General features: G+C 31.6%; 9 protein-coding genes across 10 annotated transcripts; 7 read left to right on the top strand and 2 right to left on the bottom strand.

Moving 5' to 3' along the window:
* Positions 1–3,719: 3,719 nt before the first annotated feature.
* On the bottom strand, positions 3,720–4,535 carry LOC778109 (Dof16). Its single transcript, NM_001249774.1, is given in 1 exon segment — positions 3,720–4,535. A coding segment is annotated over 1 exon segment (816 nt).
* Positions 4,536–4,736: 201 nt separating this feature from the next.
* Positions 4,737–9,915, top strand: LOC102660932 (trafficking protein particle complex subunit 8-like). Its single transcript, XM_014771706.2, has 6 exons — positions 4,737–4,839; positions 8,132–8,236; positions 8,394–8,556; positions 9,344–9,464; positions 9,663–9,731; positions 9,838–9,915. The coding sequence occupies exons 1-6, from the start codon at positions 4,737–4,739 to the stop codon at positions 9,913–9,915; spliced, it is 639 nt and encodes a 212-aa protein (XP_014627192.2).
* Positions 9,916–10,296: 381 nt separating this feature from the next.
* Positions 10,297–12,998, top strand: LOC100809303 (protein CHROMOSOME TRANSMISSION FIDELITY 7). Of its 2 annotated transcripts, none has more exons than XM_003554415.4 (4): positions 10,297–10,637; positions 11,076–11,411; positions 11,492–11,982; positions 12,712–12,998. In XM_003554415.4, the coding sequence occupies exons 1-4, from the start codon at positions 10,542–10,544 to the stop codon at positions 12,830–12,832; spliced, it is 1,044 nt and encodes a 347-aa protein (XP_003554463.1). In that variant the 5' UTR covers positions 10,297–10,541; the 3' UTR covers positions 12,833–12,998. The 2 variants fall into 2 exon arrangements, with proteins under 2 accessions (XP_003554463.1, XP_006604652.2); XM_006604589.4 differs by lacking the exon at positions 10,297–10,637 and adding an exon at positions 10,712–10,984.
* A 10,398-nt stretch (positions 12,999–23,396) lies between these two features.
* Positions 23,397–24,643, top strand: LOC100808758 (uncharacterized). Its single transcript, XM_003554414.5, has one exon. The coding sequence runs from the start codon at positions 23,729–23,731 to the stop codon at positions 24,572–24,574; it is 846 nt and encodes a 281-aa protein (XP_003554462.1). The 5' UTR covers positions 23,397–23,728; the 3' UTR covers positions 24,575–24,643.
* A 19,514-nt stretch (positions 24,644–44,157) lies between these two features.
* On the top strand, positions 44,158–45,179 carry LOC100500476 (NDR1/HIN1-like protein 1). The gene has a single exon (NM_001369207.1). The coding sequence runs from the start codon at positions 44,249–44,251 to the stop codon at positions 44,879–44,881; it is 633 nt and encodes a 210-aa protein (NP_001356136.1). The 5' UTR covers positions 44,158–44,248; the 3' UTR covers positions 44,882–45,179.
* Positions 45,180–50,360: 5,181 nt separating this feature from the next.
* LOC100807701 (NDR1/HIN1-like protein 10) lies at positions 50,361–51,284 on the top strand. The gene has a single exon (XM_003554413.5). It carries the CDS (start codon positions 50,445–50,447, stop codon positions 51,126–51,128), a length of 684 nt encoding a protein of 227 aa, XP_003554461.1. The 5' UTR covers positions 50,361–50,444; the 3' UTR covers positions 51,129–51,284.
* Positions 51,285–54,357: 3,073 nt separating this feature from the next.
* On the top strand, positions 54,358–55,244 carry LOC100807174 (LEA domain-containing protein). The gene has a single exon (NM_001252717.3). The coding sequence runs from the start codon at positions 54,403–54,405 to the stop codon at positions 55,084–55,086; it is 684 nt and encodes a 227-aa protein (NP_001239646.1). The 5' UTR covers positions 54,358–54,402; the 3' UTR covers positions 55,087–55,244.
* A 2,387-nt stretch (positions 55,245–57,631) lies between these two features.
* SYP24 (putative syntaxin-24) lies at positions 57,632–58,559 on the top strand. The gene has a single exon (NM_001371115.1). The coding sequence runs from the start codon at positions 57,720–57,722 to the stop codon at positions 58,368–58,370; it is 651 nt and encodes a 216-aa protein (NP_001358044.1). The 5' UTR covers positions 57,632–57,719; the 3' UTR covers positions 58,371–58,559.
* Positions 58,560–67,119: 8,560 nt separating this feature from the next.
* On the bottom strand, positions 67,120–69,150 carry LOC100788618 (probable aspartyl protease At4g16563). Its single transcript, XM_003553571.4, has one exon. The coding sequence runs from the start codon at positions 68,773–68,775 to the stop codon at positions 67,363–67,365; it is 1,413 nt and encodes a 470-aa protein (XP_003553619.1). The 5' UTR covers positions 68,776–69,150; the 3' UTR covers positions 67,120–67,362.
* Between the last annotated feature and the right edge of the window lie 1,667 nt (positions 69,151–70,817).

The following is a 70,817-nucleotide window of genomic DNA, read 5'->3' as shown; positions in this document are numbered from 1 at the left end:
CTATAGTTGTACACCACATGGCGTGGCCAAATCACAATTGAGGTAATTAAATTACTTTTTAAAGTAATTTACTTCCATTTAAGCAACTGATTCTAATTTGGAGGGCTTTAATTAATTGTTTCGTAACGACAATATTTTGTTAAATATAAATCATATTAAAAACTTCTTCCATTACCTGTCAAAAAGAAACTTGTTCCTTTATAATATTAAAAATGTTGTTTGAGTATGAAATTGTAATTGCCCACATAACTAACTTGGGGAACTGGACTTATTGAATAAATTGAAAAAAGCATAATAAGAACTTTTTTTTTTTTTTTACGGAAAGCAAAATAAGAACTAACTGAGCTTATTGAATAAATTGAAAAAAGCATAATAAGAACTTTTTTTTTTTCGGAAAGCAAAATAAGAACTTTTAATACTCACATAACTCACTGTTCACATGTGATTGTCGAGGCATATCAAATGAAAGTAGTATTGATAAAAGTTGAAAGGAACTTTTAGTGCTGTTACTTAGAGTCACATGCTTTTATATATGTTATAGTTTTAATAATAAATGTGTGTGAGAGAGATATATAATTTATATAGAAACATTTTTTCTCTGCATAGTATACTATAGAAATGCATTTAGTAAGAAATGCAAACCTTTATCATAAAATCATATACATGCAGTTATATGAAGATCAATTTCTGATATGTATAATTAAAATTCATTGTATTTATCAACGAGTAGTTGATTTGGGTAGTATATATATTTAGTTTCTCTTGTATATGGAAAAAATAAAAACTATTGGAAGAGCTCTACCTTACCGTGAATATTTCCAATTCAAGTATTATTCGCATAAAAGATAATTATGCCCTGGACAAAAGAAAGTAGTTATACTTAAAAAAAAAATTGTCTATGCATGATTGTATGATTAATGTTAATTTTTTCTTGCACTCAACACTCTTAGAGTCGTTGCGTTGGTTAGGAATGATTGAGTTGTGATACGCACCTCAGACTACTTCAACAAAGAAGGATCGCGAAATTTGTTATAGTTTAAAAATTTGTCAAGTGCTTGCAAGTACGTTGTTGGATTTTTTTGAATAAAAGGTTTGATTTCCTTCAACAAATCAATCGTGATATATGTTCTTCTAGAAAATGAGAGCCCCTAGTTGTGAATGTGACGTTCAAACTGATATCCATTGTAAAGTTTGAAACCTAATATGATTTGTTAGTAATAAAGTTGTTCATCGATCTATACATATTGACCCAAAAATAATAAACAGAAGAATCCATTCGATGTCCGAAAAATAATGGCATGGAAACAACTGCCCGATCAATCTGAAGCTGCGGCGAGAGCTGGATTAATGACAGATAATTAATTTTTCAAAAGCAATAATGCTCACGAATTAGTCAAACCACTTCATAATTAATAATACAGTATTAATAATTAATTTGTATAAGCTTGCACAAGGTATTGCCAATCCGTCAGTGATCTATGCTGTCTATGACTATTTTACGGTGATCATAAGATCATTGTCTACTAAGAATAATTATAAGATCAATATATTAATGTAAGTATTAATTTCATCAATTTGTGTATATATAAGCTAAAACGTTTGTTATCGTACTTGAGGGGCCAGAGCTTAATTTTGAAGGACAATGTGTTGCACATATATATTTTATGTAGGGTGGTTGCTCTCTTTAATTTGAAGTAGTTTCAGTTTGTCCAGACTTTCAAAGTTTGAATACCTCTCCCCCCCCAAAAGAAAGACACTGTGGTGGGGCTGGTGGTCAGCTCGCTACAAAATAATATGTGGTTCATAAATTCTACTATTAAATTCTCTGTGTCATATTCTGTTCGTTTAAGGTCAATATAGTCGTGAACGTGAACGAACGTAGTATATATTTGAATATGATTTTCTGACCAACTTAAGCTGAAAAAGAGACCAATATTATTAGCTCGTCTTGGCCATTAATATTGATCAGTTCTTCGTACAGTTGATTTGGGTTTCAGCAATTAATAATTTTAAACTGCATAAGTTAGTACCCTTCTGCTGACCCATACAATTGTCAAAGACTTCTGCCTCAACACAAAATTACTAGTAGTATTTAAAATTTCAAATCAATAGTCAAAGTAATTAACCTACATTCTAGACTAGTGAAGTTTCTATATAAATCGCAAGTAGAGGGCATAATTGGAGTTTACTACTACGTAATCAACTTATTCGATTAATAAAGCAGAATCAAATTAGTGTAATCACCATATGCCATATATTAGGTCATGTTATTAGCTAGTGTACATAAGGGTTAAAGTACAATTTGTATTTTTATTTTTATATGGGCGAACGTGAACATTATTATTGTTAAATAATCGCATCTTTCCAAACTCCAAAGACTTAACACAATATGTGTCAAGCGGTGGTTACATAAGAGAAAATTACTGCCTATATATATAAAAAAAACATAAGTCAAAATTGCAACCAAAAAAATCAATATATTCAAAGCACCTTAAGAAAATGCCAAAAATCACTAATCAGCCTCCAATTATTAGACCCAAACCAAAACTAATATGAAAAACCCATACTTGTCCCGCCAATCCCAAGTACTCCCATAAACAATTGTCTGCGCATTTTTGCAAACCCATGAATACCGGTAAATATTTATGAATATTTGAAAAAATAAGATAGATTAAAGTCTCACATCAAAATAATGTCGAGATAAATTAGTGAGAGAAATCCTTACCAAGTCGGTATATATTTTATATAATTCATTTACACTAAAGTCATTAGATTTATATCAAATTTAACCCGTTGATATAAAATAATCGAACGGTATATACTTTATAATAATATTTTAAATAAAAAATTAATTATTTTTGTATAAAGTGCTCACACTAATGAGATTTCTTAAAGGATCTTATTCATAATTACCTAAAGATAAAAAAGAAAACAAATAGATTTTATTTAGGATTGGAAGTTGAAGGAAGAAAAAGCCCAGACCCCGAAAACTCCACCTCCTCCTCCTAGCATGCGACACCATTACATATAATTAATTTAATTGAAGCCAATTGTTCAATCTTATTAATCTCATGAATCACGTTCACATAAATTCATTGATGGTTTCAATTGAAGCCCATTATTCTTTGTAACTCTCCCAATTAATTGCTCAGGTAATTCAATTCAATTCGGGGAATTGCTGGAAAGTTGTAATTAAAGGAAGTGATGTGAGTTTTGATGCTTACAGATAAATTTCTTATTGCTAGGAAAAAAAAAGAAGTGATTGAATAATTCCTTCTGCTTAACCGTTCTACTGTGGTGTAAAAAAAAAGCTCTACTGTTACGATTCAATATTAAATGGTTCATCTGGGCTTTTTTCTTTTTCTTTCAGCTTTCAATCCTAATGAAATCTATTTGTTTTTATACTTCTGCTTTATCTTTCTCCGTGTTTTTAGGTTTAAATGATTAAGAAGAGTAAAACGGATCTATATATATATAAACTCAAAACTGTAGAGCTAGATTGAAGTACAGATATTGAAATGTGTTCATCAAGATATATAGAAAAGAGTTTTTGATCCTTATTAAGTAATTATGGAACATATAGCACAAATTAAGACTGTATTTGCTTACATATTCAAATTATTTATTAGTGGATTTGACCGAACCTATACATAAACTATAAATTACATATAAGAAGCAAAACAAATTGAGGCAATAGTATTGAAGAATCATACATATTATCAAAGCGTGGAAAAAGAAGCATCCCTTGGCAAATCGAAGTGGCTCCAACAATTTCCCATAATGAAGTCTGCATCATGAGATTGAGGTCCAAAAAGGGGCGGTTGGGAGGCTTGCAAAGCATGATCGAGCATCATCTCAGAATTGGATTTGGACCACAACATATCACCGTGTGAGATTTCTGTCTCTTCACCAGGCAACGGTGGCAACTCAAAATTTGTATTATTTGTGGTATCATAACTGCTACTGTAATATTCTTGATGATTCTGGATAGAGTTGAACCCGAAAAGATACATTTGGATACTCTCACCGAAATGTGATTCTGTGGATTGTTCATGAAAATGCAAACAATCAATGAGACCAAGTTCTTCTTCAGAGAGAGCACTATGGCCAAAATCAGTAGAGTTCAATAGGCATGAATAATAATCTGGTTCGTTAGGATAGCGAACTGTTTGGACGGCTTGATCTGGCTTCTGGTTGAGAAAACTCGCATAAACTTGTGCTAGATCAATACTTGGAGCATCTGACACCACTGAATTAGGTGAGGCCATTAAATCATCAGAATAGCCAACTGAGTTATTGGCTTGTCTGAAGGTCTTATTATACTTAGCGCTTCTACTTTTGCGGCAGCCACCACCAACCGGCACGTTGCGGAGGGATCCTCCTTTGGTCCAGTATCTTCTGCAGCCCTTGCAAAAGTACCGTGGTTGAGTTGAACTGTAGTTATTGTAGTAGCAGAACTTGGTATTGGTAGAACCACACCTAGGACAATTTGGTGAAATCTCAACATTATTAGCCTTCCACCCTCTCTCCATCATGTTACTTCATTTCTCTCTCTTTAGTGGGCTGATATATATATATACCAAGAAATTAAGGTGAAGTGCAAAAGGCTAACTAGAGTTTAATTAAAATTATATGTGGGGTGATGAAACTTGAGTTATTGAGTGTTTTGGGGTGAAGTTTGTTTTTAAAAAATAATGCACGTGAGATCAAGGGTATTTGGATATGTATATGCGGCCATGCACATGAACATGCATAGGGCAGGTGGTGTCACTGGCCCGTGGGCTGATGCATGGTGTCGGTGTTTAATTGGTGGAGATGTGGGAAGATTGGGGAGGCAAAGTCCTCGGTAGCATGATTTCAAGTCTCATCTTTCAACAACCAACCGCTTAGGTATATGAGAAGCAGATCCCTCAACAAAAGTTTAACATCGATATCCCAACCTGGATCCCTTGACTCTTGAAAATAGAAATATTTAGCCTTATCACATATTTCTCTCATCTTGCTTTTTCCATACTAATCAAGCAAAATGAAATCACAGCTTCATATATACTATAGTTTTTTAATGTTGCCTCCTAATCATTGTTCCGCGCCCTCGTGCGCTGAATAAGTTAATATTTTTTTTTTTTTGCATTAATTTTTACTGATTCCACTATTGGTTTCTTTTCAAACTGTTGATTTGCTTTGGCTTATTCTCTACGCTGCTCAATTTGTGATTAAACTGATATCTATTAGAATTTAAACCAAGCTTGTTTGTTATGCAATGAACTACAAATAATGCTTCCTGTTTTGATTCATTCTGAACTCTGGTTTATGTCAGTACTTTGGAGCGTTGTTTTTGTTAGACGAAGTGCTTCACTCATCTTTTCTTCTATATAATATAAAGTTAAAGAGGAAGTAATCTGACTGGAAATTAAACAAAATATTTCGGTCAATGCATAGTTCAATCTTGTAAGTTATGTCAACTTTAATTCGTTCGCTTCACTTCACTAATGTACATGCAGTACGCTAATAGTTCGACTCTTCTTCAAGAAAGGGGCACATGGGATTAAACTGAGTAGGCACTTTCTTAAGAAAGAATGTCTCTTTCAAAATAATAATAATAAGAGATAGTTATTAATGCTTGGATCTTGAGCTTCTCGGATCATGCAACTCTTTTCAAATTTACAACTATAGTAGTATATCAATGAAATAGCAAATGACACTCCACCACAAACGTTACTTGTTGCGAATGAATGCTTCTTCTTCTCTCTTTTTTTTCTCTTGTTTTTTATCTTTCCCATTAATTAACTTAGCCAAACAATATCAAATAAAATACAGCTGATATTTCAAAAATGCAAATCACGTCACAAGAGTTGTCTTGTAAAATAAGTATTTTTTAAATGTCCAAATCCTATTTTTTTATTTAAAAAAATTAACAACACAATCTTTTTAATAAGTAATTACGAGTGAATAAGCATTTTGGTCCCTGACTTTATACACATTTTGCAAATTAGTCCCTATCTTTTTTAAATGTAAAAAATAGTCTTTATCTTTGCATAATTGTTGTAAAATAGTCATTGTCGTTAAATTTGAACGTAACGCCGTTTCTAAGGTGTATTGTTGACAATTTTAGACGTTTCTAATAATGGATTCCATGAAAACTTGGTCAAAGTTTTTCCAAGTAGTTGAAAAGTGACAGATGCAAGTGTTCCACGGGCTTCACTCCTGTCATTTATTGCAAAGCTTGGGAGGCTGGGTAAATCTCCTGATATTATGAAGTAATTGTACTTCAAAATTAAAATAACAAAAAACGCAGTGTAGTTTTCACTTCAAAAACGTAGTGCAGTTCTTTCACATTTCTTCAAGATACGTTAGCATTTGTCAACACGAATACACAGTGGTGTTCTTTACACGGTAAAATATTGTTTGTGAGTCGATCAATTATGGAGATTTTTGTGAAAATAATGGCAACTGAAGTTGAATTAATAGTTTAGATGAGTCCTCGTAGATGCATGTGTGACTGCAGTACTACTAATATTAATCTTTCATCGTTCATTCACAAAACGTATTGAATAGCTTTGGCGGGAGCTGAAATTTGTAACCAAAAGCATGTGATCATGTGCAACTGCATTAGTTATTTCAAATTATGCAAGAAAAGGGAAAAATTTTAGATTTATGGTTGTATTGTGTATGCAGAGTAAAGTTATATAAAGTTTTACTTTGTTTAAGAGAGTAAAAAGAAAGAGTAGGAAAAAAAAGGATACTTTTTAATTTGTTTAGTAGAAGAAGATTTTTTTTTTCTTATCTCACGTTTGAATGTGCAAAAATAAAATATATATAAAAAAAACATGTATGCAAAAATGAGATAAATACCTTCAAAGGAAAGAGAAGCATGACAAAAAAATGTCTACATCGTCTTTGTATAAGAAAAAGTCTTATTTCCTGCACGACCAATTTGGGACGGAACCAAAAATTATTGTGGAGCTGAGCTAAAGCTTTCATTTATTATGGAGTTGAGTTAAAGCAGACGAAGAAGACACATTTGCAGCAGAAGCACCCTGACCCTTGAAGGAGCTGCAAGCAACAGAACCCAAGACAAAAGAAGTGGTGGAATTGTTAACTCGTTGACAAGTCTACCAAATTTGTCACAAGTAGTAAAGTACTTGGAAGTCCAAGTGTCGAATCCACATTATTTGGCCTAAAAATAGAAAACATCTTTGGATTGATAAATAGTGAGTACATCATACATCATTTGGCTTTTAACTCTGTCAGACCCTAACTAGGAGTTTAACCACTCATGACCATTGAAGGCTTTATAATGGATGGAGCATAAGAACAACTGATGGAATAAAAGGGGTGAAAGAAAGGGAGGGAGTAAATGAAAGCCCGAGGGGGTTCTTTGGTGTGTTTTTCTGCTTGACTTGACTCCCTTGTTATATTTGTTGTAGTAGACTTTGGCCTGATGTTAGAAATCTTCATTTTTGATATTTTTTGGATTTGTTTTGCTTTTAATCATATCTTCTCGAGACTTTCTCATATTTTGTATATTTTCTTTGATCTTTTTCTCTTTTAATCTCTCTTTTTCATACCTGCAAGTCATAAATAAAAAAAATATTAAATCTTAATATTTAAGTTAAAGATAACTGCTAAATAAATATTTTTAAAGATATTTTCAATATATTTTTATCATCAAAATAACTCATATATATCCATTATCAGGAATCAAGAGCCAAGATCTATGAGAGGAATGAAGGTCTTTTTCAATTCAGTCCAAAGACTTGTCATATAGAACTGTAGGAACTTAGTTGCATAACAGAGTTAAAGATAGAGACTATTTTTTACATTTCACAAAAGATATGAACTAATTTGTAAAATAAGTACAAAGTCAGAGACTAAAATGCTTATTATAATTACTCTATTTTTTACCATACACATCATATAACTAATTTTGAATTGCTTGGGGTTGGAATTGAGCTGAGCTCGGACACTGAGCTTTTTAGTTTCATTAAACTTTAATCGAACAAGACAAGGTTGAGCAAATATTATTGCTCTGCTAGGCACCACTTGTTTACAGTGGTGAAATGTGTGATGTCAAGGTAGTTTAGTTCTGTCATTGTCTAAGACTGGGTTTGATTGACAAATACTTTTGTAGGTTCTGAATACCAAAATACACCTTCCTGGTTTCAGTTTCTCAATAAAGAGCTTGTTCGTGTGGCTTCCTTTTCAGACCATGAAGCATTTGACCATCCTGTGATATGTAAGATTTGGGATCACTTAGAGCTCTTCTTTTTTAACTTACATAGTAGTATACTAGTATCAATACATAATTAGCTTTTAAATTTTTCTTCTACTTTCCTTCTTCTGAATGTATCTTTTCTGATTTATTTATCTTTCCTCCTGAAAATAACTTGCAGGTCTTGTAGCTGTTTCATCAAAGGATGAACAACCTATTAGCAGATTTGTTGACCTTTTTAATACCAACAAGCTTCCTTCCCTTCTTAATGATGGTGCAATGGATCCAAAAGTTTCAAAGCATTACTTGTTAGTGCATGATAATCAAGATGGCCCTGCAGACAGGTATGACTTCTCGCATTTTTATTTCCAAGTCATATTCCTCGTCTCTTGCTAAAATTGCTATGTCTATACTTTGTCTTACTCCTACTTATATGAAAATCCTTTGTTTCCAAAATCTGTCTTCAAAGCTCAAGTTTAAAGTTAATTGCTTCCCTTGATTCCTCAATGAAAACTATATTATTTGCAAAAAGTTTGCAATTAGGGATAATCTTTTGTATGTCCCTAGTAAGCACATCAGAAAATAGATTAAACAAGGACTTAAGGATGAGCCTTAATATAATCCCATCCCAATATAATAGTCCCTAGTCTCACCTTTTGGAACTCTCACACTAGTAGTTACTCTCTCATACATGTCTTGTATAGCCCAAATATAAGCCACATGAACACCTTTCTTTTCCATAGTCTTCCTTAACACCTCTTGCCACTTGATCATAAGCTTTTTCCAAGTTAATAAAAACCATATGTAAGTCTCTTTCTTTGCTTTGGTAACTTTCCATCAATCCCTGTTAAAGATAAATGACTTCTGTTGTAGACTTTCTTGGTATAAACCAAATTGATTCTTTGCAATTCTTATTTCTTATCTATGACCAATCACTTGTTCTCATAATTTCATAGTGTGGTAATTAACGTTGAAAGTGAAAATTGTTTTATTAGAAAAACTTGACAGTTGTTTGCTGCAACCTAATGCAATCTTGGGCATTCACTAATCATTATTTTCCCGTGGGAATTGATTTATTAGTTGTATGTAGTGTTAAACTTATTCGAGTTGCTTATTCTTCTTCTTCAACAGAGCAAGTAAAAGATTGACAGATATGAGGAGTACATTTGGGGCAAGTGACTGTTCGTTGCTTTGCATTAATTCTTCCCTGGATGCTCCAATCAAAAATCAAGATAATCCTTGGGCTTCATATGTAAGTTTGTTTGGGGAGGACTTGTAGGTGCTTCTTCTTTTCCAAAATAAAAATATGATTATTTAGTTCATCTTCCTTGCCTCATGCTTTTCCTTTTTCTTTTGCCCTTTTGAACCTATGCTAAAATAATATGAAATTTTGGTTTCATTCATATGAAAGTATGCAATTTAGTCTGTTGTCTCCTGAAATTTGTGACAGATAACTGATGCCTCACCTACTCCTAGTCAAGATCTTGGTTGCTTTCTCAACATTGATGATATCAACGAGGTATATTGCTTTTGCTACCAGCAATGCTGTTAGATTCATTATATAGGACTCATGCTTACATTGTAGATGCATTTTTTGCTACCCATTTTTGTTGCCTTGAGAGCAGATAAAAGATCTAATGCAAGATTTAGCATCCAAGTACATCATTCCAAATATGGAGCAAAAAGGGTTTTCCCCTTTTTGAATTAATGTTTTGAATTTGTTATTTCAGACCCAATATTTATTATTTTGACCTATATTCTGATTGTCCTTTACCCTTTTCTGTAATGTCTTTTTTTTTTTTTAGGTTTCTGCAACACGAAAAGGATTTAAAAACTAAATAAAAAATTTATAGTGGAGAAAAGGGAAAGAAGACGGTGCAGATTCTTTCAATGGTGACAATGTTATATTTATTTATTTACTTTGTTTGTCCTTAATTATAATTATAAGATTCTTTTCCAAAATTTGTTTGTCTTACATATTTTAGATGTATTAATTATTTATTTTCCTTACTTACTCTTACTTAATTATTCTCTCTCCAAACATTAATGATAAATAAGTGAATAGAAAGATAATAAAATGATAATTTTAAAATAATAATACAAATTATTAATAGGCATAAAATGATTAATTAAATTAACTATTTTAGTTAAAGAGTGTTGAAAGAGTCTTATAATCATGTACAGATGGAATATATGTTATGAAAGAATATACATGCTATGTATCATTCAATTTCTTGCATTTTTCTAATATGGTTTTGGTTTCCATTGTTGAAGGTATGACTTTAATTCCATTGAATCCCAGATTCGAGTTTTGGGTGATTATGCTTTCATGTTAGGAGATTATGAAGTTGCCTTGTCAAATTATCGCCTAATTTCCACCGAATACAAGATTGATAAAGCCTGGAAGCGTTATGCTGGTGTGCAGGTAATTTTATTTTTTATATTTCAAATGCAGTGGGCTTTCTGATGATGCATGGTTGTTACATGGGTTCAAATTACCAAGATTAGGATTTTCTGTAGAGAAGCAGTGGAAGGATGTTGAATTGGATTCAGTTTTTCTCCCAAAATAAGGAATAAGTTCCCTTGATTTAATTCTATGATTTATCTAACTAGCTTAATCTCTAGTACCCTTTTGTGTTATGTTTTTACTTAAAATATGAAACATTGAAACACTGGAAATATTGTAGATGAGAGAGTTGGCATGGCTCTTAGTTTTCAGAATTTCAGACGCACTTGATGCCTTTATTAATGTGGCTATTGATTATTAAAGATGTTGTTGTTGGACATTGTAGTTTTATAATATTACTTATTTGCACTTATCATATAATTTGAACAAATAATTTTACATCCATAATCCTCGCAGATGCAGTCCAAGATTAGCGCTTTCTTCAAATCTACTACCTCCGATTCCTCTTCCGTCTCTGCCGACAATGACGACGACTTGTCCATCTGGGAGAAGCAGCAACACCATATCATCAACACCTACACCCGAAGGCCTCCAAACCCTAACGCCGTTATTCCTTCGGTGGTCAAAAACAAGAAGAGGAGCTACGCCCAATTCCACCTCGATTTCGGCCAATCCGATTTCCTCTTACGCGCCTGTTCCACTTGCGGAATCAATTTCACTCCCGGCGACCCAGACGACGAGAAATCCCACAACCACTTTCACAAATCCTACACCCAGGGGATACAATTCAGAGTAACTTCTCTGCTTCCACTCTCTCTTTTCGCCCTTCTTTTTTCCCAATTTATCTTATTCCTTCTCCCATTCTTCTGCAGGGTTGGACCAAAGAAAATGTTATCCCTCTTCCCACCCTCGAAGCGGGTCGAATCATTTTGGTTTCGGAGATCGACCTCACTTCTCACAGAAGAATAGTTGAGCAGGTCGTGAGTATGATGGAAATTGAGCTTGGGTGTGGATGGATCCTTCACGACCTCTTTAAGGTGTATCTGTTTGTTTCTCTTCACAGGGTTGTTGGGTGCCTCGTTGCAGAACCAATTGAAAAGGCATTCAAAGTTGTGTCTGGCTCTCCTGATAGCGTGAAGAAAAGGGAAGTGAGGACGCGTTCTACCACTTTTCGGTTTGGGAATGTTATTTTCCAAAGGGAGGTTGAAAAAAAAGTTGCTTCCTTGAGTGATTCTGAAAGGATGGAAGGTGCAATCTTCTGTGATAGCAAACCAACCATCGCTGCTTGTGGCATTAGGGCCATTTGGGTTGCTCCCTCTAACAGAAGAAAAGGAATTGCAAGCAAATTGCTTGATGCCGTGAGGTAAAGTAAATTAAATTTGGCTTAACTTGCCATTTCTGATGGGCAATTAAAGCCCAATTCATTAGGGAAATCTTCAAAGCTTGTAAACAACTGAAATCTCCTGTAGCATCTGTAGATTAAGACATTAAGATTAGCTTAACAGTGAGGAGTTTGAATGAGATTGTAGGTTTAAATTATGTTGCGTGTATTATTATGCAAAGAGAATGATGCATAGATCCAACTAGTACATAGGTAATGGAACACGGCTTTAGGTAAACATCACATCTCTGGAAGTTTTAATACTAGCTGCATTGGATGAGTGCTAATTGGTTAGTCTGTGTTTTGGTTTCACAATAGGAAGCATCAAAATAATACGTAATACTAATTATATCTCTGAAAGCTTTAATACTAGCTGCATTGAATTAGTGCTAATTGGTTAGTGTGTGTTTGGTTTCACAATAGTAAATGTTAAGAGTTGATTTTGCCTCCTGTCAAACATATAAGATTGATTTTGCCTTAATTTTGATCTGATTAGAAGAGATAAAAGTAGATTTTCATTAGGTTGAAAATTTACAAGTTTTACATAAAAAAATTTCGAGAATAAAAGCATCTAAACCCTCAAGTGTTATTTCAATTTTTCAAAATTAATTTTGTGAAATCAATTTTGGAAACTCTCACCTAAATGCAACTATTCTTCAACCAGTTGCTAGTTTAGTGATTTGTTTATGGTCTACTTTAAATTGGTGGCAGGAAGAGTTTCTGCAAGGATCTTGAGCTTGAACGTTCTCAACTAGCATTCTCTCAGCCAACCTCAGCTGGAAAGGCATTGGCAACAAGTTACACTGGCACTGGATCATTCTTGGCGTATTAAAGCCAACAAAACTATTGGTTACTACTACTATTTCGTACTGACAGATAAAGCCATGTTTAGATTAGTGATTACTTGTATTGACTGTTAATTAACAAAAACATAAGCTATTATTCTTGTAAAGTATAACCTTTTTAGCCCATATAAGTATGAATCTTTGATTTCGTTGCTTCTTATTGTTGTAAGCCTTTTGTCATCCCGAATTGATTTACCCATTAGGTTCTTGAGTATCAGAGTTGTGGCGTGTTTGGAATATCGCCAGTTTTAAGACTATTACAACTGTGGTTGAGGCATTTTAATATATGTTTGGTTTTGTTCTGCAAACTTTTGTTTTCGAAACAAGTTCTAAAATATAAATAATTTTATTTCAAATTCAACTTTAAACAAAATTTATAGAATTATTCTTGAATGATTTTGATATAATGATAATTGTAAAAGCAAAAAATGTAATATAATGAATTGAATGATTTAAAAGAAAAATTTGAAGTCTTTTAACTCAAGGGGATGCCTTTAGAAGGCTTAAAATAGTCGCTGGGTTGCTGTCACATGCTATGCAACACTATTTAAATATTTATTCGATCCTCATCTGTTACAGTAGTATGTTATGAACTTTAGAAATTAGAAATTTAAAAATATCATAATTTGTTCGCTAAATTGCTAGGATTAGAGGGAAAACCAACAGGCTCACCAACGATGGACGCAAAAAGCACCATTTAGCTTTTTCAATTGACTTATACCTGACCTTTAGTGTTTGTTTGTAGAATTGATTTTGAATTAATATAATTTTACAGATTGTTTTCAAAATAGTATCTTACAGGTTGGTTTTTCTTTACATAAATTAATCATTTAGGTTTGAAAAATAATAATTATTTACGTAATAATTTAATTAGGCTTAAACATATTTTTAGTTTTTGTAATTTATCATATTTTTTTTCGTTCTTGTAAATTTTTTTTAATTCTTGTAAATTATATTTATTTTATTTTTTGTCCTTATATTATTTTAGATAGCCTTTTTTATTGTTTAAAACGCTATCTAAGATACTTTAAGTACTAAAAATAAAACAAATATAATTTATAAGGATTAAAAAAAATAATTTTATAAAAATCAAAAGTAAAAAAAATATTTAAACCTTTACTTAATCCATGATTTTCAACTTCCTCTGTCATTTATTCACGGACTCCTAAAGCGTTTTAAAAGTTACTTAAAAAACACAAACAATATAATATTAACTTAACCATTACAATTGCTGTAAAAAAAAAATTAACTACAATTCACATGTAATTATCATGAGAGAGTTTTTATGGTACCCTAAATTTTTTTAGGAATTTTGAGACTATTGGTTTTTTAACCAATAAAACTGCTATGTCATGTGGCTTCTTAATAATAAAAGAAACTTTTTAAAAAAAATCCTTGATTAATCAAAATATTGTTTTAAAAAATTGAAATTACAACTATTTTAAATTAAAAATCTAATTAAACATAAGTTTAGAAGTTTGACCCTAATCTTCTTCACCCTATAAACCAATAGTGTTTTAGAGTGACCATTTTAAATTAAAAATCTAATTAATTCTTTTAGAGTGACTATTACGCTCAACAGAAATAAAATTGCAAATATATTAATATTGTGTGTACAAAATTAACCTTTGTTGACACTATAAAATTTCTCATATAAAATTGCAATTTCATTCCAAAAACGTAATTGTATTCAAAAAAGACGGAAACTTTCGTCTCTTTTAGATATTCTTGTTAGTATTACTATTAGCCTAGATACACTTTAACTACAAATAGAATCATTAATTCATGTCGGTCTGTGAGGGGTGAGACTCTCAAATCTCTATTCAAGTTCAAGTTTCTCTACCAATCAAGATTCAAATGAAGACGAATATGATGATACTTTTTCATGTTATTGTAATTTTTCTTCTCCTGTTAAATTTTGTTGTTGTGAATGAAAACTCTAAAGAGATTAGGATTTAGAATTTTAAACTTATGTTTAATCATATTTTTAAATTTAAAATAGTTGTAATTTTTTTTAAAATTAATTAATCAATGACTAATTTGAAACAAATAAAAGTTTCTTTAATTAATGAGAAGATAAATGACATGATAATTTTATTGGTTAAAAACCAATCGTCTACAAAATTCCAAATTTTTTGGTGGTACCATAAAAACTATCATTATCGAAAATCCAATTTTAAAGGAAAATAAAGTTGCTACAAAGGAAAGTTATTCATCATTAATTAGCAATTCACAAGGGAAGTAAATTACTATCTTCAAGTCTAAACTAGCTCATGACTATTTTCTTCATAAATCACTTGAATGGCAATAAGTAAGGATTTTAACTACCATCAATAGCGGTACAAATGAACATGGGAAGATGGTTGGGTTTGGTTTGAAAGGAAAGGATAAACTTGGAAAGATAACATGTTTATAAGAGAGAATTAATTTTTGATTGACGTAGAAACCATATCTAATGTAGATTCTTTCAAACTTAGATATAAACCACAGAATCACGTCTTCAACATAATACCAAACATCACTGTCAAAGGAAAAATTAAGTTTGACCACCATTAAACTCAAGTTGAAGGCATTTGAACGTGAAACCAAACATAATCTTAGTTACTGTGAATTGATACATCGATGGAAATGGAAAAGTATCCTTTTCCGACTCTTACAACAAACAAGGATTTCATTTTAGCTCACCATAAAAGGATATATAATAGCTGTAGCTCTAATGATGGTTCGGACTTCGGGTGTTAAAGGTACCAATCCTTTTGCCATCTGAATCAAGAAGGAATTTTTCCTCGTTTTGTTGAGGATTAGAATAGAAAGTAGAAACTAAGATAATACGTTACCCAAATTTGGAAAGACCGATGAACTCCATCATTCTTCATCCGTTTCAGTCGCAGCAAGGATTAATATGTCTGATCAACCCATTCTATATCAAAATAATTTTATGTTAAATAATCAATATATTCTTATATTAAGTGAGGGACTTAATTTTAAACAATTTTTTGAGTTTAAAGTTGATGTGATTTTTAAGATAATTTTGTAAAAGTTAAAAAATTTATTATAAATGATAGTTTATGATTTGATGACATCATACTATCATAATTTTTTCTATTTTTTTATCAAACAACTTTTACTTTAACTTTAAAGTATATGTTTAATTTTCATGTTAAAAAGTACTTTGAGTTAAAAATAATTTTATTAAAGGATCATTATCCTTACTTTTATTTCATTTTTATCTATTGGATTTATACTGTAATTTGCGTGGACAGAATTTATTTTTAACTTCAATTGATACATGCACAAAGTAGCTTTAAGGAAAAAAAATATGTGTTCCATAAAATTGGATTAAGCATAACCTTTATTTCACAATTTTACTAGAAAAGATATGAATAAATTAATTAGAATTATTACTTCTATCATATATGAAAACATTTGATTCCCTGACATTTGCTTCTTTTGTCAAAAGTTGATACATAACATTTTCTTCCCACAGTAAAAAATATTTAAAAACATACAAAAAAATGTTTATACTATTAATGTATTCTATACTTTTTATATTATTTTTTAACATTATCCTTAAATATTTTTTTATTTTATTGTCTTATTATTAATTAATACACCTTTAAAAAAATTAAATTTAACAATATTTTAATATTATTTTATCCTCAAGACTATTAATGTTTTAGTCTTGTTCTCTCTCTAATTAATTAATTAATTAATTGATACGCCTTTTAAGAAAATAATTACTGTACAACAAAATAGTAATTAACTAACTTAATGTCACGTGTCCTACACGAGTTGTTAAGTTTAATCTACAGTTTTTATATTGGTGTTTAATTTTAATATATTTTTAATTATTTTAAAATAAAATTCACTCAAGCACATACTTAGAAATATCATTTTTTAAGACTAAGATATGATTTATTTTAATCATTAAATGTTGGTTTCTGTAAAAGAAAAAAAAACATTAAATGTTAATGAGAAGAAATTTCAAAATTTAACCACCTAGGACCTATAACCACCTAACTACTCTAGCTTTTGAGAAGAGTTTTTAATAGAACAAAAATGTCATATACACCCATAACAAATCACAATATGCAACCAAAAATCAGGTACGAAATGCTTAATCATTGCGATCAATATATCTACAAGCCTCAGCAACCGCGCACCAAAATTAACCCCTTCTGGATATATTTTAGTTGTAACATTGTCAACATTAACTGATTAGCACTTAACGTCTTCATCGTCCCTTTCCACAAACGGTAATATAATGGCGACACAATCAATTTTAATTATCTAACTCACATCCTAGTTTTCCCAAATTTCAATTTCATTAGTTTATCAAAATCTAATCATGCCATTATCAACAGCTCAAGTCGAATCAAGAACCCAGTTCTCGCCTCTGCCCCAAGACGTTGAACAAGGGCACAATCAAATTCAGGTAAATGACCGTCACATAGTGCTAGAGCCATACGAAGAACGTGTAGATTGGGATGCCCTTGTGATAATGCTACGTTTGGTCATGATTGGAATGTTGCTCGTTGGGTTTTCCCTACGCCAAAGGGAATTGTACGAACCAACATTCGATCCCGTGGCACCCAAGTTCTTCCTCGACTCGTTCCACATTCCTCACCTTAAAGTCTCCGAGGGCGAGGTTTCATCCACGTGGGACGTGGCACTAACCATCTCCAACGTCATGAACTACTCCAACGTCAACATCCTAAAGCTGGAAGCGAAAGTAAGCTACGAGGAAAACGAAACGCTAGCGGTGATCACTCTCAGTATGCCCAAATACACGTTAGAAAGCGATGTTTTATTGTTGGACGAGGAGGAGACGAAGAGGGTGCATTTGAAGTTGAGTACGACGGGGTGGGAGGAGAACCAACCCATTGTGGATGACAACGTTGTTCAGGCCATTGCAAAAGATGTGCAACGTGGAGTTACTAGGTTTAGTTTACATATGATGGTTACGGGGGAGGTTGGGTTGGGTGATGGGTTGGTCGCAATTTTTGCTATGTATCCTAAATGCAGTAATTTGGAAGTTAAGTTTGTAGCCGGAGATCAGCTGGGTGAGGCGGCGTATATGATCGATCGCAAGCCTAGAGAGTGTGTAGGTCTTATTGAATGGGGACCTGTGAAAGAATCGATATAGATAGTCACTTGTTATTTAATTGGACATATTTCTTCTTCTTCTTTTTTTATTTTATTTTATGGAAATTGGACATATTTCTTTTTGCAGAGTCTTCATTATATATAGTCGTTTCTTTTAATTAGTCTTAAACCCACGAGCAAATTCTAAAATATGTAGGTCTTTACAAAGAGACTTGGAAATTTTCATAATCCTTTAATAAAACTTACCTTTCTTTATTATATTAGTTTTAGTTCAAGGATGACTTGCAAACTACCGATTCGAATTCGGAGTTTAAATTAAGTTTTGTTTGTCTATATATTTATGTTTTGCTCTTTTCTGTTCTTGGGTGTTCTTTTGATTTTATAAAGGGAAATGTTATCAAGATCGATTAAAGTTATGGTGATGTTTCTGCTTTTAAATTGCTCATTAGTAGTTTTAATGATGAAAGATCCCTTAATCAATGTTGATGGTGTAGGATATATATGATTCTCAAGGGATTGATCTCTAGCTAAGTGTTATTATAAGCTCGACTCTATTCGAGTTTATGTTATATATGCTATTTGGCTCAGATATAGGAGGGTTCACAAGCTCTCCAATCCCAAATCAAGCAGGTGAAGGAGATGACAATCACGTATTTGTGCTTAATTAACTAATAATTTTCATCTTTGTGAGATGATAACCACGTATTTGTGTCTAATTGACTAGACACTTCACTTTCCAATTCATCATTTTTATGACATTAGATGACACCAATTAATAAAGGAGAGACTAAATGACAAGGGGAACATTCTGCTAGGAATCACTTTTGGCTTACCAATCTACGAAGGAATTGGCCTCCCGAAAAGTGCTTGAAAGAAAGCTAGTGACCAAGACAGCAGCAAGAAGCTTCTGATTTTCTCAATCAATGGATAGTAATGGTGGTTGAAAGGTACACCAATATTGATCATTAAAAGTGGCACTCTTCGAGTCTGTTTCAAGAGACCAATTTGACACCATCAAATTTTCAGAAATTAAATTGATTATTAATTTACAATTTTAAGAATCAATTTTCATTTTTTAATTTGAAAATTCATATATTTTACAATTTCATAACCTAAATTGATGATTCACTTTCTGTGAGTTGATTTTCAATTAACACAATAAATCATATATTTTATGTGAATTTTTATGTACACATTCTACAAACTATTAACAATATATCTTATTGAAATATATATGTCAATGATTTTGTCAATATTTATAACAGAATAATTAAATAAATACATATAGTATCTTAAAATTATATAAAAAATCTCAATATCTTCATAAATTAATAAATAGACAAATTAGTAAAAAAAATAGTTACAAGAGAATTATATATTGTATTAACAGAAATAAAAAAATTATTATATGTCAAATTTTTATGATATATATGTAAATATATAATTTATTAAAGTAGCATTCTTTATTTAAGTTCTCTCTCTTATTTAAACTGTGTACATAATTTGTGAAAGATAATTCCTTAGCATACTGACACCTAATCAATGTAGTGAACCTAATACTTCTATATATTTAATGCAAATATATATTTGTTTCTCATGCTTTTTTAACAAAAAAAAAAGACTAATTTTATTAAATTCTCTACATTTAGTATAATGAAATGAGCTATATTATTTATATAACACTTTTTATATAACTTTTTATCTTTATTTCTTTTCTCTCTTTTAATAGTACTGCACCATCTTGTCTTATACTTCATACTCTTAATATCTTTTCATAATAAAAAAAAATACAAAATAAGGTATAATTGTAATTTCTTTAATGAGATTTAGCAGCCAAACCAGTCTGTAACATTCCTTAAGACTATTTTCCTGTTTTTTTTAAATTTTTTTTGTATCTATATTTGACAAGGAGAAAATCGAACACATTGGTAGTGGGAAGTTCATCATCATTGTCATTTCGATCAATGCAAAAACCGCCAACGAATTAGTGTTTGTTTGCGCGTTTTTAACAACCTTAATTTACACATATATAATCCTCTCACGCCCTTCTCTTCTCTACCCACCCATATTCCATTCTCTCCCTCCTCCTCCTCCTTCTTCTTCATGACATGGCCTCATCAACAAGGTTTTCCCCTCTGCCCCAATCCGAACCTGATCGTGACAACCATGAAGACCAATTACCCCTCTCAATTTCCGTGGAATCCACAAACACTAGGTCTGGCATTTCGTCCGAACATTATTACGCCGAAGAAATATTCAGCATCAGCGCACGCACATGCGAAATGATTCAAGACCTCCTTGGCCTCACGTTGTTGATGATGCTAATATTATTACCTCTATACAAGCGTTTGGGGACGCCAAAGGAAAACCCTATTCCCCCACTTTTCGTTCTTAATTCAATGTATCTTTCCAACTTCACCACCACGGGGAGTACTGGAGGAATTTCTGCCACGTGGGATGCCAAGTTTACGGTCACAAACACCAACGTGTCGTGCATCTATTTCCGAAGCATTGATTTCACTATATTCTATAAGCATAACCCAGAAGATGCTCTTTCTGTGGCGTCTTCGTACCCCTTTTACTTGGACAAGGGGGAGTATGTGAAATTGCATTTGAAGTTCACAAAGGGAGGAGAAGGGTGGGAGGATAATCAACCCTCTGTGGAGAATCGGTTGGTGGAGGAGATGGGTAAAGATAAAGCGAAAAATGGGGCTCTGAGTTTTGGAATGCAAATGAAAGTGCAAGCTATTTACTATGGGGAAACGTGGGTCTCGGATGTGGTGATGAATCCTCATTGTGAAGACTTGAGGGTTCAGTTTCTGCCTCATGAGGATTCTGGAAGGATGGCTAACCCTAATAGGAACTTCTCGGTTCCTTTACATTGGAAGCCATTCTCTTTCTTTTGAATTAATTAAATTCCATACCTTGTTATGATTTCTGCTGATGGTATACTAGCTAGGTATATATACATATAGGTTGTCTCAGATATTTAAGAGTTTTTTATAAGTTGAGTACTTAAATTGTCAATGTAATATTTGAGACAAAAAAAATGCATGGTTGATTATGATGTCAGTTATTCCTTCAGATAGAATGATCGTGTTCAGGGAGTTTAATTAGCTCTTTGATAAATGTGAAATCATGCAAGTACCGATGAAACCCTGTATCAACTGATTGATCTTTCGGGTAGCTTTTACTTATTGCATAACGTGTGATAATAATATATGGAGTATAAAAAAAAAGTATTTTTCACACCCTTAAAAACTGTGTATACGCCTTGAGAACACCGATTATGATGGAAAAAAAAAGGATGAAAGAAAGAAAAAGTAATAAATATAATATATGGTGTGAAAAAGAATAAGAGATAAAGAAAGTTGTAATCAAGGTGGGGTGCAAAATTTGGAATAAAAAAATTAAGCTATGATATTATAATTACTTTAAGGGAAAGGAAGTGCATGGGATCAAAAATATATATTAAATATCAATTGTACTCTGATGATGGATTAAATTTTGTTAGTTTAATATTTTTTAATTAAAAAAGATCGATCTATTGATATAAATAATATCAGTTTATATTAATAATAATATGATATATATTATACTTATCGATAATTTTGTCAGGATAAAAATTTATATTAGGATAAAAAAATGTTATATATATATATATTAGTAAATCATATATAGTATAATTTAGCTGGTTATTTCTGAACGTTGGGTTACTATTATTTTTTCTTATCTCAAAGGCTGAAATCCTCACTTAAAACGAAATTTATAAATGAATTTTAATTTTTAATATTTTAAACTTATGAGTGTCATGTTATATATTTTTTTGTTTGATATATTATATTAAAAATTAAAATAATACTATTTAATTATTATTATTTTAACCACCATTAGACCGTTAGAATTTAGATTTTGAGTCATTTCTTCACTGACACACTAAGTTCAAAGGAATTTACGCGTATTATCTTTGGATGTCTGTTTGAAGAGCTTAAATTGATGTTAAAGCAAATTCAATAATGTGAGAGAAGCTTTACACTATTCAACTGAATTGGAAAGTGTGTTGCAAATAAATCAAACACATTGTATTTCACTGGAAGGAGAGAAAAGGAAAGATTTCTTTAATTTGGTTTAACTCAATATATAAAAGGTGAGAGCAGAATATTTCCTTGTCTAGTTTGCATAGTGATAGAGAGAGAAAAATATGAATTATATTCTATTGTACCTTTATAAATATTAATATAGTAGAATTGAAGTAAAATAAGATCTTAAAATAATTTAGTTAACATGCTAAAAAAATTGAGTTACTTTCTCCTTTAAAATCTCTCTAATATCTCACAGGAAATAAAAATAATAAAAAATTAATTATAATAATAACATTTTTCTTCAATTTTAAATTTTAATTTAAAACCCATCAAACAAAACAAAATTAAAATGCTACTCTTTTTGCTATCTTTGATTCCCAATTCTGACCAAAAGCACCTATTTATTTTAAAAATAGCAAGGTTAAATATATTTCAAATCTATTATTTATAATATAATATTTGATTTTAGTCTTCAAAAAATATTATCTCATTTTGATCTCTCATTTGAAAACGTGTTAACTGCAGCCCTTATTCTTCATTGAAAATCATATTCGTTTGGTACTCATTTATGCAAATAGGGAGCAAAAATAAGATATTTTCATAAATAAGAAATCAAAAGAGACAAATAAAGCAAATGTTGCTTAGTTGAGATAATTAAAATAACATCTAACCCAAATTAATATGATTTTAGAAGGACTTATATCTCCTTTACCAAGGTAAGGGGTCAATGATGCTAACAAATAGAGCCAATAATTTGAGCTCATGTTGGATGAGCTTTACCTAAATAACCCATAATTAAAATTATGCCAGCTGACTCCTCAAATGACAAGCAAAAAAAAAAAAAAAAAAATCCATTAAGCTTCTTCAGCCAGGGCTAATTAGCCGAACAAGTTGAGATGGACTTCTCAAATAGCGTAGGCCAAGAAAAAAAAGGCTTGATTGGTCCAACTCGATTAGCTCACAGGTATCTGTGCACCTTTTATTTTACATTATCTATGCTAATGGTTTCCACTAATTCACATTTAATTCTGGCATTTTTAAACATACAATTTATCCCTCAATACAATATGTGAAGCGTTATACATTATACAATGTCCAATGAAAACAATAAACTTGTTACTTGCAAATTTTCCACATTACTTAACTAAAATATAAAAATATAAATCTGTATATATTTCTCATCAGAGTTTTACATATTACATTTGTTTATTTTATTATTTTGTTATTTTTAGTTAGACCATTTGGTTAGTGTGCTGGCCTAGCATAAAACTAGACTTTTTTTTGTTCGTGTGAAATAGCATAAAACTCTATTGAACCATCATATTCACATGTATAAGAGAATACATAGGTTAAAGAGGTTAAGTTCAAATCATCATTAGTCATCCTCTAATCATGCTTTTCTTCGATAAACAACCTCCGAGAAAAATGAAATTTACAAAATTAGACTGTAGCTAATGAATCCTTGTCAATTACACCTAAATTACATTCAACATAACTATATAATTACCCATGTATACATAATCAATAAGAAACAAACAACTCACACGATCTTCACGCTTTTTTTTTTGTCAATCTATATTTGTCTTTCTTTCCTTTCGTTTGAAAAAAAGAACAGCACCACATCATTGCCCCTTTCCCTCTCTTTCTCTGTCTCTCCCAACATAACCATTGGGAGAGAGAATCAGAGAAACCATCATGGATCCATCCCATGATGAAAGAGGACCCCCAAATGAATCATTAACCCACCAGTCCTCTTCCCGTAGGCATGGGGATGCACCACCACCGACGGTGGCACCACCGCAAATGATGTATTATTACCCGCAAGGGTATGCCCCACAACCCATGCCTCACCAAGGTTACCCACCAGGTTATGCCCCATACCCTAATGAGTACCATCAACAACCATACCATTACCCCGCAGGTCCCTACTTTAGCACTCCACCGACCTATCACAATGGTGGCGGAAGCAAAGCCTTCATTCGTGGCTTCATAATGTGTTCATGTTTAATATTCACATGCCTCTTTGTTGCCACCCTTATTATGGCGCTAGTGTTGCACCCCCAATTACCCGTTTATACGATTAATTCCTTGTCTGTGGCAAATTTCAACACCACTCAATTGTTAACCGCAAATTGGAACACTAGCATCATGATCCATAACATCAACAATAGGCTAATTGGTTTATTTTCTGATTTTAAGGTGGATTTGTTGCACAAAAATTACATAGTAGCAGTGAGTTATGTGCCTAATTTCGAGTTGAACAAGAACGAGGTTAAGCGAATTGATGCGACACCATTGTCAAATGGATTCTCATTCCCAAAGTCGAACTTGGATGACATGGCAAAGGAGCAAGCCGGTGGGTCCGTCACATTTGCTTTGAGGATGACTTCCATGGTCACGTTCATGTCTAGCACAATGTCCACAAGAAACACGTTGATACTAGCACTTTGCAGTGGCTTGAAGGTTGTGTTTCAAAACAACACTGGCAACGGAGTGTTGGACAATGCGGGAAAGCCCATCAGTTGCCAACTTTATATGTGAAAATTGGAATGACCTGGTGTAATACAATTTTTTTTTCCATTTTAATGCATGTGGGTAAGATTTTATATATATATATTTGTGAGATAATCTTTAGGAAAACAAATGTCATGTTTTTTTTAAGGGTAATAGGAACAAAATTAACTTTCCTTTATCCCTATATTATTTTCCTACTACTTTGTTAGAATGACTTTTTGTGTAACTGGTCTCATAAACAAAAAATTCAATTGAAAAACCCTAGAATTTATCAATAATTTGTAATTTATGCATTTTGAATGATAATTATATGAGAAGTTATCATTGTATTTTGGTCAAAATTTGTTAGCTTCTAAAGCTCATAAGAATATGAAAAACGTGTGTTTGGATTTAAAACAAAACAAGGAGACATTACATCTATGTGAGACAGATAAGAGTATCATAATTCTTGAACCTCTTACGCTGATTAACACCCTTGTAGGCATATGAGAGACTTCCAAATCTTGGATGAAACAAACCGTGTGGCATTTCCAAGTTAATTAATCTGGCAAGTTTTTCCCTTATAGGCACAACCTATTGCTTGATAGCATCTCCATCAAGCATTGACAAGCAATGCTCCTGGTCCTTCATGCCATAATGAAAGTTATGCTTGATGCACATATACTTGCACTTTATATCAACCATAATGTCATTAAATCTAATATCATCACTTGATTTTAGTGTATTAAACGTCAGCCACTTGGACTTTGTATTTTCGTTATTAAAAACCTTATTGTGTGTGTTTGGGTTGCAAATATAAATGCTAACTTTCAAAGTCTTCAACTTATAAATGTGGGATGCCACAAAGTCACAATCATGTTTGCACCTTATGGTGTATTTATCCACCCTCGTAGTGTATTGTGGTGTCAGAAACAATTTCCCCCTATGGTGAATTTCTATAGGGAATGACACGTAGGTTAATTGAACAATGTAAAAAAATATATATTAAACAATACCACAAGCCACACAAGCTTAGTTGGAAAATAATTTTTAATTGTGGGCACAAAACGTCTATGTGCTACTTACATCATCACTTTAAAAGAAAACGACAACCATGGGCAAGAAAACAGAGCAAGAAGGGAAAAACAAAAGCGACAAGCATGTGGTTCAACCATGTCCACTTTGAAAGAAATAAAGAAAAGAAAGAAGGTTATATATGTCTTCTCAATAATTCTGCCACAACGGGACCACCAAAGGTAAACGTTATGCAACCTATGTTACAAAAATGTGTAACCCTTATGGTGCATGTTTGCTAACGATATTAAAACACATATATAATGAGAAATTTCCATGTCCAAAAATAAGAAATGACGCGGAAGCTACTCTTTGTAGCTTCTGTTGGATCTACCTCTATTTGTAACAAACGTGTCACTAAACACACTAATCATGTCTATGTCTATGTGTAATCACGTTTGCTCCTTCACCCTTGAAGGATATTCAGATTCCAAATAAATCCTGACTTTTATACACTTGCTTTAAATGTGTGTCTCGATGTTGCCCTTGCCCCTTTCAAATTCACTTTCCATGTTATGGATATATCAAATTTGACACGGATGATTAATGGACAACTCATCGCAAGAAAAAAAATGAGAGAAAAATATTTAGAGGATGAAAGGTTTAATAAATTTTTTAGGAGAACTAAAAAAATAATTAACATATTATAATGATTAACAAGATATTTAAGTGTAAATAATAATAGTAATAATATTATTATTATTTCACAAGATATTCTCTGTCAATTCTTGATAACTTTTTGTTCTTTTATGGTATTCAAATCAAACCCATCTATCAAAATCACTAAATTATAAGAAGTAAAAACAATTATAACAGTATGTTAATATTCAAAAGTCAAAATTTTCATCCGTAGAAATTCATTTAAGAATATAATAACAATAATATTCAAATTCACAGTGCTATAAATTTTTCGTGCTACGCATAAGTCAACAATAATATACTTAACTTCATGGTAACGCTTAGCCACGACCACCACGAAACAACCACGAGCAACGCGCTTCCGTAGAATCCACCCACCGACAGCACGTCTTATCCCTCCGCCACCCACTGCTTATTCCATCTTTTACATGTCACCGCCATCGTTACCGTCATTTTATATGAAATTGATCCTTTTGTCGCTTCCTCAGTTGTATCCGAGTCGACTAAGGCTCCCTCACATTACTCAACGCTATTGACCCCTTCCTCACCGCCACGGGGAACTTCACCCTCGTTGTCACAAACCCTAACTGCATGCTCCACATCACCTACAACATCGTTTCCGCCAGCGTAATATACGGCCAGGATGTAGTTCTCACCCACACTCTCCTAACACCTTTTATGCAAAAAACGCATGCCAAGATCGTGCTTCAAATTCAATTCACAGCGGTCGACGGGTTTGTGGATAATGGCATGGCCACAGGCTTTGATTCAGACCGGGCTGGCGGATGGGCTCGATTTGGGCTTTTATTAGATTCAAGAATGATATATTTCATGAGTGACTATATCTTGAAGGCTAACTTTTACACCCCAAAACAGAACTGGTGCTTTGATGCATAGTTTCCTCTGTGTGTAGGATCCCGGGGAGCATGCTTGTTTATTAGTGTGATAGAAGTAACTTAGATATGATACGTGAATTAATGTAGTAGTTAAATACCGTTTTGATGTATTAGATCATATGTACATTTCTGATGGGTGCTTTTTCTGGCTTGCTTTTTAGTGAATGTTAATCATGGGTTCTTAAACATTTGGAGTTTGTAATAGTAAGAGTTTTTTTTTCGGTTAAATTTAAAAAAAAAAAACTTGGTGTTATAGGTTCCTTGTTGTTTCAATGAAGAAAGATTAAAGGCAAGTGATTGAACAAGCGTAAAGTAAGAAACTAATTAAGATCGAACAAGTATATCAAGTAAGATTATTTGTTCCTTGTACAAGTAATCTTATCAGAGAACAAGATAGTGAGTCTAACACAAACAATATTGTATCCAATGGGGAATGATAAAGGACAAATGATTAAAGGAGGGTGAAGGAAAAACCCAACTAGGAACATGCATGTTTATACGAAAAACTAGGAACAATAGTGTCTTTATGTGTAAGAATATTGATCATTGTTACCAACAAGAGTGATGTGTGTGTTGGGGAGATTCGAGGGGTACACCTGTGGACCACAAGCCACCACATAAGGAGACCTGACACTACACTCTAATCCAAAACCTTAAGGCTCAGGTTTATGGGTCTTCTCCTCACTTATATGGTGCTCAACCTTTCCACTTCTACCCGATGTGAGACTTCACCTCACACTTGTACTCAACAGTGTGTAGCCCATAGGTGTCCGCAATGAGGTCAGGGAGACGAAACCAATGACACTCGTGACTATGAAAGAAAATTTTGAAAAGTGGTCAAACAATGTGATGTCCAAATATAATTAAGAGTTTGATGCTACGGGATGTTCATGCATCAGTGCTTATTAATTAAATGTGACATGATGGGTCGGACAAAAATATAGGACTTGAGCTTAAATTTTCTAACCCAAATTAAATGTAGATTTTATAGTAGGATCCAATCTTGTCCCAATGCGAACTAAGCTCATAAAACTAGACTTTTAGTGAGCCTGTGCTTCATTTTTTAGCCCCAAATTAGATCTAGACATTCTTGGTCCAATCCAGTATAGCCGGCGGCGACTCGCATTTGTCTAGCCCGCATTGAATAGGGTATCCTATTTTACCACATATATTATTAATGTGCAAACAAAAAAACCACATGAAGAAGAAAATGAATAAAACTGACCAAAAAATGGGATACGCAAGTATTATTAAGAGGTTTGTCCTTACTAACGTGCAACAAACACGCGGAGAAGAAAATGAAGAAAAATGACCAAAAAATGGGATTCCAATTCAAGTATTAAGAGATCAGTGTCTAGTAATGTGCAAAAGACACACGAAGAAGAAATGGGTGGCGTCACACAATTTGAAGAAACTTATCTATGTTTAGAACAAAATTACTGAAGATAGAATAACAATTTTTTTATATATAGACTTTGATTCTACCAAGTGATCTCCAATTCAGAAGGAAGAAAAAGGAAACTAAACGAAGAAATGAAATGGATCATGACTCATCCTATCTAATTATGTTTTATTCTTATTTTTATAAACTCAACAATAAAATAACTATTAAGGAATGCTAATAATACTTTATTTATAATTCTTTTTACTATTGACTAAAATTTATTAAAAATTATAAATTTTTATTGAACTTTACTTGTCATTTAACGAGTCTTTCTCTTTATTTAGATGAGAGACTCATTAATGTGTGTATTTTTTTAATATTTTTTTTGAACAATAAAGAATATTAGAAAGAAAATGTTGCTACCAATCCTTGTAACATTTTCCACCTCATCATCCTTCATTTTACCTTCTACCACAAATTCAAACACAACCCACGGTTAATTTTGCCATATAAAAATAGGATACAATCTTATTATGTCATTACTTAATAAAAAGTTTTTTAAAAATGACATTCAAAGTTAGAAAATAATTAAAAATAAGAAGAAAAAATAAATGGTTTAGCTTCAGCAGTATATTGTTGATATAAGGAAGTACACCTTGCCAACTAATTTAACAATCACTTTAAATATAATTTTTAAAGTAACTATTGCAAAAGTTCGATAATTTTTAAGAGTCTAGTTTTCATAAAGTATCAATGTAAAGATATTCATATTGTCAAATAAATTAGAAACCATTTTTTATATAAATTTTAAAATAATTATTATAAAATTCAATAATCTTATCATATATAACAATATAGTATAAAAAATCTTTGCACGATCATGAAATGTATTTTAATTAAATTTATTATTTAATTATATAATAATTTATAATAAAATTTCGTTTTTGTAAAGTCATACTCCCTAATAACAATTATTACATAGCAAAAAATACATTCCTGTTGTGAATTGATCATGATGGAAATGTGTTTCAGTTAAAAAAATTGGAGCGTGAACTTAACAAAAAGGAGGACAGAATCTTAAAGCCCGAGATTACTCCCTCCCCGGCCCAAACAGCATAAACGTGGACTACGTAACTCAGCCCGCTTCTCTAGCATACGCGATGTTCCAAAGAACAACTAAGAAGACCTCCACGTTGTGATGCTTTGCCACTTTTCTTAGAGTGAAATTTTGCCCATTACATTAAATCTTGCATCACTTTTTAGGCATATCATGAATTGCTGCCATTACATGCAAAATGTCCCTATAAAAAGAAGAAAACTATCTGTCTATAACGAGTCATATAAAATAAGTAAAGTTGTCCCTATAAAAATTGTTTACATCAAAATAAGTTAAATTGGAGCATATGTCAATCTCTTATTAAGGATAGTGTAATTTTCGAAATAAGAAGGAACAGTAGTGTAATTAATAGTACGCCTATCATGATTCTTATTTTTCAATTGCGCTTCATATTAATATAGTGAGAGGTGAGAGGAGAGAGAATCATGTAAAGAAACAACATAACAAAATTATTTTCTCTAAAATAATAGTTTTCTTTAGGGTGAATATATTTTATAAAAAATTGGATTAAAGTAGGCAATTATCTTGTTTCAAGCTGAAGTCGTCAATGTTTTGTCTGCCTTTAGTAGGTAAAGATGCTCTTACGGGATTGCTTACTCAGCAATGTTTGTCTAAATAAAAATAATTGGTCCTTAGAATATATTTTTTTTCAATGAGATTCTTGAACATCTCTATTCTACTTGAGACATAGAGATAAAAGTCAGAAAAGAAGAAAAATAAATATAAGAAATAATAAAAATGTGATAAGAAGAGAAAAAAAGTAATGATTAGTGTTAATAGGGTATTTAGAGCAATAAGTGTTTACTAATACTACTTGTTTCTTTCTACCTTCAGCCATTCTAGAATTTTGACATCTAAGCCTCCAACGTCTACCCTTGCCCCAAACACTTTTCTCTTTGTTTGCCTCTTTTGAGTGTCTTTTTTCACATGCTATGCATCGGTGCGGACGAAACTAACAAGTTTAAAGAAAGCCGAATATGTCCTAAAATCATAAGATATCCTCAATTTAGAAGGAAAACCTTCTCTTGTGTATATGGCCCTTGTCCGTTTGCATTTTAATTATGTTGCTCGCTTAATTAAAGCTTTCACGTTGTAGCAACCTACAATAGTAAAATCTGTGTGTATATATTTTTTTTTTTTTTTTAAAAAAATACAAGCAACTTTAAACAACACATCACGGAATAACTCATTTTGTTACTTCCAATGAGTCTCACCAAAAAACTTTTATCATTATATTTTATTAATAACTTTTTTTATTAATTTTTAATTATATTATTTATAAAATAATTAAACTTTTAAAATTAAGAAATTTTTTAGCACATTATTATGTTAAATATTTTTGGAAGATGTTAAAAAAATTAAAAATCAAATATAAATATAAGCATAATTACATTATATTTTAGCATATTATTGGAGAAGTAGTAATTGAATAATCTCTCTTGTCCTTCTTTACATTATATTGTTAGCTACTAGTACCCATTGAAGACCTGTTATCTAAGGGTTAATTGATAAGATTGATACATAGAAAATTAATATGGATGAAATCGGATGTAGGATATTGATTTTTTTTTTTTTGCCATGTTTGGATTTGGATTATTTTACATGTTTAGATTTGTGGGAACTTAAAAATTTGACATGAAATTAAACCATGAATTCAAATAGAATTTTGATTTATCAAATGAAAACAAATCAAAATAGAAGTGGTGAATTTTTGAGAATGAAACGAGACAAATTTTACGGATTTTGGTTATGTAAAAAATTATTACATTCCACTCTATTTATGTTACAAAATCTCTAACGGCTGAAAATTTCTTGAACGACTAAAATTAATTGCCTTTTGCACGTCTACTCATTATAATAATAATTTTAAAAAAATATTTTTTTTTATTGATGAGCAACTTTGCTTTAGAAGATAACAGTTGTCTCATAAAACAACATTTTCGGCACGACTGTAATGGGAGTTGTTATACAAATATGGTGCGGCAAAATTCCTGCATGGGGTTACTTTTAGAAACATTTTTCCGAAATGGGTCTGTTTCTAAAGTAATCCCTCCATGGTGCTCTTTTTTACGTAGAGCCCATGCAAATCGCAGGAGGGAATGGCGCTTTCCCTGAGAACGCGACAACTGGCAATGGTGTCGCCATTCACGATGGCGTGTTGCAGGGGTTGGACTCGCCAGTCAAACTGGCGAGTTGAGGGTGCAGATTTCGTAGGGTGCAGGCAGTAGCAGCAGCAGCAGAGGCTGTTTCCAAGGTTGCAGTCTGCAACGCTGCAGGAAGCGCCATCTTCAATGGCGTTTTGCTTGGCCAAAGGCGCCAGCACCAGCAGCGATTCGCGTTGCCTGAGCTGCTTAAATCCCCCCTCTTCGTAGACCATTTCACACGAGAAAAAGAAAAGAAAAGAGAAGATCGGTGCTGTGTGTTTGAGGAAGAACGAAGGAGTGTTGCTGTGCTTTGTATTTGAGCAAACCTCTTCTTTTGTAAGTTTGTTTAATTAATTTTTTATTTTATTTGTATTGTGATGATAATTATAGTTTTATTAATATGTATTAGTAGCATTTTTATAAGTTAGTTTTAGTTAGAATTGATAATTATAATTTTATTAATATGTGTTATTAGTTTTTTTCATGTTAAGTTAGTTTTAGTTAGAATTGATAGTTATAATTTTATTAATATGTGTTATTAGGTTGTTCATCTTAAGTTAGTTTTAGTTAGAATTGATAGTTATAATTTTATTAATATGTGTTATTAGTTTTTTTTATCTTAAGTTAGTTTTAGTTAGAATTGATAGTTATAATTTTATTAATATGTGTTATTAGTTTTTTTATCTTAAGTTAGTTTTAGTTAGAATTGATAGTTATAATTTTATTAATATGTGTTATTAGGTTTTTCATCTTAAGTTAGTTTTAGTTAGAAATTATAAACTTAATTTAATTTCATAATTATAGTTTTATTAATATGTGTTATTAGTTTTTTTATGTTAAGTTAGTTTTAGTTAGAAATGATAAATTTAATTTAATTTGATAATTTAATATGTGTTATTAGTTTTTTTTATCTTAAGTTATTTTTAGTTAGAAATTATAAATTTAATTTAATTTGACAATTTAATATGTCTTATTAGTTTTTTTTTTTATCTTAAGTTATTTTTAGTTAGAATTGATAATTATAATTTTATTAATATGTGTTATTAGCTTTTTTATCTTAAGTTAGTTTTACTTAGAAATTATAAATTTAATTTAATTTGATAATTATAGTTTTATTAATATGTGTTATTAGTTTTTTTATGTTAAGTTAGTTTTAGTTAGAAATGATAAATTTAATTTAATTTGATAATTTAATATGTGTTATTAGTTTTTTTTTATCTTAAGTTATTTTTAGTTAGAAATTATAAATTTAATTTAATTTGACAATTTAATATGTGTTATTAGTTTTTTTTATGTTAAGTTATTTTTAGTTAGAATTGATAATTATAATTTTATTAATATGTGTTATTAGCTTTTTTATCTTAAGTTAGTTTTACTTAGAAATTATAAATTTAATTTAATTTTATAATTATAGTTTTATTAATATGTGTTATTAGTTTTTTTTTATGTTAAGTTAGTTTTAGTTAGAAATGATAAATTTAATTTAATTTGATAATTTAATATGTGTTATTTTTTTTTTATCTTAAGTTATTTTTAGTTAGAAATTATAAATTTAATATGTGTTATTAATTTTTTTATATCTTAAGTTATTAGTTTTTTTATCTTAAGTTTGTTTTAGTTAGAATTGATAATTATAATATTTGTTATTTATTTGAAATTTGGAGACTATGTGTAAGGGTTTATGGTTAGGTGTTAGGGTTGAGGGATAGGGTTTATGGATTATGGTAAGGGTTTAGGGTTAGGTGTTAGGGATTATGGCAATGGGTTAGGGTTTGGTTTTATGCATTAGGGGTTTAAGGGATAGGGTGTAGGTGTTTCGATTTGGGTTTGGGTTAGGGTTAGAGGTGTCGGGTTTAAGGGTTTAGGGTTGAGTTGGTTGGGTTTGTGTTAGGGTTAAGGTTAGAGGTTAGGGGTTTAAGGGTTTAGGGTTAGGGTTAGGGGTTATAGGGTAGGGGTTTAAGGGTTTAGGGTTTGGATTATCGAATTCCTGCAGCCTAGGGTTAGGGTTAGGTGTAGGGTTAGAGGTNTGGCGGTTAAGGGATAGGGTCGAGGGTTTAGGTTTGTGTTAGGGTTAGATGTTTGGGGTTTAAGGTTTTAGGGTTGAGTTGTTTGGCTTTGTGTTAGGCTTAGGGTTAGATGTTAGAGGTTTAGGGTTTGGATTAGGGGTTAGGGTTTGGGTTTAGGGTTATACTTTTGGGGTTTAAGGGTTTAGGGTTGATTTGGTTGGGTTTGGGTTAGGGTTAGAGTTAGATGATAGAGGTTTGGGGTTTAAGGGTTTAGGGTTTGGATTAGGGGTTAGGGTTAAGGGTTATAGGTTATGGGTTTAAGGGTTTAGGGTTTGGATTATGGGTTTAAGGGTTTAGGGTTTAGTTGGTTGGGTTAGGGTTAGGGTTAGAGTTAGATGATAGAGGTTTGGGGTTTAAGGGTTTAGGGTTTGGATTAGGGGTTAGGGTTAAGGGTTATAGGTTAGGGGTTTAAGGGTTTAGGGTTTGGATTAGGTGTTAGGGTTAGAGTTAGAGGTTAGAGGTTAGAGTTAGATGTTAGAGGTTGGGGGTTTAAGGGTTTAGGGTTTGGATTAGGGGTTAGGGTTAAGGGTTATAGGTTAGGGGTTTAAGGGTTTAGGGTTTGGATTAAGGGTTTCAGGATAACTCCAGTTGATATTGTTATAATGTAAAGCATCATTTCAAAATGGATTTTCAATTCGTTGTGCACCTAACAGTTCAAAGCATTCAAATTCAAATAATGCTTATTTAGCATTAAATTCAATAGACATCAAATAATAAATGTATTGTCTAATTTTTTAATTCAGCAAATTATACTTTCTGCTGGGTGAACAATTCTTATTGGTTGAGGAATGTCGGTGACTTCATCGTCTGTATCAGATATATCGTCAACACTATCATCTTCGTCTAAAGACTCTTCAACGTATGAGTTAGACTCAAGATAATCATCATCATCATGATCATCATCTTCGTCAAGATTTAAATTGCTCATATTTGTTGGCGGTTGTGTGTCATCGTTAAATACATAATTTCCACATGATGTAAGGGAATTTGCAGAATGAAACATTGAACCTCCAGCCACATCGTTTTCTATGTACAATTCTAGAACTGACATTTCTTGTTGTTGTTTAAAACTTTCCAGCATCGTCTCGACGTCTTCGTCATCACAAATTTGCAAGGCAATATATTTTCCTGACACTAAAAATCTATAGCTGATAGCAGAAATAATTTCATTATTTTGTAACTTTACCTTATCTCCAATTTTTTTCTTCAAAGCATTGAAACTAATTCCACGTTTAATCTGTATCGCTTTTTTACTGCCTTCAAATATTACACCATCATTATCTTCATATACTCTTCCATTGAAATACAGCACTGTTATAACCGAATTCATCGTGTACCTACAAAAACAATATTTTAACACGTCATAAAAATTATAAAATGGGACACACTTAAATCCAAACTAATAAAATCTAATCACAAAAGCTCTCTTTATTGGAATTTCACATTAAATTTGTCTTTTAAAATTATTTAATTAACTTGAAATAAATTTCTTGGGACACATTTAAAAAAAAATGAATAATTTCAAACTAATAAAATCTAATCACAAAAGGTCCCTTTATTGGAATTTCACATTAAATTTGTCTATTAAAATAATTTAATTAACTTGAAATAAATTTTATGGGACACACTTAAAAAAAATGAATCATTTCAAACTAATAAAATCTAATCACAAAAGGTCCCTTTATTGGAATTTCACATTCAATTTGTCTTTTAAAATAATTTAATTAACTTGAAATAAATTTCATGGGACACACTTAAAAAAAATGAATAATTTCAACATAGTGATTTTAAAGACAAAATAAAAAAATTCATGAACGAAGTTAATAATATAGATAATTAATCTTAACAATAATAACTTCAAAATGAAAATAGGTAATTACAAAATTACTACAAATATATTCAAATAAATATGATACGAGAAACAACAAAGCATCGTCAAATAACTTATTATGGTGTCTTTCGTTAAATGATTTGACGGAAAAAAATATAACAAAAATTTAAACATATTGTTATGGTGTCCGTAATTTATAAGTGTCTAAATATCAATAGCATCAATCATTTGTACAATATCTCAAATAGGCGGACATATAAATAATTAATCTTCACAATAATAACTTCAAAATGAAAATAGGTAATTAAAAAATTATTACTACACTTATATTAAAATAAATAATACTTTCAACTTCAACGCATATAAATTTTTAACACACCAACAAATGAACCTAATCTAATTAAAAAAATACTATCGCTTCATCTTAAAAAAACACCAACATCAACACAGTTCAAAGAACACTCATAAATTTTTAAGACACTAATACAACATAAATACCAACACCAACTTAATATAATTATAAAATAACTATAAAATAACTAACTATAAAAATAACATTCATTCAATATACATTTGAACTTTTATACCTGCCTTCAACAACGTTTTTCGGATTGAACTTGATAGGATAATAAACAATTTGAAACTCACTATTTTTTAAAAAACACACATAAAATATGGATGTGCACCTTCATAAACATATGAGCTCTCAGTATTTTCAAGAAACGCACATCAAATAGATGGACCAGGGGTTTATAAAGGGCTGAAATCGCCATTAGGAATGGCTACATCAACCTCAAATCGCCAGTGCCACTGGCTACTCCCAACTGCAGCCCAAATCGCCAGTGGCACTGGCGCTTTCATCTGCAAAAGCCTGTCCCTCTCTGCAACTTCCTGCTGCACGCGTAGGCTGGGCAAACAGTGCCCTAACATCAACTCGCCAGTTTGACTGGCGAGTCCAACCTCCAGCAAAACGCCATCGTTAATGGTGACACCATGGCCAGCTGTCGCATTCACAGGGAAAGCGCCATTCCCTCCTGCGATTTGCATGGGCTCTACGTAAAAAAGAGCACCATGCAGGGATTACTTTAGAAACAAACCCATTTCGGGAAAATGTTTCTTAAAGTAACCCCATGCAGAAATTTTGCCGTATGGTGCTAGTTCTAACCAATTACTTCCTGGTGTCCTGATGCGGATGCTCTTAGGCATTATTTTTTTAAAATAATTATAAAATTAAAAATAATAAGTTAATAATTATTTATTAAAATTACATTGTTTCTTACAAAATATATTAAATATTTCGCATGTTATGCAGATATACAGTACTATATGCATATTTTATTTTATTTGAGTTTTGTGTACTAAACGTTGTCGTTAATCGTTAGCAAATCCAGAGAGTAAAAAGTTACTAGTTAAGTTCAGGAATTTTAGAAGTTCCAAGAAGATCTTGTTGGGACGTTTTCTAAGGTCAAAGTTCAGAATACATCCTCAGTGTCAGTGCAAGTGCATGAACGCTCACCTTTTAATACCTATTTGCAGTACTAAGCCAACCCTTTATAATTGGGGATTTGGGGTATACTTTTGCTTCAGTTGAAAGAACATTCTAAATTTCTAATCTTTTTTACCAATTTTTTTAATGATAAATATTAAATATTTTTATATATTGAACTATTAAATGTATTTTTTTTATTAAATATTATTTTTATAAAATATTAAAGTAGTTTATAAAAATATATTTATTACTTGAAATTCTTTATTTTTCTATTGTATGTCTTTTTTGCTGGACTGAGTCATATAGTTAATAGAATATTTATTCAGCTGCACAAAGGAAAACAGCGTGAAAGATATTAACAAAAAGAAAGATATAGGAAAGATAATAATGTCCAATAATATATAGTGGCAATTAAATTAGAATATAGTTGAATTGGAATTTTCCTAGACATGTGCTCTGCGTCTCATTTGAACAAAAGGACTTTCCCTTGTCAATATGTGTACCTACCCCACGGATTGAATAAGTTATTCTTAAAGAAAGAATTGAAGAAAAAAAAAGAAGCACTGTTAATTAACGAAATAAGATAAAATAGGGCGTTGTTAGAGAGAAGAATATATACAGGCAACAATAGGATAATGTAAAGTGGCATGAGAAACGGGGAATTCTTATTCTCTTGACATTAAGCCAAATAGATATAAAATAATGCATTGTGATTGTGAAATGCACAAAAAATAACATGTCCGATAAAATTCATACTTTCTCCCCACACCCACCTTTTAGATGAATTCAATCAATTGTATGCTTTTGGTAATCCTCGTCTCCATTGTGTCATAGCGCTAAGTTGTGCCCCAGTAGGTTGGTGCAGTCACTAGAGTCTAGAGATACACCGACAATTTTCTTCCATCTATAAGAAAAGGAAATTATATATATATATTATCATATACACTTATGTTTTTTTAATATGAATACATTAACAAGTTATATATCATTGTTATATTTTAAGATATTTTTTAATTATAATTTATTAACGCATTAAAAAAAATTTAAATCCCTAGTATTTGTTAATGTACATTAAAAAATAATTAATATAAACACCCTTATTTTTAATAGAAAAAATGTATTAAAACAACTTAAATCTTACATTAATCAAAGATAATATCAAAATAAAATAAATAAGTTGGGAGAAAAGGAAAGAATCCTTACCTTAGAATCAGAGTTTTTAGGATTATTCTAAGAATAAGTTCATATTAATTTGTCTTAACTGAAACGTGATATTAACTCATAACAAGTGTTGATCAAAATTAACATCAAATTTAAGATTTCTAAATACACTTGTAAACAATACATCATATTACAATAAATCATACTTTCAGCTTAGAATAAAGTTATATCCTTTTGTTACACTAAGACAAATTAAGAAATATTGTCTAAGAGAAACCTGAAATCTTGTGCCAAATAATTCATTCTACCTTATAATTCTATAAATACAACTAATATCAATGTAGAATATAAGTATTTAATACATAAGAGTATATATATATATATATATATATATATATATATATATATATATATATATATATATATATAGTTTTGAGCGTAAGAGTGTATCAGCTCATTTTTTTTTAACAGAGTCTTAGCCTTGCCAAAAGACCATATTGAATTTAGAAGATCTTGAACATCAATCTACTCATTTCAATCAACATCTATTAGAACTCAGTTCCAATCAATAGTCAATCCAAACACATAAGCACGGTCATCTCAAACAAATAATTTCTTAATATAATACACATAATGTATTAATTTATTATCTTAAATTTTAACTTTTCTTGCACCAAACCACTTCTTTCAAAGTTTTTTTTTAAAAAAAAACATCTTTCAAAAGTGGAACTGCTAACTACTATGTGAAACGGCACGGCAACAAGTACTATAAATGATAATCCGTTCATGAAATTGAAGAAAGTGATATGAAGTTGACTAACAGGTAAATATGTTATCTACTTTTGCTTTTAAACTTTGAATTTTCAACGAAGAAATTTAGGTCACATGTTGAAAAAGTTTATTTGAACTTATAAAAGGGAATCATGATTTTTTTTATGACCTTTTCAATTTATTTTAATAAATTTTATGAAAAAATATCAAAAAAAATTTATTTTATTTTATTTTAATAAACTTCATGATCCTACCTATGGATAATCCTTCATTTTATAATTATCGAATAACATTTAATTAAGTTGCTTTTCTTTCCTATAAAAAAAGTTACTTTTTTTGGATATTAATTAAGTTACTTTTGTAGTTGTGAAACCGGTGTTGCTTTCATTAACTGGTTATTTACATTTACTTTTATACTTTGAATATTCAACGAAGTGAGGAGTTGTTTCTTAATTATTTTAGTGCTAAAGATAGCGACCGAGTAAAGAAATACATTAATGGTGAGTTGTGAACTGGGGTTGCGCTTATTTATAGCCTGCAAATACATCAATTGGAGACAGAATACAAGTTGTTAGAGTGTCAACTAATGAAAGCGAAATGATTGATAAAGATGTGCGGTATAGTATGTAATATTGTACCCAAGCATTTCTACATTTTTTGGATCTTGTATAATCAAGATCCGTGTGGAATATATAGATTTGCGATAAATATGTTAGTAGCACCGATTATATTATACCTAAAAGCAAACAACAAAGATTTAGATAAGTATATTTTTTGAAAAATTATCTCCTTAAAATAATTGATTACACTTTGTCAATTTCAAATTTAGTTCAATTGATGAAATGCTACTTTTTTTTACTGGTTCAATGAACATTTGTTGTATTTTTTTCATGCGTATATGTTTTTTTTTTAACTTAGTCCATGCAAAAAGCACAAAAAAGAAAGCTACCACAATATATAATTTAACTAGTTAGTTTCATACTCGTGCGATGTATGGATGAGTTTCATAAGAAGATAAAAGATAATAAGTATTTTTAAGTACAATTATTCGTATATTGTAGTGAAAAAAGGATCTTAAAATTTTTATTAACAACATAATTTAAAAATAACGATACTTATCTTTAATTAATATCTTATTAAGGCAAATTCTAAAAAACTTCTCAAAATCGAACATTTGATCATGGGTCCAGAAACATCATGCAGTTTATTTGAGGTTTCTAATTTCTAAATTAATTCATATTTCCTTTAAAAGTGCTGGAATTCCATAGACATATTCTGAAGAAAAAAAAGTAAGTCAGCAAAATTTTGTCATGCTTTAATCAAAATCATAACCAATATTTTTAAACCTACTAATTGACTCCGAGTTACATGACAAATTAAACAGCCCTTTCAATATCAATTATGTACCTTATATTCTTTAATCAAATGTAATTAGAAACAAATATTAACTATAACAAATCAAAAAGATGTATATATCCAAGCTTTTTTTTTGTCAGCCAAAGAGAATAATTTTATTAATGGGGTACCAGAGGTACCAAAAATTCGTATATATTCAAGCCTTAATTCCATGCATAAGAGATATATGCCCAATAGGTCAAGGCAAACTCAAATTTCAATTTACCAATTATAAATCCAAGTCCTAATTCATTCCCAAGGTGATAACTAAATAAAAAAACATTAAAGATAGACCAACAGACCAACTCTAGTAATATAAAAGGAGAAGAAACTTTGAAAAATAATTTAATAAAAAAAGATTCAAAGTAAAATTCATTCTAACCTAGCTAACCCTAGGAAATTTAGAAACTCTAGAGAAGAAAAGAAAAACAAATTTATAAGGGATAGTTTGGATAGAAGCAGTGGCTGATTTATAGCCACGTGAGGGATTGCACTTGCATTTCCTCATTTTTTTAAAATTCATTAAATTTATAAATAAAATTTTATATTTTTATATTTTACTTATTTATATTTATATAATTAAATTTACTGATTTTATTTCTTATAATTTATAGATACTGATTTAGGGTCTTGATCCATCACCGGAGAGAAGTCATTGAATCTTCAAGAATTGTTTCAAAGAGCCTGTGTAGCTTCGGCTTCTTTAAAGAGTCTAAACCCCCCCTTGGAAATGACCCATGTGTTGCGAATGTAGAAAGTAGGCTTTGCGCGAGTGATTTATCGAAAATTACACTAGTGATACATGCTCGCCACCCAACTTGTTACACTAGGCATGTTTTTCATTTGTGGCTTGAATTAATTAACTTTACAATTTTCGTAAATAAAATTATATGAATAGTGATTATAACTGCTGACATGAATTTTTCTTACTTTTTAAATTTAAACACTGCCAAAGCCCCTTTTTGTAGAATTGGTTAGAAATAGATTATTTCTGTTCTTGATTTATTACGTGATACTTGATCTTGACATTTTATTGCAGTCATACACCCGATCTATACATTTTAGATAGTAAAACACACCGAAAGAGGGGGAGGAGGAGTTATATTTCAAGCGAAGAAACAAAAATAGTTTTGTAACCTCAACTGATTAAGGTCTCTTTATTACTGCGTTGGTTTGTTTCTTTCTTGATGAGTTACCCACAATTCATGAAACTGTAGGAATTCGTGTTTACCCCACAATACATAAAAGAGAGCTTTCTTAATGGAAAAGCAAATTGATTCCTTTTTCTCGCAGGATTAATTTTCATTGATTCACGTTTTGCCATAAATTAAAGGCTTTAGGCTTTTGCTCGAGTATATTCATTAAGAAAAACCAAGGGATGGTCGGTGGTGTGGCTTAGCTGGGAGCATTTCTGTCATGACAAGTGGGGCCTAAGATAACGTGTCGTTCTGACTTTCTTTAACTTCCCCAATCAAATATCCATATATAGGTTCTGAACGAGCTCAGACCAATGATCAAGTGTACGAAAAGGAAAAGGAAAAGGAAAAAGAAAGTAATATCCTGAAAAATAACCTTGTTTACTTCTACCTATTCTTTAGAGAATAATACTATTAATTATTCTTTTTGGCAATTCAAGTGTACGAAATGACAGACAATAATAATAGAATAATATAATAATTTTCAGTATAATAATAAAATTAAAGATGATAATTCAATCTGATATAATTATATCTTTTTGGTAATTAATTGATTTATTAAACTTTTCAATTCTTAGAATAAATATTTTAAACAATAATTAATTGAATTTCTCACATCTTTACCTTCTTTGTCTGTTTTTAACTTTGATTATTTTACAAAATGTTAAGCATCCTTTTGTTGACTTGGCAAGCATGCATAAACATAAATGAAATCAATGTCATCATAGAAATGGACGAGAACTATCTAACATTCCAACTCATCGTAGAATCTACATTTAAATTAATAGGACTTCACTTAATTATATATATTTGCTGGAATTAAAATTTTTTAGTAACTAGTAATAAATGTTGTGGTTAATAGACGGTCTTTTTGATGGGGAAATGTCCCCTCTCTTTTTTTTCCCTCATATTTTTGCCCGTTATTTTAGTGGCCGGGCTGTCCCAATATAGGTTCACATTTTCTTGTAATGGATTTTGGTCTAGTCCTTCCATGTATTTTGTTTGATCTTTTGAATTAATAAATTTAGGTTGGATTTTGCATATGATAGGTGGGAGGATGGATGCCAACATAGTTGGGATGTATCCTCCTTTTCCTTGATGCAGTTGCCAGCTTATTTAAATAAATAAATATGTTGAATTGAATGTTGTTGTGAGAAAGGAGATAGAATCATGCATCAAATTTATAAAACGAGGACAAGTACTAGATTTGTAATTACATTATCAAGCATTTAATTTCTGGGTTGTTCGTCACCTTTTCTTGGTTTACCGTTTACGTGAATAGAAAATTTTCATAAAAGGAGTAGATTCTTTTTTCTTCTGGAAACATAATAAAAATACACACAATCAAAGTAATTATTAAAATTTGTTTTGAATGAAATATTCTTAAACCTTTTGTTTTTTGGTTACAATATTCTTAATCCTTTATATATACTATGCAATGATATAGTTAAAATTTACTGATTGCGGCACTCACATAATTTTAGTAAATACGCTTATCCCGTGATACCCAGCACGCTACTCCGGAAATAAGAAATGTTACACTAACCAACCAAGGCACGAAGCAGAGGGAGCCACATGCATTTATTAAGGGGCAATTCTAAAACATGCAGCCCAAGAGACATTTGTATGCAAATAACTCTCGTTAACAAGTCAGCAATATTCTGATTCCTCTCTTGTAGGCCATGAATGATTATAATTTCCCAATTATTTTTGCATACCGTTTCTATGGACAGAACAATGTTATCGTAAGGGTGGCATAGATAAAGAACACCTGTTACGGGCTAACAGGACAAAGGAGCCGGAGGGTCACTTTCAATGCAAAGCTTCTTAGTTTTCCCTGCTTTTTAACACACTCAATTATCCTCTAAAATTGATTAAAAACTATAATATTATGTGTATATTTATTAGGAAAGTAATGTGCTAGTAACATTTCTTAACTATATCTATAACTCAGTCACAGTGCTTTAGGGGAAAATAACGGGTCGGATGACAGTAACATGATTTAAGTTTCAATTGAACCCGTATTAAAATGATGGGAACACATTAATTACTATTTCATCTGTCTTTAATGATAGGATATTTTTAACTAATTATTTTAAAAATAATTAATTTAGTTAATCATATTAAATTTATTAATTAATTATATTTTTATTTTTTATTTTTTTATCTCCTTAACTATTTTTCTTTCCATTTGAACGAAAAATAATTAAATAAAAATATATAAAAAAATCTTATAATTAAACAAAGAGAAATACATTACTAGTGAGGGAACTTTTGATCAAAAAATAAAAGATGCAACAAGAAGTGAAATAAATAATAAAAAAAAATTCAATTGCGCGCTGACTAAGTGTACGTACATGTCTAGGCAGCAAATTGATTAACCTCATCCAATAATGTAATGTAAACATGATCTTACCATATCATTTGAAAGGCAACAAGTATTTATTGATATAAAAAATGAAGACCTCAAAGTAACAAACTTGGAACCCCGGTCCCTTGTGATTTGCTCACAAAACCAGTGTCGGTCACACCATCTCTCCCTTTTCTCCACCTGCAACGATGTCGGTTAAGGAGTGCCACCACCACCACAAGGGAAAGAAGCACAAGCTCTGGAGACGCATCTTCTGGGGAATAGTGATCTTCGCCTTCATCGTGTTACTGACAGTTCTTATAATCTGGGCAATCCTAAAGCCTTCAAAACCAACCTTCATCCTCCAAGACGTCACCGTTTACGGCTTCAATGCCACCATCCCCAACTTCCTCACCTCAAGTTTTCAGGTCACGCTTTCCTCGCGCAACCCCAACGACAAAATCGGAATCTACTACGACCGTCTCAACACCTACGTAACTTACCGGAACCAGCAGGTCACGTACCGAACCTCAATCCCACCCTCGTACCAAGGTCACAAGGAAGAGGATGTGTGGTCCCCGTTTGTCTACGGCACTAATGTCCCCGTCGCACCCTACAACTTCGTTGGCCTCAGTCAAGACCAGACCAACGGCAACGTCCTCGTCCTCGTTAAGATTGACGGTAAGGTACGATGGAAAGTTGGTTCCTTCGTCTCTGCTCACTACAACCTCAATGTAAGGTGCCCTGCTTTCATAACCTTTGGCCCCCAAAGCAACGGGATTGCCCTTGGCAATAACGCCGTTAAGTATCAATTGGTTCAACGCTGCACCGTCGGGGTTTGATGTCAACGCCTTCCAAGATATATTGCTCTGCCTCTTGGTATATTTAGTGTCTATTTATATACGGTCTTTCTCATTTCTTTTTTTCATATACGTATTCTTCCTATCTTCCTCTACGTATTTCTTCTACGGATCACTTTGTTGTTAGACATACATATGTCTGTCTTCGTTACTGTATTTTGAATTTTACATTTTGCTATAGAATAAATTTGTATTTGGAGAAAATTCTCATGAGATGAAGCAAAATTACAATTTATAGCAAAGTCATTTTAGATAAATTAAAACGTTGTTTCAATTTGGATAAAGAATTCAGTGTCTCGTGAATCATCTAGACTCTAGTGTCATTTGCCTTCTTCTTTCAAGAATATTCATACATGATTCTCGTTTTATTTGGCATAAATTCTCTCAACTTATGGTTTTTGGTTTGTAAGTAGTTTCTCTCCTCTTGGATAAGCATGTGAATTTCATTATCTATATTATTTACCGCATATTCTGCATATTATTGGATCAATAATGAAGTATGATGTTAATTTCGATATTAAAGGTTTATATAGTTGGACCACTTTTCCTTTCTCATTTTTAATTTAGTGATTTATTTATTGAGGAAATACCTAAACCGTGATTCAACGTAAGATGCGTATTCTAATAGATAGCACCTCCCCCCTCTGCCATTATCTCTCTTAAAATAAAAGTGAAAGTGAACAAATTGAGGCTATGTTTGTATAATCGTTGCATTCCGTTGAAAGGAGAAATAACATTTTTTTACTGTAACGTGTGCTGTTTAAGAAAGTAAGAATTTGCTTTGAAAAACGTGTAATGAGGTTCTTAACGGATTCTTAAACATACATTAAACCAATTCACTTGAGCGTGTCATTGAATTGGATGGAGAAGAAATAGTATCAAAACATAAATTAAACCAACTATTTACTCAAGTGTGTCATTGAATTGTATGGAGAAGGGATAATATCGTGAATATTTCTCTAATGAGCCTATTTTTAGAGGTTAATTATGGTCAATGACTTTGGCCACGTCCTTCCACATGGCTTGGTGGTGGTTGTCCTTTTCAGCCCCCTTTACCTACCTTGCCTACTACTATTGACGATTATCAAATCAGCGATTTGGACAACTCAACAGAACACATGCATGCATAATTAGCAATTAGCATCAAATAGTGTTCCAACAGATTTGGTATTCAGCACCGTCAAGGTAGTGCAAATCAAACAAACCTTCTATGATTCGTCAACATTCAAAACCGGTCACCATGTGCATGTGATAGGATGCAAGTTTTTTTTTTTTTTTTTTCTGTGAGAAAAATTAATCTGATAGGATGCAACTTTGATAACGACTCACGACGCTCCATACAATATTCATCAAGCAATGTTAATTTAGCAACCCCATACATAGGAACGTTACACGTATATTATTGTATTTTGCTTGCTTCTAACTGGACACAATAATTAATCACACGGTCTCTCTGTCACCACTACCAAATTGACTACAATCTGAACTCTCAGCTGCTTCTTTATTTATCTTATGTTAATTAGTATACCACTATTTCCTACAAGAAGATATCTTTTTCCGCTTTTTTGGGCTAAAAACAAGTGAGAAATATCTTCGAAAATGACATAAAATTGGTATCACAAGGCAGGCGACCTTTGTAATGGTAAATTAAATTAGATGACGGTATTGTACTCATGCCAAATGATCGAGTCCAATTCTTTAACGAGTGAAAATTAGGTAATTTATTTTATTATCAAATTTCATAACTAATTTTTTTAATTGTTATTATGAAATAACCTAATTTATATAAATAATATGATATATGTGACTGTTTGAAAACAAGAGAACACTTCGTGCAGATAATTTTTTTTTTCTTTTGGAAAATATATAGCACCATAAATACCAAAAACGTAAAAACATTTTATAAATTTATTTGTTGGACTTCTTATAAACTAACCTTATGGTCAGAGATTATAGGGAAATTATCATTAGTGTAAGTAACACCTGGAAGTCAACTGAATTGAAAGAATAGCAGTCCACACTGGGCCTATTAATGGCCCAATTTATCAATAATAGGCTTCTGTCTTTTAGCCCAATCGCCTAACCCACAAGCAATCCAAAGTTATAGAATTAAAATTAAATTGGAATTTTGACAAATATTTTAATTTATTATTCTAGAGCCTTGGCTCAAAGGGAAGAGCTTAGTTTTTTTTTTCTTTATTTCTTTTAAAGTAATCTATTTAATTAGTAACAACTAGTTTTTTCAAATTTGACTCTTGGAAAAATAAATTTTGAAATAAAATACACTTTAGAGAATAAAATACATTTATATTATTAATTAAAAACTCAGTGGTTAAAGTTTGCGAGATATATATATATATATATATATATATATATATATATATATATATAATTAATTATAAACTCAACTATTGGTTTTCTGACTAATAACTATTATTGCATTTTATCTTTTAAAGTGCATTTCTCTTACAATTCCTAAAGATATACAGTCCAACAAATGCAATTAATAACATAATAAAAAAAAATAGAAAAAATGTACATTCAATCATTCTGCGAAAGTATATTAAGGGAGTCATAATTGTAAATATTTTGATATTTCTTTTTAATTCTTACGGATTAAAAAAAAAAAGTGAAACATAGTTGCTATATTACCACTGCCATAATTTTTTAATTTAGATCCAGCCTAAATGGTAATATAATGAGATGCGATAAGTTTAGAACTTAGAAGTTTGGTTCTCATGGGATGGGAAGAAAAACAAGCACAAAATCTTTTTAACAAACTTGTATTAAAAATGCATTCTGATTGCATCAACGGTTTTGAACGGTTCAAATTTGTATCAATGGCATATTGGCAACTAGCCATGTATGGCCACGTAATTGTAAAGTTCACGGCCACATATTGACAAGATCAAGTGTCGTCCTTTTTTATAAGCATCATCGTCACAACTCAAAACCATTAACTAAGAGGGAGGGGGCTACAAGTTCCGTACGAATGTTTCTTGGTGGTTGTTGCTGTGGTGTGGTCAATATACTTCAAACTTTGCACGCATTGGTACCCACAACGCTTTTCATTTCTATATCTAAGCATTAAGCAGTATCAGTTCCTTATCCATTCTCTCACACTCACAATTAATCACCAGCTTCTCTTCAACTCCTCGACGTCTTTCATTTCCCTTCATAAATTCTTGGTCCTGTCAGATTATAAGCAACAGCACGGAAGAAACTGCTGTTGCTGCCTCTTCGGAATCTTGTGGAAGATTCTGCTTACACTCATTGTCCTTCACTAAAAGTGACACATTTACCCTGTTTCAGACCACTAAATGTTCTGTCCATTTCTAGCACATTTGATTTCTTGGATTGAGATTGGAATTTTCTTTACCCTTTATTTTAATTTCACATAATCAAGGATGTAACTTTTGCAATTATTTTATTCATTCTTTGACTATATTCAGTAATAATGTTATTGCATATGTTCTCTTGCAATAAATTCTTTTTTGGTATCCTTCTATATGAAGTACTCTTGTTCTGTTGTTTCAAAACGCTTCCAGTATAGGATAATCAAACTGACGCATCTCTTGATCTTTTTCTTATATAAGTTTACTTTTAGTCTATGCTTTTTTATTATACATTTTTTGTTCTTCCATTTTCCTAAATCTGCATTTCGTTCTTTATTCGTGCGTTTGTCTTTCACTTAAGCCTGGGCCATATAAGGTCATTTTAGGAGTTAGCAAGGACGGATTGGAACGAGTTTATACATATCCCTATCCAACCCGAAAGTTTAATTGAGCCATTTATTTAAACTTAAACTCAACTTAACCAAGACTCAAAATAAAATGGGATGAAACTGGGTTAAGCCAACTTTTTAACACTATATACCAATCTTAACATTATATATAATTAAACGGTAGACCAAAAAAAATTAAACTCTACCAGAAAAAGGTAGAATAAAGAAATATAAACTTAAATTAAGGTGTATTTTAAAATAAATAATTTCATTATAAATATAATATCATATTATTTGAAATATTATCTGTTAAATAACAAAGTTTTTTATTAATATATATTTCTTAAAAAACTTATATTACCTTTAATCTTACATATAAGTAATAAATTGACTCTTTTTTTGTTGTAATTATAAAAAATAATGTTCAAACTTATCTAGGGTTAAATTTTTTTTATACTCTTAATTTATTGTTAACTTTATTTATCATGCATTCATTGGTACAATTATAAATATTAACATTAAATGAAAATCATCGGTTACAATATTTAAACTTAAAATACTTTTGCAATAAAATTTAAATTTATAATAATATTAAATGTGATTATTATTTTTTGTGTTGATGATTTATTTTATATTTTTTATATATTTGACCGCAGATAATATGAATACAGATAAAAAAAAAAAAAAAAGGGATTGAGATGACTCCAACCACAACCCAAAATCAATCTTAGACCTGATTGGGTTAGTGGGCTGGATTGGCATGCTCAATCCTAGGTTTTTATCTTTCTTTTTTGTTTTATCCCTTTTATAAGTTTTTCAAACCTGTACCTTAAACCTGAACTCTGATCGAAATGAATTATCATATGTGAGCTGGATTCGAACTTTAGGACCCTATGAAACTTAAGAGCTTGTTTTACCACGTGCTAAGCAAGCATAACCAGTTGAAATACTTTGACAAGTTTAATATATATCACACAAAACTATTTATATAATAAACTAATTATTACAAGTAATGATAAATATTATATTAATTTGTGAAGCTATAGTAATATTAATTTGTGATGTGATTTTTTTTTTGCATTTTTTAATATAGGGTATGAATTTTGTAATTATTTAATAAAGATTGGATATTGACTCCATAAGTGATTCATTGCTTTGACAATTGATCTAATATTTTGACCAAATTAATCACCTATTCAATTTTACTAAATAAAAAAAATTCTAGGACTTTTTTATTAAAGATAATTCTGGGACTTAAAAGAAAAATGTGATGAGGGAACTAATTAAGATTTTTTTTAAAAAAAAAATTAGATGTAGCTTATAGTTACAACGAGATGCAATTAATTTACAAGCCTAATCCTAATAAAAAGTTTATAAGTTTCCGTTCTCATGTAAACAAAAACACGCATAATCATTTGAACATAGTTTTATAAAAACACGCATTCGGATCTCTGATTTACTGCGACGATTTTGAAATGTTAAAATTTCATAACAATGGCATATGTCCATGTAAAGTTCTCTCACGCACACAAAATAAGAACAACCCACTAAGATTTCTTTTTATAGTATACTTGAAATGTGTTCACACATTAATTGCGTGCATTTCTTCTGCCCGAATGTTCCTTTCTGGTTCTTGCAGCGGTCAATACAATCCAACAGGATACGTATTCAGAACCGCGTTGCACCAATAGAATCTTCAATGCCTTTCCTTTCTATATATACGCACCACTCCCCTTCTCCCATATCTCTCTGCTCTCCATCAAGTCCCCCTTTTCAATTCACAACTAATAATTCTCTTCATTCATTCACTCATCTGCAAACATGGCCGATAAGCAACCCCACTTGAACGGTGCTTATTACGGTCCCGCCATTCCCCCGGCGGAGCAACCACGCTACCGCCCTCACCGCGGCAGAAGCTGCTGTTGCTGTCTCTTCGGAATCTTGTGGAAGATTCTGGTTGCACTTATTGTCCTCGTTGGCCTTGCAATCCTCATTTTCTGGTTGGTGGTTCAACCCCGCTACTTCAAGTTCCATGTCACGAAAGCCGACCTAACACAATTTGATTACTATAGCAACAACAACACCCTCCACTACAACATGGTCCTCAACTTCACTGCACGCAACCCCAACAAGAAGCTCAGCATATACTACGACAAGGTTGAGGCATTAGCATTCTACGAGGATGTCAGGTTCGCCAATTACGATGTGATCACTCACATGAACTCCTTCCGGCAGTACAAGAAGAGCAGCAGCCCCATGAGCGCTGTTTTCACGGGGCAGCAAGTGCTGATGCTCAACAATGAACAAGTCTCAGAGTTGAACCAAGACAAGAATGCTGGGGTTTATGACATCTATGTGAAGCTCTACTTCAGGATTAGGTTCAGGCTTGGGGACGTCATATCCAATGACTACAAGCCCAAGGTCAAATGTCACCTCAAGGTCCCTTTTAGTAAAAATGGCACCTTTACTCTGTTTCCGACCACCAAGTGTGATGTCGATTTCTAAGGACTACACATTTGATTAGATTGGTTTTAATTTGAAATTTTCTTTCTTTAATCCTTATTTTAAATTTTAATAATTCATTATGTAACTTTTGTGATTATTTCTTTCATTTTTTTGACTATATGTTGGTAATGTATTTGTTTTCTGGCAATAAATTTATTTTGGTACTCTTCTAGAGTTGTCTTTTGCTTTTATGTTTAGGTCTGATATGTTTTTCATTTAATAATTTTTGTAACATAGTTAGCTCCAGTTTTCTTAAACCTTAACGGAACTAGATCCTCTCTAACAGTTGGATGGTGCAACAAAGAGACAAAGATACTAGTCTAGATAGGAGAATACTTTAATCATTCATATCCAGAGAATATACCTTCACCAATATTCTTTCCAAGTTGTTCCGGTCCCTTCAAAACGATTTGGTTTAGAGAGTTTGTTAATATTTTTATAATTAAATATTAAAACAACTCTTAAAACAACGTCATTTGAAAGATACAGTATGTGGTCAGGATTACGGATACATTTAGTCTGTTTCAGACCACCAAATGTTCTGTCCATTTCTATGAACTACGGATACATTTGATTTCTATGATTGATTTTGAAACTTTCTTTCTTTACCCATTATTTGAAACTCTAATAATTATGGAACTTTGTTTCTGTAGTAAAAGTTAATTAATTTCTTACAATAAATTTATTCTGGCACTCCTCATGCAATAAATTTTTAGATCCTCTCCAATTTTTCGATGTTGTAACAATACTGGGTCTAGGTAGAAGAATATTTTTGTGTGTGAAAAATAAAAGAATATTAAAATATGGAACTTTGCGCGCACTACCCAAATCTTCTATTATTAGGCTTACTCTAGTGGCTTTGGGTAAGAGAATACATGAAACATTCTTAGAAACTACCTTTAAAATGCAGGGTCTAGGCAGGAGAGCTCATGTATATCTTAACTTAAATTTTGAAAAATAATATTTTATAAATAAATTAAGCTAAGTACACATATGTTTACGTAAGACATGCTTTCTTTTAAAAAATCTAATGATATTTAGATATGAGTCATTATATTTATTAAAAGAAGTAGTGACGCAATACATGTTTTAAATAAAAGTAAGTAAGAAATAAAAGAGATAAAATTAAAACACACACATTGACTCAATTAAACAATAAAAAGTATGTCACAAAATTACTTTTTCAATTTAGTTTAATATTTTTCTCTGTCAAATTATAAATAGCATTTCATCTATTGATGGCATTTTTAAATCGTACGTGAAAGATTTGTAAATTAAAATTTTCAATCCATTTTATTCATTATATATACAATAGTATACCTTAGATTTTAATATATAAGATATCCTATTAAATTAAGTAACATCCATAGTTTTAATTATTCATAGTAAACAAAAATTCACCTTGCCATATGTGCATAACATAAAAATAAAATAAGTAAAAAATGATTCGACTAATTAATGGATAACATATGATTTTTTTTAAATAATTTAAAATATATCAATATTCATTTTAATTTGGTTAATTTAAATTTTTTTAATGACAATAATAACTAAAAATATTTTTTAAATGTATATAAATTTAAAATAGTTAATGATAATTTATTTAAAATAATAATGATAATAATTATGAATAAAACTAAGTAATGAATTATTTTAAATTTATATTTATTCAATTAATTATATATACTATATTAATATACCCTTTTATTTTTTCTATTTGAAAAGGCCACAAAACTATAAATTCACTTAAATTGACAATGCTTTTGCATTAATGAAAAAGAAAAATAAGATTTTCTTAAAAAAGAAAAACTGATTGAAAATGCAGTGGAGTTTCAAGAGGAGCAAGGCCTCTTCTTCTCGGACTCGGAGACTTCAGCTCTCACTACAGAAAATGTGGAGAGTGCATTTCTCAAATTTCTAGAAGATATCGGCATGGTAGTATCTAAAACGGCATTGGAATGCGGTACTGGTTATGGGAAGGAGAATGGTGTGACATCTGACAACAATGCTACAACACTGAGTGAAATAATGGTAGACATAATCTCAGCTGGTCCTGAATTGGAAAATAGAGATGAAGAAATGGTCTTCGTGCGATATTGGTAAAATTGTTATTAAGCTCGCTATAAGTTAGTGCATGTATTTGATTTCAAGTTTGTATAAATTGGTTAGACCCAAATAGTCATAAGATCAAGCGTCGCAGGTTTGGATAAACCATTAACTAAACAGGCTAGAGGGCTAAAATTAAAAATCCGTTTCTTGAAATTTCTTCCGTATGAATGTTTCTTCATCAAACTGTTTGTAAATATTTATTTTATAATTTAAAATTTATAAAATCATATTACTTATATTAATTTTATTTTTATAAAATAAATATTTATTCTGTTTTGATGCGTAAGGTAACAATATTTTTTTTAAGTTTATTGATTAGTTTAACTATAATTAGTTTGTGCAGTAACACAAAAGCACCACCACCTGAAGCAAGGCCCGGAAGGAGGATCACCACTCCTTCTTACCTCAAGGATTTTGTTAACTGATTTTGCTGAGTTGGTGCATCCTATTGTCTGTCATTTTGCTTGTGCAAATCCAATTATGTTATGATAGGATAGTGTAAAATCACAAATTTTGTTATTCTAATTAACAAGTATAAATAGAGAAACAATGTAATAAGACAGCTATGAATGAGAAATATAGAAGTACTTCCTCTACTCTTCTTCTTTCTCATGGAGGTCCTAATCCTTGAAACCAGTTCTTAAATTGCAGACCCGTAACAGTTTGTTAAGATTTTTTTCTCTCCTGTGTTACACTTGCACATTGGGAGTATTTTTAATTGTTTTGATTTGATAGCATAAGGTGTTGTAGTTTTTTTTACCGTGTTGCAGGTAATAAGATTGTTCATAATTGGTATGTTAACATTTAAAAGTGACAGTTTTCTTTTAAGATACTACACTTTGGTTGTTTCTATATTTTAATTTTTTTTCTTAAAATTTATTTTGTTATATTACATTCTTAATATTTATGTTTTTCTCATTTATTTTTCTAACACAAACTACCAGTCAATACAATCCGATGTTGTTCGATTCCATTCCTTAAACGAAATTGAATGGCAAATACCCAACAAGGACACGTACTCACAAACGCGTTGTTCCTGTAGAATCTTCAGTGCCTTTCCTTTCTATATATACGCACCACTCCCTTCTCCTATATATATCTCACAATTCACCTACCAACTCCCCTATTACATATTTCCCGTTCATTCATTCACTCATCTGCAAGCATGGCCGATAAGCAACCCCACCTGAACGGTGCTTATTACGGTCCCGCCATTCCCCCGGCGGAGCAACCACGCTACCGCCCTCACCGCGAAAGAAGCTGCTGCTGCTGCCTCTTCGGAATCTTGTGGAAGATTCTGGTTGCACTCATTGTCCTCGTTGGCCTCGCAGTACTCATATTCTGGCTGGTGGTTCAACCCCGCTACTTCAAGTTCTACGTCACGGAAGCCGACCTAACACAATTTGATTACTATAGCAACAACAACACCCTCCACTACAACATGGTCCTCAACTTCACTGCACGCAACCCCAACAAGAAGCTCAGCATATACTACGACAAGGTTGAGGCATTAGCATTCTACGAGGATGTCAGGTTCGCCAATTACAGTGTGATAACGCCCATGAACTCCTTCCGGCAGTACAAGAAGAGCAGCAGCACCATGAGCGCTGTTTTATCGGGGCAGCAAGTGTTGCCGCTCGACAACGACCTAGTCTCAGAGTTGAACCAAGACAAGATTGGTGGGGTGTACGAGATCTATGTGAAGCTCTACTTCAGGATTAGGTTCAGGCTCGGGGATGTCAAAACCCGTCGCTTCAAGCCCAAGGTCAAATGTGATGCGAAGGTTCCCTTGAGGACCATGGGCAACGTAACTCTGTTTCAGACCACCAAGTGTGATGTCGATTACTAGGGACTACGTATTTGATTTTGGAATTTTCCTTCTTTACCCATTTTATGTGTGACCTTTGGCATTATTTTTTCCATTCTTTGACTATATATGCAGTAATCTGTACGTTTTCGTGAATTATTTATGTGCAGTATTATTTATTTAATTTGTTTGTTCCTCTAGAATTGATGTCTTTTGTTTCTATGTTTAGGCCCACGTGTAATAACTTCTTATAACATTCTAGAACGTAGCTGGCTTATGGGGAATTAATATCTTATAAATTCAGCACGCATAAAAAAAAATTTCAGTAAAGAGAGACCTAAAATGGTGAAGGTGTCCCTCTGTATTTAGGTCTGTTAGATAGCTAGGGTGAAAGGAAGATAAGAAAGAAAGAAGAGAGAATTTTGGAATTTAAATTAGCAAGAATATAAAGAAAATAACTTTTTTTCTTTTTTTTTTCTATCATACAAAGAAATATATATTATTATAAATATTTTTTCTTTATTTTCTTTCTTCTCACCTAACCATTATACTCTCATTTGAAATTTTCACTTGATACCAACGGCAGTTTGTTACTCGGTTTAGTTTGATTTTTTTTTAAAAAAATACCCTAGTTAAACTAAAAAAACGTATACAATGATTTGGTTTAATTTTAATTTAAAATAAAATCCTAACCATCCAAGCAATATCTTATCCTTTGATTTGGTTCGATTTTTACAGTTTTTACTAAAATATTTTTTTTTTCAAATTTATATACTTTTTTTCAACATTTTAACTAAATTTCATTTAAAAATTGTAAATAATAATTTACTAAACCTATTAATATGTTAAACATTCTACAATAAAAATCTATCAATTTTTCATCATTTCTAAGTCAACCATATCTTAAAAAAATAATCTGAATAAGAAATTAAAATAATATACATTATATAAATTCATATATATAACACTATAAGACTCAAGTGGTGTATATATATAAAACACATTACACTAAAATAATATAATTTTTTGTATAAGTGTTACCGTTTAGTTCGATTTTGAGAAAACAGCTATTCAAGCAAACCAACAAAAATTAGTTTGGTTTGATTTTTGATTTCTTTGAGCGGTTTTTTATTTTTATTTTGAATCAATTTGAATTTGAACACCCATGTTGTTGATACGGATGTTTTCATGAATTATCAAAATATTTATTGATCTAATTCTTCTAATTAAGATGAAAAGAAGAATTATAATTTTGATAAAATTCATGATACAGTTGCTAATTATAAATCATCCATATGACAATATAACTTATTAACAAATTATATTCAAATAGATACTTATTTAATTATGTATAAAAAAAATATACTTGTTTAATTATTTACTTAAAGATAACTTATCCACCTACTGTAAATTTGAAAAATGCCAATTGCGATGACTTTGGTTTAGAATTTAAATTTAATTATTAGAATTTTTTGTATTTAATTAAAAATAACTACTATACTGATGGAAAATTTAAAGCTTACATGCATGGAAAATTGGCGGTTTGATGAATCGATTGGTAGAAAAGGAGGAGGAGACTATTCCCTTTCAAGACAACACATATAAAATAATTACCACTGAAAACAGAGATTGATGCTATTGAAATTTAAATTTTTAGATGACGCGTTGGACAAAGACTGACATGATATATATATATATATATATATATATAAGATTTGTTGCTTTTATGTCATTAGGTTGAATTGGCTCCTTTTTTCTTACTTTAGTTATTTTAATTATACTTGTTTCATTAGTTTTAAATATATCTAATAATTTTGAAAATATATATGAAAATTTAAAGAACAATTATTTTGATACGAGAAAATAGTTAATTACTAAGATGTATATGATTGAAAAAAATAGGAGAAGATTAAAGGAAAGCATGCAAGAGTCAATGACTTCGGAAGTAGAACATGGAAGTTTCGACGAACCAGCACAGTGAACGCTCGCTCAATTGTCAATTTAGGACGCACACGCCAAAATCGCATAAATTCATGTATGCGAAACGCAACCGCGTTGAAACTAAACCAGAACTACCTAGTATTCTTCACTTCGCACCTCCTCCACGAGCATTTTTATAATAGAAATTATTTTCTTAAAACAAATTCAATTATTATAACCATGACTAAAATACAAATTAAGAAAAGAAAGAGAAGTGTAAAATATTAATAAGATGAAAATTAAATTATATTAATTAAAGATTCTTGATATTGCACCTAATCTCCTGTTTTTTAACATTTATAATAATTTTTTAGGAGGATAATTTAATATTTTTTTATAAAAAATTGAAAAACTTAAGTATAGTGATAGAAAAAGAAACAGTATAAGAGTAATATGACGAATTTTTAGAAAATATCAGTATAATTTAGTCTAAGATGAATTCTATAATGAAAAAATAAATCATTATATAAATATCATGCTAACTCTTTTAATTGTTAACTGCAGTTGCACCAATGTTTGGTGGCCGGTTAAGTTTGTTGTTTGTAGATTATATGACGCGCTTTTTCCAACTCCCCTACCCCACAGTTGGTTATATAACCAAACCACAGACACAAGGAACTTCAAGTCTTCCATTGATTCCATCTCTCACATCATTTCCCACTCCCGCGTTTCCTTTATCATATTCTTATTCCGCCATGTCCCAGTTGAACGGAGCCTACTATGGCCCCTCCATCCCGCCGCCGAAAACCTCCTACCACCGCCCAGGGCGCGGCGGAGGCTGCTGCTGCGGCTGCCTCTTCAGCCTCATCTTCAAGCTCATCTTAACCGTGATAATCATCGTTGGCATCGCCGGGTTCGTGTTCTGGCTCATAGTCCGTCCGAACGTGGTGAAATTCCACGTGACCGACGCCACCCTGACGCAGTTCAACTACACCGCCAACAACACTCTCCACTACGACCTCGCCCTAAACATCACGGTCCGAAACCCCAACAAGAGGCTCGGAATCTACTACGACCGCATCGAGGCGCGTGCAATGTTCCACGACGCAAGGTTCGATTCACAGTTCCCGGAGCCGTTCTACCAGGGCCACAAGAGCACGAAGGTGCTGAACCCAGTCTTCAAGGGTCAGCAAGTGGTGCCACTCAACGCTGAGCAAAGCGCGGAACTGAAGAAGGAGAACGCCACTGGGGTGTACGAGATCGACGTGAAGATGTACCTTAGGGTGAGGTTCAAGCTGGGGGTGTTGAAGACCAAGACGCTCAAGCCCAAAGTATCATGCGACTTGCGTGTTCCTTTCAAAGGAAGCGCCGCCTTTGAGACCACCAAGTGCCACTGGGATCGCTGATGGATTCGCATCTGTTTTCACTCATTTCTTCCTTTTCATATTTCTTTATTGATTGGTTACTTTTGGACATAGGTCCTTCAGGGTTATCCCTTCGCTCGAGGGGATTTTTGCTCCATTCTTTATCCTTTATATCACACTCTTGTCGTTATTTGTTAATAAATCAATTTTATTTTCATTCCCCTTCTTCAATTCCCTTGTTTCGCCGTTTCTCAAGTTGCCAACTTGCGCCGTAATATAAATTTACCTCTGGATTACGCGTGCCCAAACACAAAACGTAATGCAGTACATGACTTATAAGATAAATACTATCCAATCCTTAAGTTACTGGTTAAAACATTAAAAGAAAAAATATATTTCTTTTATTTATATGAAATATTCATTTATTTTATTAGTTTTTAATTTTTAATAATTTAATTGATCGCCCATAATAAATTCTCTTCTTTCGATCAATTTTTTTTACTCAACATTTATACAACAATAACATAATATAGTAGTTATGACTCTTATTATCAGAGATTATGACAACATATTAAAATGATCAGACTTTTAAATGTATATTGGAAAACAACTAATCACATAACTTCTTACTGTGAAAAAAAAGAGTGTAATATTTAATATAATTTTTAAATAATAAAGAGAGAACTAATATAAAGTACTACTATTATATAATATAACTCAAAATAATCCAAACTATAAAATAACTAAAAACACTAGATTACTCCATTCTATTCTGTCACATTCAATTAGTCTAAAAACTATGCTAAAGAAACAAAAATGGTCGGATACACCTAACCAAACAATTAATGGCATACAGTTATCCAAAAAACAAATTCAAGGAGAGACCGACAAAGACTATAAATTGTATTTTCTTTTATTTTTGCAATTCTTAATTTATTTTTGGAAAAATATATTAAGACTAACTAATATTTTAAAATATGCCACGAAATCATGCAGTGTATCCTTTAAACATACTCCACGTACTTATATTGTCAAAGCAACCTACCATTGCATATCAAATAATATTATACGTGTTGAATAAGTTCCGGCTGTGATATCCTCACCAAATGACACTTCTTCATGCTGACATTTAAGGACCTAATCTGAGGAGGTAAGTAAATTAAGAAGTTATCTTTTTTTGCATGTTTGTTATAATTATGATTATGATACAGAGATCTCTTAAACTATGAGGGCTTATATTATTCATTGATCAAATAAGCCAAACAGGACTAGGACCAGGGTAGATTAATTTCAGCCCATCAATTCCACAGCAGGCCTCAATTTATGGTAACAATGTCTGATTGTTCGTAGCAAAAAATTAGGAATTATTTCAATTATGGAAAAATTACCTACATTTACAGATATATCAGTCAACATACACAAAATGACAAGTAGGTACAGAGAAGTCGAGGTAAAGGCTGACAGAATGTTGCAAAATAGTATTCATCATTTGCTATTTTTTAAAAGAGCATATCTGTTGTCTCTAAAAATGTTTAGAGGATCTGTTATTTTGTGCTGAAAAAAAAAAAACAATGTCAATAAACGGATACCAGGCTAAGGCTTATACTGTCTTTAGAGGAACTGATATATTCTAATTACTAGAAAATGTGAGCTTGTTTGTGAAATATAATCATAAAGGTCTAATAGAATTGTTTATCTAATCTAACAGGCCTGAGATTGAATTTCAGAACAAAGAATCTCCGACTTCTTAACTTTCTGTAGATGAACCAAAATATCTTCTAGCCTACCAATCTAAATATTGAGGGGGCAAAAAATGTATACGTACAACATACACACAAAAATGTCATCATCAATAAACCAGACACAATTACAACTTCATACCATCAACCAAATCAATAACAGAAACAGAAATTCTAGAACTAAAGTAAGCTCTAGCATAGCACCCAAAAGCCGAAGGATAAGATACAATGGCTACCTGTATGTGGGCTCGACAAAGGACACGCGAATGTGGGTCAGAGGATGTGCGAATGTGGGTAAGAGGATGTCGTCGCCTACGATGACGTGGGCGTGATGGAGTGAGTGAGCGACTGAGACGGAGCCTCGTGGTGGAGTGAGTGAAACGAGAACAGTGATAAGCGAAACGAGAGTGACTGAGACGGCTAGATTGAGTTGTTTTTGTTTTATGAAAAAATTTATTTTCCAACGGATCCATATTATGTTGGTAAAATTTAAATTTCCAGTAGAAATAAATCCATGGCTAAAAATCCGCCTGTAATTTATACTTTTCGACCGAAAAACTGTCCATTGATCAATTCCGTCGATAATCCGAACATTTCCGATGGAATACTTTTTGTGGGAAATATTTCGTCTGTAATAACGATTTTTTTTGTTTTGTATTAGAGATGCAATACAAAAAAGCCACTCATGTTTTTCCATCAAATAACTTAAGTTATTGGGATAGTTAGTTCATCTCATGGTTTCAAAGTCTGTGACTTTGGTCTAGAATTTGATCCTTGCCTCCCTCACTCTTCTAATAAATGGTTGAATTTCAGAACAAGCTAGATAGGCCTATGCATTGTCAATGTTCAAATCCAAAGGACTCTTGCATGAGGGAGTGTACATGCTAGAGACGTAATATTTTATTAAAAAATCATGGGGATTCACCTAATGGCCGAAGCTTTTAGGAGAGTAGATTTGTGAAGCTAACAACAAAAAAATGTTCATCACAAAATAAGGTAGATCTATAAAAGGCAGAAGTGTTTTGAACAGTCAATAACAAGTTCAAGCTTGAAATCTCTATTTCCTTCTGATAACAATTGTTACATGTTTTAGATAAGATTAATCTAAAGAAAACACAGATAAGAACTCGATCAACTACAAGTCTAAAAGTCTAAAACACACAAAGCAACATGCTACCTCCTTTGAACAAATACATTGACATTCCTGTCTCTACCACCACTTTGGGATGAAATTTCAATTGCAATAAGGAGTATTGTTTTTGGTATAGATTACAATTAAGTATCCTCCACGAGAAGCAATCTTGTTCGAGTCTTGTGGAATCATGAGAAATAATCTTATTCAAATTTTGTGTGATCACTATAGACGACAAATTTTACATCGTGAGTATTTAACACAAATTAGTGCAACTTATTTCTCAGTTTTTCATAAATTATTAGAAAATGTGAAAATAATGAATTTAAGTGAAATATTACTAATGAATTTAAGCTGGAAAAAGAGAGCAACAGTTCATGTAGCAATGACAAGTTGGCAACAGTAGAAACATTACGTATCCAGGTATTCATTGATTTTATTCGTGAATATTGATGAAGCATCTATGCATTAGCAATATACGATTTGGCAGAGGGAGATTCTTCCAGACCTGGGAAGTCGTGTGACGATGAGGCTTAGATGGAGAAAAACTTTTAGCACAGCCTCTAGCTCTGCAGTTTGCGTAGGATAGAAGAGGGAGTTCGGAACACCTTTTGTGCTCGTTGGACTTTGACTTCTTTCTAGAAAATATCAACTTAGGCAAAAGAAAAATAGCACGTTGGAAACCGGTGTGAGACTACACACAGGAGGATATCCATCGCTGAGACTGAGCATACTCTTCAAATGATGAATTAAAAAACTTTGTTTTAAACTTTTCTGACCTGATTCATATTTTAAAATTAAAAATTCGATGAAATTAGTTCGGATATAGGATTTAATAATGTAGAACTTGAATCTATATTATTTTAGAAAAAAAATTTAACTTTTTATGTCATGTAATTTTATAATTTTATATTATGAGCAATTTTATAACTTTTATGTTTTGTAATTTCATAAACTTTTGAGATTTTTATTTATTTATTATGACTTCCTATTTTATCTCTATTTCCATGTTTTTTTGTTATGTATTTATTTATTTTATCTCAATGGACAGCTACCAAATTTAAAGAAGAGAAGCTTTATTGTATATCTATGCATCCAACTATACTATATGATAGTGAATGCTGGATTTTAAAGAAGCAACATGAGATAAGAGTGAGAGTTGCAGAAATTAAAATAATAAAATAGATGTGTAATCATATAAGAAAAGATAAAATGTAAAATAAAATTATACAAGAGAAGATTGGTGTAACACAGAAAAAAAGATGACAGAAAATTAATTAAAGTGGTATGGGCATGTATAAAGGCCACAAGAGACATTAACTAGAACACAATGGATTGCATCATTTTTAGTCTAAAAAAAAAGAAGAGGAAAATAAAAAAAAATATTGGAAGAAATCATGAAAAGAGACCTAAAACTTAATAATATTTTTGAAATTTTAGTTTTTAACTATAGCGAATAATGTAGTATGATTTATGTAGTTGATTTCACCTATGAGATAAGATTTTATTATTTTTTATTTATTAGGTAATTTAATGATTTGACTCAAATCAACTATAATGTGACTAGATTGGCTCAATTTGAAATGTAAAAAAATGAAAAAAAATCTAACTCAAATTGGCTAATAGTAATAAGTTTAAATGTAAGTGTTTTTGAAATTCAAATCAATCTCTCCTGGTAACAAAATAAAAAGAAAAAATGTTTGATAAATACTTATAATATTATCCAACACCTAAATAGATGAGAGAGAAAAAAAGAAAAAAAAAGAATAGATATGATAAAATTTATAAAGTGATCAGAAAAGAAAAATAAAAAAGTGAGAAATATTAATAGAATATTTAAAATATATAGGTATTTGTGTATTATTATTGAATAAAAAATCAAATTCTCTAGCATTGTAGGCTAGGACAAAGGAAGTAAAGACACGCACTCCTTCACATTCACGTGGTAAAGCAAACCAATCATCTTTCCTCTCTTTCATCTGACCTTTCTTTTTTCCTTGATGGTTGACTTATACTTGTTCTTCGGATCTGATCTGTTTGCAATATATTCTACTATTTCTTTTCTATACCTGGCAGAGGGATTTAGCTAGATTATTAGGGACAGCTTTATGATAATTTCTTCAATGATTTTTACCTCTCTTGGCTCCCCAAGATTCACGGTTATTGTTACGATCGTATGCAAACAAGTGCATTCAATCTACACCTTTTCTCCTAGCTTGTAAACCAAGAAGAGTCAACAATTATAGTAAGGTATATATGTACAAGTGGTGATCAGAACAAATACGATTGGTAGTTCGTTATGTTGCATGTTTTCATGTGGGGATCTCTTGTCTCCTTAATCTTAATTAACATGGGCATTTCCTCCCCTCACCGCTCCACCCTCTTATATTAGACGTCCTTTTCCGTTTATATGGGAATCAATATCGGGTTTCGTTAATTCAAACGAAAATCAAATTATCACAGTGTCGGGTGCATGGGATATATGGATATCATTTATGTGAGATTTCCGCATTATTTTATAACGTGAAATTAAATTTTGTATCTTACTTACGCCTATAACATGAGGTTTTAGTTTGACCTTTTTATATAGAAATTGTGTAAGGAAAGACCCATTCCTGTCTGCATGCGTGTACCTGTGAAACTCCTCCATCAATGACATGCACCGGACGCGACTCACCATGTTACTATAACCAATACCATGTTTGGTTTCACGATTAATTTTCTGGAATTGTGTTGAGTGAGAAGCGATAAACATTTCTTTTATTGTTTGACGTGAAATTATTGCCTCAATTTTATTCCTCTCTAACCGTTCTAAACATTACGTAAAAGGATTTCAATTATATGAGTATATACTTATTTAATTATAATATGCGTAACGTAGGTACCTATAAAAGAAAAAGGAAAATACTGATACATATATATAATATAGTTTTTGTAAAGAGTTTAATTCTCATTTATTTTTTATATGAGCTTAATTCTCATATGTATTGTTAATATAAAAAAATATAATATATAAAAAAAACAATTATAATAATAATTTTTAAGATAATTATTATAAGTCGACAAACTTATCATAATATATAATTGAAGGATAGCATAAAAAACTTTAATCTTACATTTTTTATCATTTACAATTCTCATAAAATATATATTATTTTACATTTTTTAATTTCTAAGAAAGATTTATTTTAAAAAATAATAGTGCTCCACGTTTTCAATTAATTTTGCGTTTTTTCCTATAGTAACAAATAGTAAAAGAAAATTGATCATTTCACAAGATGAATAGACGAGCATAAACAATGTATATAATTGACGATATATATAATAGAAAGAGGCAATGTTAGCAAGGAGAAAGCTAATTAATCAATTTTTCTTCTTTACTTTCGCATTTGCTACCTAGACTGAACAACGCACACACATTGTTTCAAGCCCCGCAATTGAATACTATATTGAACTGAATAAAAAGGGAATTCTTGACTTAATCAATACGCAGACAAATAAATACAATCCCATTCATAGATGCACCATTTCGCTCTCACACTTTATTTTAGTGCATTAGCTTATAGAGGTGGTGGTCCAATTAAACCTACAAACGCACTCAGCATCAATGTGTGCCACTTTGGTCAATTTTTGTGTATATTCCAACCTTTTATGAAAGTTATGCGCTGTTCAGATCTTTTATCTAACGTGTTTTTTGAGTAATTAACTTCTTGGAAGCTGATCACAACCAAATTCCAGCATCTTTCTCGCCCTTTACCAAAAGGGAAAAGGTTCAGATTCAGACGCTGACATCTCACTTCTATTGAAGCTGTTTCTTCCCCACTCTTCCCACGTAATGCACGTTCTGCTTCTTCCTAGTAGAGGAAAAAAAAAACAAAAAGATTGTATATGACAAAAGAATCATATAATATTTTTATTTCGTAAATCTTAATTGTCTGACATGGATTTTTAATTTATTATTTAGTAGTTAGTCATATATTATATTTTTTAATTGTATCAATATTCATACTTCTTACATTCTCGACCAAGATCATTATTAGTCATATTTTTTTATCTCTTTAATTTTTAAGTCTTACTTTTACCTATTTCATTATTTCCCATTGTATTAGTTACATCATGTTTGTTGTCTTATTTTTTTTCCACTTCTAGTCTATATTTATACTGGAACAAAAGATTCATTCCATCATTTATAAGAAGAAAAATATAACGATATCTTAATTTATGCTGGTTAAAATTTCTAAAATGAATTAAATAATTTTTAACAGTTAAAACTTTTCAAAAATTATAAATTTTTTTGTCACTTTTTGGACTATTTTTTCATACTTGAGATTAAGGAGAAAAAAAAATGAAGCAATAGTAAATTTTGGTATTTTTTATTGTGTTTGGAAGGTAAAGAGATAAAGTAATTAAATCTATTAATCATGTTAGAAAATCATTTAATGAAATTATCATTTAAGACCAATAAAATTATATTTTATTTTTATATAAATCAAATTAATACGTAAATTTTTATGATTATCAACTTGATACTTTTCGAATTTTACAAGTTGTTCAAACATATTTCATCTTTTATTTTATATTCTTATATTTAAAAAAAACATTTTTGAACATTTTGAAGAAAACGTTTGTTTTTTATATTCTTACTTGAAAACGATTCCTCTTTGAGTGAGGTGTTGGTCATGGGTGTTTGAAGATGCAAGCACACAAAGTAAGAACGCATGAAGAAGAAAAGGGATAGGCATACAATCTTAAGCCGTTTATGATTAGGGTAAAATGTGCAACGATAAAATACTATTTTATAAATTACAAGCTTTGTTCCATCAAAGGTACCCTGAATTGTGTGGGAAGAAAATTAATTAAAGTTAAGCTATGGAATGAAATAGGTTGTGATTTACCTTTTTCCATGATGTCATGTCTATTTTACAAAGCACACAACAGTACAACTTTCCCTTCTTCTCTACCCCTCTCCATTCTACCATCTACCCTGGATCCATACCGTAAGATAAAGGAAGAAAACAAATAGCCTCTCTTGTGGTCCTCATGTTTATGTCTCGATTGATCTTGATAGTAGAGTTTTCATCTTTTCCCCAGTTTCATTTCAGTCACTTACAAATTACAATGCAATTGGATAGGATTCTTCTTAACCAGAAACAAAAGGAATAGGATATTATTGTCCGTTTCTGAATTCCCGCTCGCACCTCATGACTCCCTTCTTCGGTCATCTAATTTTAGTCGAGGTATATTATTTATATAATATTTTCAATTTTTAATAATATTGATATATTTATTTTTTGTCATATTACTTATTTTATATCTCACATTTCGTTTTCTCTTCTTATTTTTTTTTCAATTTAATATATTTACCATTTTATTTTCATTAGTAAAATAAAGAATTTAACTCTTTTACAATTGCTCTCTAAAATGAAAATTATGATACAGTACATGTATGTTACCCCCTAAGATGCTTGCCCAAATTATGAGTCTCACAAAATCTCAAAACGAAAAATTAAGCTTAATTTAATATTTCAATTAGTAGTTCAAGACGAATAGAGGCTTGATACAATTGTTCTGATGTAGAGAGAGAAAAAAAAAGTAGAGAATAACTTAAGCTGCTGTTTATAAAAAAACTGCATGCGGATTAATATAAAAAAGTAGAGAATCTCTGTCGGTGATCATCCACAGATAATATTATTGCTTTTTGCATATTTGTACGAAATAGCAAGCAAGGCTCCTTCGCAGCGTTCTAGAAGACAAACAAAAACCACAAATAATGCAAGAATAAAGAGCCCTACGCTTTATCTTACCCTCCCCTAACATTAACATGATGAAAGACAACTTTATGAAAGAACATGGAAAGGAATCCATCCCATTCTCAAAAATGCTCCTTTAGCTAAAACTCACACATGAAACCAAATAACGGTTAGCATCAACCATCTTCCTTCATATACACTTGATGAACTAATCATATATCTTAATTTATTTGAAATCATTCTAAACATCCCTACTCTGTTCATGCAATTACGCATTTAAGAAAAAGAAAAAAATCAATGAGTGCGACAAATAAATAATATAGTAATAATAAACTATGACCACCAAACAATGTTGTGGACGTTATGTGAATCGAATTGGGAACCTCTGGTGTGTTAATTTTCAAATACTAAATCTAAGCTTTCCTTTTGCAATTACGAGGACCAAATCCGAACCTCTCATTCTCCAAATCATATTCAACGTAGAAATTCTGCTGCTGATAGTTCCCCAAGATGATGGCCGGACCGGCGGTCTTCGGCTGACCGGCACCACCGTCGGAGACAACGGTGAAACATAAGACCTCGGCATCGCCGACAAACGAGAAATAATTCAGAAGCGGCTGCGACATTTTGGCGCCTCCTTTGAACTGAAAAGTAAACTCGGGGAAACTGATGGTCTTGACGCCGGAGATATTAAAGCAGGGACTCAACCCAGATTGGGCCTCAACGTTCTCTTCCCTGGAATATTTCTTCCCCAGCTGCCTCAGAAACTCTTGGGCCACCAAATTATAAACGGGCCTTTCCATGAACGTGAAGGTGGATCCAGAGTCCACGATGGTGCCGCCGTTACCGTCAGAGCCAGGCTCCAAAAACTTGTACGGAATCTTCACATCCACGCCCCCGACAATGAGCTTGCGAAGAGTCACGTAGTAGTACTCACGGAACACGGAGTTGTTGGACGGGTTCGAGCGAAACGGCGTGTAGCTGAGGCCGTTAGTTTTGGTGTCGCCAGTGGAACTAATCTGCAAAACGAGGTCGCTGCTTTGCGGGGTATCGTCGAAGCGGTGGGAAACTAAGCAGTAAGAGAATCTTTTGAGATTCATTTGTGAGGGGAGAGACTCTTGGCCGCGACCGAAGCCGGCGATTCCTGAGGGTTGTCGAATGGAGAGGATGGAGCAACCTACGAGGAATTGAGGAACGGTTTTTCCAGGGAAATTAAGGTTGTCGAGGAGTAAGAAGCCTGCGGTGGCGCCTAGGCCGTATTGGATGATGTAGGAGGGGCACGTGAGGGAACAGTTTTGGGATCCTGGTTTTTTGCATTGGGGGCAGCGAGATTCAACGTCGGGGCCAAAGAGGTAGCCGCATTTGGGGTTTCTGCAACCGAGGAGTTTGGCGGTGGAGGAGTTTTTCGGAATGAAGGTGGGGATTTTGGTGGGGTCGATATTGGGGAAGTTGCAATGGGAGCAGAGGTAGTGGGAGGTGCAGGGGAACCATACGAGGCTGCTACCTGTGTCCAGAACGAAAGGGGAGGTTTGGGGTGGGGTTCCGAGGTTGAGATCTATGGAGTATCCACCGTAGGATTTGGGGTATGCTGGGGTTGTGGCGACGGAGGGGGAGTTGTTGTTGCGGTGTTTGAGGTGGTGGGCCCGGGTTAGGGAAGAGGAAGCGGCGAGTTTGACAGAGTGGAATGGATCTGAGTCTGAGGAATGAGGTTTGGTGAGGAGAGGGGAGAGAGGGAGAGTGATGGAGTTGGAGAAAGTGAATGCTGTGTGAGAGAGAAGAGATAGTAATAGAAAGAGAATAATGTAATAAGAAGAAGGAGGAGCCATTGAAGATAGAATGAAGGTGGTGTATGTTCTTCAACCCTGTTCCTTTATAAATGGAAGTGGCAGTGAGATTTGACCTTGACGGGGATGGAATTTAACAAAACTTGCCATCAACGGCAACGCTGGACTCAAACTCAACTCAACTCAACTCAACTGCTCACAGCCTCACACAGTCACACTGTCATCTGTTTCCTACCGTTTCTATACCTATCGATACTTTGTCGTTTTGGGTTATTTTCTTCACAATCACACTCACTTTTTCATTTTAGTCCTAAATTGTCATAATCGATGTAAAATTTAAGTATTTAACTGTTGTATTCAAATGCTATCATATTCGTATGTTTGCATTATATATACGAGGAGTAAAAACATTTTATATGGCATTTTAAATTTATCATTGTTGATAAATATTATGATGATATCTATTATAATTCACGAGCACTTATATATACACATATATGAATCTTTATATCGTTCTATTGTAGTAGTATTTTTTTTTTTTTTTACATAAAGTTGTAGCTGGAATAATAAGGCTAAGTTCCAAGTTCTCTTATACATTATTAGGTGAGGAAAAGAAAGTAGAAGAAAAAATTGAAATGGAATAAAATATAGAAAAATAATGTATATCACTCATCAAAATAATTATTTAAGTATTTTTTTATTTTATTTTCATAAGATTTGCATCATAGATACCATCTCATATTAGAGACTTGTACGACAAATAGAATTTTATGCATTAATGAGTTTTCCTATCTGCATATCTGTTATCTTCGAGGTGCTTGTAGCCTACTGTAGTAATTGTTTGCTTCCGACTATCTCTTTGCTAGTAGGTCCTAATTAAGGTTTAACTCTTCTAAAATAGTAATACTCCAACCACTACTTCAAAGTATTGCCAAAAGAGCTTTAGGAACAATTTGGGAATTCAACGACTAGGATTCCATTAATAAGAGTAGTGTACATACAGAGATCAAATATTTTGGACAAAGCCAGATTTAGAAAGATTGGTCATGTAGCTATAAAACCTGGCCCGAATATATAATATTATGTCTTTTTTCCAATTATTTAAGTCCTTATTGTAAGAGGGTTATCATTGATTTACATTATTATTTAGGGGGGGGAGGGCCAAAATTAAAAGACTAACAAATGTGATTTGTTAATTACCTATTTGGTCAGGAAGTCAGCCAAAAACCTAGGATGATCCAAAATTGAAGAGTTTAGATCCTTTTATACATATATATTATCAATGTGTGGAGGTACTCCAATACTACCATCTGGCCATCTGCGACCAAGTCTAACAATAAATCAAAACTTATGATCAAGTTTCATCCTTTATAACACCCCGCCCCCCCAACGTAAGTAATAAAATATATAAAAAGTGATTTAGTTTAACCAAAAGTAGAAGTAAAAAAGTAATAAGAATTATGTTCGTATTGAGAAGTATATAGAATATTTTAAAATTAAAAACTAATGTATAAAAAGGAAAAACCGGCCTCATTTCCAACTTGCTACACATATAGGTGAATGACGAAGCTTGACAAAAAAAATTGAAGGGCAAAATAATTAAATTTATAATGTATAGATTAAATATAATAATTTTAATAATGTAAGTTTTTATGGGTTATTTCAAGCATTTAATAATACTATTTAAGTATTGTTTTTTTTTCTCATTTAATGTTTATGATATGAGTGTATTTCTGTACTTTATAAATAGCACTCTTTAGGTTTTTTGACTTTTTTTTATCCTTGAATGCTACTGCATTAAAAAAATAGAGAATTTTTCTTTTGTTTTTTAAAAAATTGCAAGGTGTATTAAGTTTTTTTATACAAAACAAAATTTTCTACTTTTGTACCAAAAAAATAGAAAAGAAATATAAGAATACGCAGAAGGTATTAAAGTTTTCTATGGATTTTTCGAAGAACTTAAGGAAATAACCATACGAAATTTTCAGATATTTCTTAAAGAAAACTAAAAAATAATTTGCATGAAAAAAGCACAAGAAAATTTCACATGCAAGAAAAATATGATAAAAGTTAAGTGAAGCCAC

The sequence above is a fragment of the Glycine max genome, chromosome 19 (assembly GCF_000004515.6).
Source record: "Glycine max cultivar Williams 82 chromosome 19, Glycine_max_v4.0, whole genome shotgun sequence".
Classification (NCBI taxonomy): domain Eukaryota; kingdom Viridiplantae; phylum Streptophyta; class Magnoliopsida; order Fabales; family Fabaceae; genus Glycine; species Glycine max.
Note: the sequence above shows the minus strand (reverse complement) of the source record. Positions and strands in the feature narration are given on the sequence as shown.

What these genes read in the sequence shown, in the direction of transcription:
- LOC100809303 (XM_003554415.4), top strand. Translation starts at nt 10,542, where the DNA reads ATGTTAGGAGATTATGAAGTTGCCTTGTCAAATTATCGCCTAATTTCC. An exon ending in AGCGTTATGCTGGTGTGCAG is followed by an intron (nt 10,638 to 11,075) that starts GTAATTTTATTT and finishes TAATCCTCGCAG; the next exon opens with ATGCAGTCCAAGATTAGCGC. An exon ending in AAATTGCTTGATGCCGTGAG is followed by an intron (nt 11,983 to 12,711) that starts GTAAAGTAAATT and finishes AATTGGTGGCAG; the next exon opens with GAAGAGTTTCTGCAAGGATC.
- LOC100788618 (XM_003553571.4), bottom strand. Translation starts at nt 68,775, where the DNA reads ATGGCTCCTCCTTCTTCTTATTACATTATTCTCTTTCTATTACTATCT.
- LOC102660932 (XM_014771706.2), top strand. Translation starts at nt 4,737, where the DNA reads ATGCACATGAACATGCATAGGGCAGGTGGTGTCACTGGCCCGTGGGCT. An exon ending in ATTTGACCATCCTGTGATAT is followed by an intron (nt 8,237 to 8,393) that starts GTAAGATTTGGG and finishes AATAACTTGCAG; the next exon opens with GTCTTGTAGCTGTTTCATCA. An exon ending in ATAATCCTTGGGCTTCATAT is followed by an intron (nt 9,465 to 9,662) that starts GTAAGTTTGTTT and finishes AATTTGTGACAG; the next exon opens with ATAACTGATGCCTCACCTAC.
- LOC100807701 (XM_003554413.5), top strand. Translation starts at nt 50,445, where the DNA reads ATGGCCGATAAGCAACCCCACTTGAACGGTGCTTATTACGGTCCCGCC.
- LOC100807174 (NM_001252717.3), top strand. Translation starts at nt 54,403, where the DNA reads ATGGCCGATAAGCAACCCCACCTGAACGGTGCTTATTACGGTCCCGCC.
- LOC100808758 (XM_003554414.5), top strand. Translation starts at nt 23,729, where the DNA reads ATGGATCCATCCCATGATGAAAGAGGACCCCCAAATGAATCATTAACC.
- LOC100500476 (NM_001369207.1), top strand. Translation starts at nt 44,249, where the DNA reads ATGTCGGTTAAGGAGTGCCACCACCACCACAAGGGAAAGAAGCACAAG.
- SYP24 (NM_001371115.1), top strand. Translation starts at nt 57,720, where the DNA reads ATGTCCCAGTTGAACGGAGCCTACTATGGCCCCTCCATCCCGCCGCCG.